Genomic DNA, 72,089 nt, shown 5'->3' with positions numbered 1-72,089 from the left:
TTTTTGATGTGGAATGCTACCTAGCATAATCTTGATCATGTATCTAATCATGGCATGAATGTTAAGACACGAGTGATTCAAAGCAATAGTCTATCATTTGACATAAAAACAATAATACTTCAAGCATACCAACCAAGCAATTATGTCTTATCGAAATAACATAGCCAAAGAAAGCTCATCCCTATGAAATCATATAGTCTCGCTATGCTCCATCTTCACCACACAAAGCATTCAAATCATGCACAACCCCGATGACAAGCCGAGCAATTGGTTCATACTTTTTAACGCGCTTCAGCCTTTTCAACCCTCACACAATACATGAGCGCAAGCCATGGATATAGCACTATAGGTGGAATAGAATATGATGGTGGGGGCTATGTGGAGAAGACAAAAAGGAGAAAGTCTCACATCGACGCAGCTAATCAACAGGCTATGGAGATGCCCATCAATTGATGTCAATGTGAGGAGTAGGGATTGCCATGCAACGGATGCACTAAGAGCTATAATTGTATGAAAGCTCAAACTGGAAACTAAGTGGGTGTGCATCCAACTTGCTTGCTCATGAAGACCTCGGGCATTTGAGGAAGCCCATCATCGGAATATACAAGCCAAGTTCTATAATGAAAATTTCCACTAGTATATGAAAGTGATAACTCAAGAGACTCTCTATATGAAGAACATGGTGCTACTTTGAAGCACAAGTCTGGTAAAAGGATAGTAACATTGTCCCTTCTCTCTTTTTTTCTTTTTTTTTTCTTTTCTTTTGGGCCTTCTCTTTTTTTTGGCCTTTCGCTTTTTTTCGTCAGGAGTCTCATCCCAACTTGTGGGGGAATCATAGTCTCCATCATCCTTTCCTCACTGGGGCAATGCTCTAATAATGATGATCATCACACTTTTATTTACTTACAACTCGATACTAGAACAAAGATATGACTCTATATGAATGCCTCCGGCGGTGTACCGGGATGTGCAATGATCTAGAGTAGCAATGCCATCAAAAAACGGACAAGCCATGAAAACTTCATGATAGCTATCTTACGATCATGCAAAGCAATATGACAATAAATGCTCAAGTCATGTATATGATGATGATGGAAGTTGCATGGCAATATATCTCGGAATGGCTATGGAAATGCCATAATAGGTAGGTATGGTGGCTGTTTTGAGGAAGATATAATGAGGCTTATGTGTGATAGAGTGTATCGTATCACGGTGTTTGGATGCACCGGCGAAGTTTGCACCAACTCTCGAGGTGAGAAAGGGCAATGCACGCTACCGAAGAGGCTAGCAATGATGGAAGGGTGAGAGTGCGTATAATCCATGGACTCAACATTAGTCATAAAGAACTCATATACTTATTGCAAAAGTTTATTAGCCCTCGAAGCAAAGTACTACTACGCATGCCCCTAGGGGGATAGATTGGTAGGAAAAGACCATCGCTCGTCCCCGGCCGCCACTCATAAGGAAAGCAATCAAAGAACACCTCATGCTCCGACTTTGTTACATAACGGTTCACCATACGTGCATGCTACGGGACTTGCAAACCTCAACACAAGTATTTCTCAATTTCACAATTACTCAACTAGCACGACTCTAATATCACTACCTTTATATCGCAAAACTATTGCAAGGAATCAAACATATCATATTCAGTGATCTACAAGTTTTATGTAGGATTTTATGACTAACCATGTGAATGACCAATTCCTGTCATCTCTCTAAATAGATATAAGTGCAGCAAGAGAGTTTAATTCTTTCTACAAAAGATATGCCCACGCTCTAACAAGTATAAGTGAAGCAAAAGAGCATTCTACAAATGGCGGTTTTCTATGTGAATAGAAACAGGCAATCCAAACTTCAAATGATATAAGTGAAGCACATGAAGCATTCTATAAAGCCATACTCAAAAGATATAAGTGAAGTGCAATGAGAATTCTATAAATCAACCAAGGACTATCTCATACCAGCATGGTGCATAAAAGAAAAATGAAAACTAAATGCAAAAGATGCTCCAAGATTTGCACATATTGCATGAACGAAACGAACCCGGAAACATACCGATACTTGTTGAAGAAAGAGGGGATGCCTTCCGGGGCATCCCCAAGCTTAGACGCTTGAGTCTCCTTGAATATTTACTTGGGGTGCTGTGGGCATCCCCAAGCTTGAGCTCTTGCCTCTCTTCCTTCTTCTCACATCGAGACCTCCTCGATCATCGAACACTTCATCCACACAAAACTTCAACAGAAAACTCGGTAAGATCCGTTAGTATAATAAAGCAAATCGCTACTCTAAGTACTGTTGCAAACCAATTCATATTTTGTTTTGGCATTGTGTCTACTGTAGTTTAACTATTCCATGGTTTAATCCACTGATATAAATCAATAGTTTCATCAAAACAAGCAAACTATGCATCAAAAACAGAATCTATCTAAAACAGAACAGTCTGTAATAATCTAAACATTCACCATACTTATGATACTTGAAACATTCTGCCAAAATGAGGAAAAATAAACAATCTGTATAGCAAGACAGTGCAAAAAGAATCAGAACCGTTTGATGTTCCAGTAAAAAATTAAAAATCACGCACTACAGCCAAAGTTTCTGTACTGCACCGTACAAACCAACAAACATTGTAAACATCCTAAAGGCAAACCTTGGCACATTATTTTTATTTTTAAACTCTATAAAATAACACAACAGAAATAAATGACTCTCTAAAACTTCCGGGTTGTCTCCCTGGCAGCGCTTTCTTTAAAGCCATTAAGCTAGGCATATAGTGCTCAAGTAGTGAATCCACCAGGATCCCAAGGTATATCAAAGCCAATTTTAATTAGCAATGATTTGGCATTTAGTAATGAGCACAAAGTAACATATATCATGTAATGACTAAGTCTAACTCTCTTCCTATGCATCGGCATGTCATAAAAGAACAATTCATGCACACATAGTAAAGGCCAATGCATAGTATAAACAGTTTCTTGCAATTTTATCATGTGGGAAACATAGAGAGGTGGAAATATAGTTCCTCTCTCATAATAATTGCAAGTAGGAGCAGCAAGCACATGCATATTATATTCATCAAAATCATCATGTGTATTAGTAAAAGGCAACCCATCAATATAATCCTTAATAAGCACAAACTTCTCCGATATAGTGTAGTTTGGAGAATTCAAAAAGATAATAGGACTATCATGCGTGGGTGCAATAGCAACAATTTCATGTTTAACATAAGGAACTATAGCAAGTTCATCTCCATAAGCATCATTCATATTGGCATCATGGCCACAAGCATAGCAAGCATCATCAAAAAGGGGTATTTCAAAAGAATCAACGGGATCATAACAATCATCATAGCAATCATCCTTCGGTAAGCACGAAGGGAAATTAAACAATGTATGAGTTGAAGAGTTACTCTCATTAGAAGGTGGGCACGGGTAGCTAATCCGCTCTTCCTCCTTTTGTTCTTCGCTCTCCTCCTCATCGTTTTCATCAAATGAGCTCACATTTTCATCAATTTATTCTTCCATAGACTCCTGCAAAATATTAGTCTCTTCTTGGACAGCGGAGGAGTCCTCAATATATGTTTAACATAGGCATTAGAAGCATAATTATCATAACAATATTCAAGTATGGCAAAATTTTCAGACTTGTAAAGAGTAGCATCATACTTTTCAATCAAAGAAGCAATTTCATAAGCACCCTTAAAAGCAACAAATTCTTCGATTTGTTGAACATCATAGTAACTATAAACACCCTTAGCATACGAAGATACGATTCCATTGTCACTAAACTCACATTGATAGGGAAGGTATTTCTTAGGGTTTTCAGAACAACAAGTAAAATCATATATTTCACATAAATTCCAAGCATAGCATTGCAAGCGATGAATTTGACCCAGTAAAAGTTTCCCTTTTTCAGATATATGGTGCCGCACATAACAAGCATGCTCATCTAAAGATTTGCCCTCAACTAAGCTAGTTGGGGTTTTAGCACGAGCACATAGGGATCGAAGATGATCCAAGTAATAAGCTTAAGGAGTGTGATAGATTTTGAGTGGTTCTTCAACCATTGGTTCAGTAGGTACAACTAATTTTTTTGGTATTTTGCATTTCCTACCCATAACTAAAGATAGAAAACAACTAAGAACAACAAATAAAAATTACTTAGTGATAAAGCAAACAAGCACACACGAGAATATTCACCCCACGCTATTGCTCCCCGGCAACGGTGCCAGAAAAAGGTCTTGATAACACACAAGTATAGGGGATCAATTGTAGCCTGTTTCGATAAGTAAGAGTGTCGAACCCAACGAGGAGCTAAAGGTAGAACAAATATTCCCTCAAGTTCTATCGACCACCGGTACAACTCTACGCACGCTTGACGTTCGCTTTACCTAGAACAAGTATGAAACTAGAAGTACTTTGTAGGTGTTGTTGGATAGGTTTGCAAGAATATAAAGAGCGCGTAAATAAAAAGTAGGGGCAGATTAGATAAAGACACAATAAAGTCAATATAGCGAGTGTGGAAAAGTGGTGGTAGGAGTTGTGAAATTGTCCCTAAGCAATTGACTACTTTACTAGACCGATAGCAAGTTTTATGTGGGAGAGGCCACTGCTAGCATGTCATCCTTGACTTGGAATTCTATGCACTTATGATTGGAACTATTAGCAAGCATCCGCAACTACTAACATTCATTAAGGTAAAACCCAACCATAGCATTAAGATATATTGGTCCCCCTTCAATCCCGTATGCATCAATTTCTATGCTAGGCTGAAGCTTCTGTCACTCTTGCCCTCCAATACATAGTCCTATCAACATACAACTATCCCTATGGTGTGATCCACGCGCGCGCTCATCTGATGGGCACCAAAGGACAGCAACATAACCACAAGCAAATTAAATCAATCATAGCAATTCATCAACCACGGATAGGACAACGAAAATCTACTCAGACATCATAGAATGGCAACACATCATTGGATAATAATATGAAGCATAGAGCACCATGTTCAAGTAGAGGGTACATCGGGTTGCGGGAGAGTGGACCGTTGTAGATAGAGGGGGGGGGAAGGTGATGCAGATGTTGGTGAAGATGGCGGTGATGATGATGGCCCCCGGCGGCGTTCCGGCGCCACCGAAAGAGAAGGGGAGAGGGGGCCCCTTTGTCTTCTTCTTCCTTGACCTCCTCCCTAGATGGGAGAAGGGTTTCCCCTCTGGTCCTTGGCCTCCATGGCGTGGGAGGGGCAAGAGTCCCTCCGAGATTGGATCTGTCTCTCTGTGTCTCTCTGTTTCTGCATTCTCCGTCTGCTGCCCTTTCACCGTTTCGTATATATATGGAGATCCGTAACTCTAATTGGACTGAAATCTTCGCCGTGATTTTTTCCCTAAAAATTAGCTTTCTTGCGGCCGAAGAAGGGCATCAACCGCCTTACGGGGAGCCCACGAGGGTCAGGGGCGCGCCCCCTGCCTCGTGCCTCCCTCGGGCACCGTCTCGCGTGGATTTTTCTTCCGGAATTCTCCAAAGATTCCAAATTCTCCGTCCGTTTTTATCCCGTTTGGATTCCGTTTGATATGGGGTTTCTAAGAAACATAAAACATGCAACAAACAAGAACTGGCACTGGGCACTTGATCAATATGTTAGTCCCAAAAATAGTATAAAAAGTTGCCAAAAAGTATATGAAAGTTGCATAATATTGGCATGGAACAATCAAAAATTATAGATACGACGGAGACGTATCACTTGACCATGCCGAACCTACGAACCATGAGGAAGCGATGATGAGCCTAGATTCTGCAAAATGGCTTGAGGCCATGAAATCTGAGATGGGATCCATGTATGAGAACAAAGTGTGGACTTTGGTTGAGTTGCCCGATGATCGGCAAGCCATTGAGAATAAATGGATCTTCAAGAGGAAGACCGACGCTGATGGTAGTGTTACTATCTACAAAGCTATACTTGTCGCAAAAGGTTTTCGACAAGTTCAATGTTTTGAATACAATGAGATTTTCTCACTCATATTGATGCTTAAGTCTGTCCGAATCATGTTAGCAATTGCCACATTTTATGAAATCTGGCAAATGGATGTCAAAACTGCAAAGAGTTGTATCACTGGTGCGCGTCGGTCCTAAACAAACAGTTTAAAACCCCTTTCCTTGACGGCATTTGGAACCGTCGCCAAGTGAGTGTGGGCGATAGGGGGGTCCTTCCCACACGACCCAGAAACCGTCGGGGATAGGGCCCCTACAGTACTCCTACTCGTTTCTGCTTGCATTGCCATCGCAGTCGGTATTCTGTGGTGCTACGTTTATGATGCGTGGCCCATCACAAACGGTTCACTATTATAGAACGTGTATGATGCGCGGCCCATCACAAATGATTCACCGTTAAGAAGATTAGCTAATCGTCGTACGAGTGTCGGACAGGATTACGAAACGTCGGACCATCGTAACATCGTCGTACACGACAACTATCGCATACGCTTTTCTGTGGTGCAATGTTTACGATGCATACTTCATCAGAAACAGTTCATGGTTGCGAATCGTGTATGATAAGGCAACTAACACAAACGTTTAGTTCCCGCACCGTTTGTGATATTGTCTGACATCGCACACGCTTTGCAAACGGCAACTGTGTGCATGCTTGCACACGTTTCCTCTCTATGAACCATCTCGGATTATGGTGGATATCGCAAACATTTGTGTTTTACCAACCGTGTGTGCCGTAACAACCTGGAGAGCGTAATTTCACTGTAATTTAATTGCTGCTTTTCCAAATTGTACCGGATTTGGATTTGAATTTGAATGTATGCTACAACTTTATCCATATCCATCAGGTTCAAATAACCAATGCATTATTCGATTCATAGGTACATATGTTCAAGAATTACATAAGAACCAAATAAAGAATGATGAACCACAGCTGTATACTTGTACTATTAAAGACGGTAAAGAAAGAGGCGAAATATATTCTGGTTGCTGAACAAGGTGAAGCGGAATGCCCATATTGTGCCCTCCTCCATGCAGAAGGCACGCACGACTCTAGTCCAACCCCTTGTGATGGCCGACCGCCCATCCTTCATGGTCTTCATGAAAACATCTAGATAATCATCGTGTTCTGGTAGAAATACTTTAACCTTTGCATGCCCACCAATCATGTAGTTTGAGAGGTTGATACGTCTCCAAGGTATCTATAATTTTTATTGTCCCATGCTATTATATATTCTGTTTTGGGTGTTTAATGGGCTTTATTATACACTTTATTATTATTATTGGGACTAACCTACTAACCCAAGGCCCAGTGCAAATTGCTATTTTTTTGCCTATTTCAGTGTTTCGCAGAAAAGGAATATCAAACGGAGTCCAAACAGAATGAAACCTTCGGGAGAGTTATTTTTGGAACAAACGTGATCCAGAGGACTTGGAGTGGACGTCAAGAAATCAACGAGGAGGCCATGAGGCAGGGAGGCGCGCCTGCCCGCGCACCCCCACCCTCGTGGGTCCCTCGTGGCTCCACCGACCTACTTCTTCCTCCTATATATACCTACGTACCCCGAAACCAACCAGGAGCACCACGAAACCGTATTTCCACCGCCGCAACCTTCTGTACCCGTGAGATCCCATCTTGGGGCCTTTTCCGGTGCTCTGCCGGAGGGGGCATCGGTCACGGAGGGCTTCTACATCAACACCATAGCCTCTCCGATGATGTGTGAGTAGTTTACCACAGACCTTCGGGTCCATCGTTATTAGCTAGATGGCTTCTTCTCTCTCTTTGATTCTCAATACAAAGTTCTCCTCGATCTTCTTGGAGATCTATTCGATGTAACTCTTTTTGCGATGTGTTTGTCGAGATCCGATGAATTGTGGGTTTATGTTCAAGATTATCTATGAACAATATTTGAATCTTCTCTGAATTCTTTTATGTGTGATTGGTTATCTTTGCAAGTCTCTTTGAATTATCAGTTTGGTTTGGCCTACTAGATTGAACTTTCTTGCCATGGGAGAAGTGCTTAGCTTTGGGTTCAATCTTGCGGTGCTCGATCCCAGTGACAGAAAGAGAAACGACACGTATTGTATTGTTGCCATCGAGGATAAAAAGATGGGGTTTATATAATATTGCTTGAGTTTATCCCTCTACATCATGTCATCTTGCCTAATGAGTTACTCTGTTCTTATGAACTTAATACTCTAGATGCATGCTGGATAGCGGTCGATGTGTGGAGTAATAGTAGTAGATGCAGGCAGGAGTGGGTCTACTTGTTGCGGACGTGATGCCTATATACATGATCATGCCTAGATATTCTCATAATTATGCACTTTTCTATCAATTGCTCGACAGTAATTTGTTCACCCACCGTAATACTTATGATATCTTGAGAGAAGCCACTAGTGAAACCTATGGCCCCCGGGTCTATTTTCCATCATATAAATTTCCAATCTATTTTATTTTGCAATCTTTACTTTCAATCTTTCTCATAAAAATACCAAAAATATTATCTTATCATCTCTATCAGATCTCACTTTTGCAAGTGGCCGTGAAGGGATTGACAACCCCTTTATCGCGTTGGTTGCAAGGTTCTTATTTGTTTGTGGGTACGAGGGACTTGCGTGTGGCCTCCTACTGGATTGATACCTTGGTTCTCAAAAACTGAGGGAAATACTTACGCTACTTTGCTGCATCACCCTTTCCTCTTCAAGGGAAAACCAACTCATGCTCAAGAGGTAGCAAGAAGGATTTCTGGCACCGTTGCCGGGGATTCTACGCACAAGTCAAGACATACCAAGTACCCATCACAAACTCTCATCCCTCGCATTACATTATTTGCCATTTGACTCTCGTTTTCCTCTCCCCCACTTCACCCTTGCCGTTTTATTCGCCCTCTTTTTCTATTCGTCTCTTTTCGCTTGTTCTTTGTGTCGTCGTGTGTTAGATCGTTAGTCGTCATGGCTAGTTCTTCTATCATTGTTAGTACTCCCGATCACGAAGTTCTTAATTTTAAACAAAGGGAGGGAGAAAATCTAAAAGATGCTTGGTATAGAATTTGCAATGCTCAGAATAGATCTACTCAGAAGGAATCCACTTCTGTTCTTCTTCGCAACTTTTATGTAGGCATCACTCCTTGAAATAGATATATTCTTGATACCATTGCCGGAGGGAACTTCTTGGGTAGCCATACTTTTGATTCTTATAATGCTATGTTAGATTTGTTTGGCTCACCACCTCTTTTGGTTGATGGAACTATTTTAACTTTGGAACATGTGATGCAAAGGCTTGAAATTATTGAAAATAAAGTTGCTACCGTAGAGTTGATTGAAAATTTGGATAAAAATATCCACAACCAAATTACCCAATATGGATCTAGGGTAGGAGTTGCTTTTAAATTTTTTAAAGAAAAGGAACATATAGTTAACGAGAAGATAGATCAAGACTCCGCGAGGATTGATAAAATTGAGGATATTATTACCAACTTAGGGTCCGCCTTTTCTTCCGTGCAAAATACTCCAAAACCTCCTAATGCTAAAATTGCCAAATTGATGTATGTTCCTAAAAATAATGGTGAAACTTCTAGTAAGGAAAATGCGGATCTTAAATCCATAAGTGTTCACCCCGACTTTCTCGCTATCATTAAGGAACCTTTTGCTACAAATGATTTTCTCGATTCTTTGCCTAGGAGTTTGATCATTAATAAAAATAAGGAAATTCCTAAGGGTTATAAGTGTTCAATTGAGAAATTGCTTGCCAAAGATAGCAATACCTAGATCTATCCTTGCCTTTATGCCTAGCTAGGGGCGTTAAACGATAGCGCTTGTTGGGAGGCAGCCCACTTTTATTTTTGTTTCTTGATTTTTGGTTCTGTTTAGTAATAAATAATTGATCTAGCCTCTGGTTAGATGTGGTTTTATGTTTTAATTAGTGTTTGTGCCAAGTAAAACCTATAGGATCTTCTTGGATGATAGTTATTTGATCTTGCTGAAAAAGTCAGAAACTTTCTGCTCACGAAAACAATTGTTAAAAATCACCAGAACGTGATAAAATGCTGATTCCAATTGCAGTAGTTCAATAAACAAATTATCTAGGTCTTCCTATTTTGGTAGATTTTTCTGCGTCACAGAAGTTTGCGTTAGGTCCAGATTACTACAGACTGTTCTGTTTTTGACAGATTCTGTTTTCCGTGTGTTGTTTGCTTATTTTGATGAATCTATGGCTAGTATCGGAGGTTATGAACCATAGAGAAGTTGGAATACAGTAGTTTTAACACAAATATAAATAAAGAATGAGTTCATTACAGTACCTTGAAGTGGTGTTTTCTTTTCTTTCGCTAACGGAACTCATGAGATTTTCTGTAAAATTTTGTGTTGTGAAGTTTTCAAGTTTTGGGTAAAGATTTGATGGATAATGGAACAAGGAGTGGAAAGAGCCTAAGCTTGGGGATTCCCAAGGCACCCCAAGGTAAAATCTAAGGACAACCAAAAGCCTAAGCTTGGGGATGCCCCGGAACGCATCCCCTCTTTCGTCTTCGTCCATCGGTAACTTTACTTGGAGCTATATTTTTATTCACCACATGACATGTGTTTTGCTTGGAGCGTCTTGTATGATTTGAGTCTTTGCTTTTTAGTTCACCACAATCATCCTTGCTGTACACACCTTTTTAGAGAGACACACATTAATCGGAATTTATTATAATACTCTATGTGCTTCACTTATATCTTTTGAGCTAAACAATTTTGCTCTAGCGCTTCACTTATATCTTTTAGAGCACGGTTGTGGTTATATTTTATAGACATTATTGATCTCTCATGCTTCAATTATATTATTTTGAGAGTCCTTTAGAACATCATGGTAATTTTCTTTGGTTATAAAATTAGTCCTAATATGATAGGCATCCAAGATGGATATAATAAGAACTTTCATATAAAGTGCATTGAATACTAAGAAAAGTTTGATACTTGATAATTGTTTTGAGATATGAAGATGGTGATATTATAGTCATTCTAGTTGAGTAGTTGTGAATTTGAGAAATACTTGTTCTACAGTTTGTGATTCCCGTAGCATGCACGTATGGTGAACCGTTATGTGATGAAGTCGGACCATGATTTATTGATTGATTGTCTTCCTTATGAGTGGCGGTCGGGGATGAGCGATGGTCTTTTCCTACCAATCTATCCCCCCTAGTAGCATGTGCGTAGTACTTCGTTTCGATAACTAATAGATTTTTGCAATAAGTATGTGAGTTCTTCATGACTAATGTTGAGTCCATGGATTATACGCACTCTCACCCTTCCACCATTGCTAGCCTCTCTAATACCGCGCACCTTTCGCCGGTATCATACACCCACCATATACCTTCCTCAAAACGGCCACCATACCTACCTATTATGGCATTTCCATAGCCATTCCGAGATATATTGCCATGCAACTTACCACCGTTCCATTTATTATGACACGCTTCATCATTGTCATATTGCTTTGCATGATCATGTAGTTGACATCGTATTTGTGGCAAAGCCACCTTTATAATTCTTTCATACATGTCACTCTTGATTCATTGCATATCCCGGTACACCGCCGAGGCATTCACATAGAGTCATTTTTTTTTCTAAGTATCGAGTTGTAATTCTTGAGTTGTAAGTAAATAAAAGTGTGATGATCATCATTATTAGAGCATTGTCCCAAGTGAGGAAAGGATCATGGAGACTATGATTCCCCCACAAGTCGGGATGAGACTCCGGACTAAAAAAAAGAGAAAGAAAAGAGGCCATAAAAAAGAAGAGAAGAAGGCCCAAAAAAATGAGAGAAAAAGAGAGAAGGGACAATGTTACTATCCTGTTACCACACTTGTGCTTCAAAGTAGCACCATGATCTTCATGATAGAGAGTATCCTATGTTGTCACTTTCATATACTAGTGGGAACTTTACATTATATAACTTGGCTTGTATATTCCAATGATGGGCTTCCTCAAAATTCCCTAGGTCTTCGTGAGCAAGCGAGTTGGATGCACGCCCACTTAGTTTCTTTTGTTGAGCTTTCATACACTTATAGCTCTAGTGCATATGTTGCATGGCAATCCCTACTCACTCACATTGATATCTATTGATGGGCATCTCCATAGCCCATTGATCCGCCTAGTTGATGTGAGACTATCTTCTCCTTTTTGTCTTCTCCACAACCACCATTCTATTCCACCTATAGTGCTATGTCCATGGCTCACGCTCATGTATTGCGTGAAGATTGAAAAAGTTTGAGAACATCAAAAGTATGAAACAATTGCTTGGCTTGTCATCGGGGTTGTGCATGATTTAAATACTTTGTGTGGTGAAGATAGAGCATAGACAGACTATATGATTTTGTAGGGATAACTTTCTTTGGCCATGTTATTTCGAGAAGACATGATTGCTTTATTAGTATGCTTGAAGTATTATTATTTTCATGTCAATATTAAACTTTTGTCTTGAATCTTTCGGATCTGAACATTCATGCCACAATAAAGAAAATTACATTGAGAAATATGCTAGGTAGCATTCCACATCAAAAATTCTATTTTTATCATTTACCTACTCGAGGACGAGCAGGAATTAAGCTTGGGGATGCTTGATACGTCTCCAACGTATCTATAATTTTTTATTGTTCCATGCTATTATATATTCTATTTTGGATGTTTAATGGGCTTTATTATACACTTTTTTTGGGACTAACCTACTAACCCAAGGCCCAGTGCAAATTGCTGTTTTTTTTGCCTATTTCAGTGTTTCGCAGAAAAGGAATATCAAATGGAATGAAACCTTCGGGAGAGTTATTTTTGGAACAAACGTGATCCAGAGGACTTGGAGTGGACGTCAAGAAATCAACGAGGAGGCCACGAGGCAGGAAGGCGCGCCTGCCCCCCTGGGCGCGCCCCTACCCTCGTGGGCCCCTCGTGGCTCCACCGACCTACTTCTTCCTCCTATATATACCTACGTACCCCAAAACCAACCAGGAGCACCACGAAACCCTATTTCCACCGCCGCAACCTTCTGTACCCATGAGATCCCATCTTGGGGCCTTTTGCGGCGCTCCGCCGGAGGGGGCATCGATCACGGAGGCTTCTACATCAACACCATAGCCTCTCCGATGATGTGTGAGTAGTTTACCACAGACCTTCGGGTCCATAGTTATTAGCTAGATGGCTTCTTCTCTCTCTTTGATTCTCAATACAAAGTTCTCCTCGATCTTCTTGGAGATCTATTCGATGTAACTCTTTTTGCGGTGTGTTTGTCGAGATCCGATGAATTGTGGGTTTATGATCAAGATTATCTATGAACAATATTTGAATCTTCTCTGAATTCTTTTATGTATGCTTGGTTATCTTTGCAAGTCTCTTCGAATTATCAGTTTGGTTTGGCCTACTAGATTGATCTTTCTTGCAATGGGAGAAGTGCTTAGCTTTGGGTTCAATCTTGCGGTGCTCGATCCCAGTGACAGAAAGGGAAACGACACGTATTGTATTGTTGCCATCGAGGATAAAAAGATGGGGTTTATATCATATTACTTGAGTTTATCCCTCTACATCATGTCATCTTGCCTAATGCGTTAGTCTGTTCTTATGAACTTAATACTCTAGATGCATGTTGGATAGCGGTCGATGTGTGGAGTAATAGTAGTAGATGCAGGCAGGAGTCGGTCTACTTGTTGTGGACGTGATGCCTATATACATGATCATGCCTAGATATTCTCATAATTATGCACTTTTCTATCAATTGCTCGACAGTAATTTGTTCACCCACCGTAATACTTATGATATCTTGAGAGAAGCCACTAGTGAAAACTATGGCCCCCGGGTCTATTTTCCATCATATAAGTTTCCAATCTATTTTATTTTGCAATCTTTACTTTCAATCTTTCTCATAAAAATACCAAAAATATCATCTTATCATCTCTATCAGATCTCACTTTTGCAAGTGGCCGTGAAAGGATTGACAACCCCTTTATCGTGTTGGTTGCAAGGTTCTTATTTGTTTGTGTAGGTACGAGGGACTTGCGTGTGGCCTCCTATTGGATTGATACCTTGGTTCTCAAAAACTGAGGGAAATACTTACGCTACTTTGCTGCATCACCCTTTGCTCTTCAAGGGAAAACCAACGCATGCTCAAGAGGTAGCAGAGGTAATCTTGAGTAAACTGCTTTGGCAACCACTGCAAAGGAATAAGATTTCAGACATTGTCATCTAACACAACTCTTTATGGGCAGTAAAAAGAAGGCTCCAGAGTTCTTACTTACCATCCTGCAGTTCGCTGTTGTCTTGGATAAAGTGTAAACAAATAGTTTAATTGCCATCTTTGGACCCATTTTACTAACAATCTTTATCAGCTTCCTCACTTGATGCTGGTTCATTGATATCTCATTGCCCCATACGCAGAAAGGGTCGAAACGCGGATCTTTACCAATGACATATGTACCTAAAAGCACCAAGTTAATATTAGAAGCTAAACATCAATGGCACAATGATGTAGTACAACACTCTTTTATAATATGTCTATATACATCCGTATGTGGTAGTCCATTTGAAATCTCTAAAAAGACAAATATTTGGGAACGGAGGGAGTATCTTATAACATCCAATATACTCACATATTAGATGAATTAACATCTTATATTATGGGCCGGAAGGAGTTTAGTTCGTTCTTAAAAATTATCTGCTGCTGTACGGGTTATAGTTAGTTTGAGCTAGTTCGGGCTCAAATAGCCCTAAAGTATATCTTAACATGAGGGCTAGTTTGAGCTAGTTGCATCTATAACCCAACCAAAAAAACTAGTATCCAACCCAAGAGGTGCTAATTGGAGCTAGTTCTCCTAGTGCATTTATTGTCAATCTAACCCTGCCATCCAAACAACTCTTTGGATGGAGTTAGTTAAGGGTTAGTAATGAGCTAGAAACTAACTCTAACCTCTAGCTAAGTTGAGTATCCAAACAGGGCTGTATTGTTGTTGTTGCTGCTGCTGCTCTTCTACGTATATCTAGACATCATTAGAACATTAATGTAACACTCTTCCTTGTTGCTATGTAGCCTAGGATTGCATATTTAGACATTAAGTGCAGTGCATGTTGCTATGTAGCCTCAGATATATTACATATGGCCCTAGTTAACCTAAGGAAAAATGGGTTGCAGATATATTCAGTTAAAAGTCCGATTCAGTGATTAGTCCCTTATCAGTCACCGGCCTATATGGTACCAGCTACGGATATCCTGAAAAGTGAGCAGATATAAGCCATGGGATGAAACTAACCTTGATGGAAAACAGCGGTCGTTCCCAAAATTGTCTTGTGTAGGTACATCAAGAAGCATGCATGTTAAGCACAACAGGCTAAACATCAACCAAAATTACACATGGCAGACAAAATAATCTCCAAAAGATAGCTTCAGTGTGCAGGTTTAAGCACGCTAGTAAAGCAAAACAAGTGGAAAGGTGTGCTAACTGCAACAGGCCTAACATTTAACAACAAGCAAACATGGTCATTCAAACTGGTATTGTGTCGGTCTAAGTACACTGGTTATGGTTAAATAAAAATGGAAAGGCGTGTTAACTACAAGATCCAGCAACCAAATGTAGTCATTCATAGTGGTATTGTTGAAACTGGTACTAATGAAATTGAACTGCACAGTTCATACTTGCACATATAGAACATCATGTTGTGAATAACTGGAATAAACAAGGCATACTACGAACAACCAAAGATAGCATTTGAAACTGAACATATGCTAACTACAAACAACCGAACAATCAAAAAACTTTAAAAGAGGCATATGCTAGCTATAACAGGCTTAACAGCAAGCAAATATATGTATTCCTATCGGTATGTTTAAAACTGGATTGATGAAATGTACTGCACAGTACATAATTGCACATATAGAGCATCACATTGTGAACAACTAAAATAAAAAAATCATGGATTTCCTCACTTGTCACAGATGGGCTCGTTCCTGTGGGAAGAGCACAGACCCTGGATGCGCTCCATGTTGTCGCAGATGGGCTCCTTCCCCTTGGAAGAGCACGGCTGTAGGGTGCCCTCCCTGATGTCGCAGACGGGCGCTTTCCCCTTGGAAGAGCATATGGGCTCTTTCCCCTTGGAAGAGCCGGAGAGGGTGCCCTCCTCGTGGTCGCCGTTGATGAGGTCTAACTTGGAAACGGTGGATCCCAAGCCAGCACCGCAGAATGTGTCCTTCAGAAATGACAAAAGGGGCTCGATGGCGATGTAGAATGGCAAATTGTTGACAGCGAGCCAGAGGAGATCAGTGGCGGGGCCATGGATGAGATCGACGGCGGTTGAACCCGAGGGGTTGGGGGCGGGCCACTTAACCTGTGACACAGCCCGCCTTAGGGCGTTGCTGTCGATGACGTCGATGTCGTAGCCGGCGGATGAGACATGCCCGCATACTCTAGCCCGCTGCTTGAGTGCCTGTCGCCAGTAATGGTCGTCAGCTTCCTCGGCGACGTCGGGCGAAGAGACCGCTATACACCTCTTTTGGGCCAGTCGCTCCTCGAGATCCACGGGAAGCGTAGCCGGGAATAGGCTGCGACGCTCTGGAGTGGGGGATGGGGATCTGTGGGAAAGGGGGTGTTTGGCAGGCGTCATCTAAGAAACTCAGGGCGGCCTGGGTATGGAGATCGGTGGGTAAGCTGCACGGGCAAATCGGCAAATGTTGACAATGGAGGCCTTGCGGCAGCGGCGGCGTGGACTTTGCTAGGGTTTCGAGCGAGGGAGGGTGTGTGTGTGTGTGTGCGCGTGCGCACGCCCGAGGAGGTTTTGGTGTGTGTGTGTGGAGGGGGCGCGGGGTGTTTGAGGAAATGACCGGGTACTGAAAATTTTACTACGCGGGAGTGAAATGCCGGGCTATTGAAAATTTTGATGATAGTGCATCAAACGGTCCGGAGATAACAACCGTGTGTTATGAAAAAGAAAAACCCTCGAGGCGGGCAGATATTTTTTATGCAGGCGGGATTGGGAGCAAGAAACATCGCACACGGTCCAGAGATAACAACCGTGTGTTATGAAACAGAAAAACCCTCGAAGCGAGCATATATTTTTGAGAGGGGGAGCCTCGTGGAGCCCAATGTACTGTGCAGATGTGTGCGTGACAGGTGCATCGGCGTGCCACATGGTTAGTTTGAGTGAACCATGTCTGTTGCATCATTCGACTTATCTAATGTTCATAAATTTGACGAAAAATGACGCGGGAGAGGGTCAGAACACGAACACACTTGCATGTGGACCAAATTTATGTATCAAAAGGGTGGTTTGATTTTCATAATACCAAATGCAACTTTGATGTGGCACCTCTCTCGCAAAGCGCACGGTATTGCTTGCTCCCACCCTCTCATGTCGGCACGAAGGGAATCCTAAGCTATGAATGCATGCCCCTCCCCCTCGACCGAGGTTCACCTAGCAAAGTGCGAAGTAGCTAGCAGCCCCCCTCCTCCCTCGTGTCGGCACGAAGGGAATCCTAAGCTATATATGAAAGCATGCCCCCGCCCCCTCAACCGAGGTTCACCTAGCAAAGTGCGAAGTAGCTAGCAGCCCCCCTCATCCCTCGTGTCGGCACAAAGGGAATCCTAAGCTATATATGATTGCATGCCCCCCAACCGAGGTTCACCGTAGCAAAGTGCGAAGTAGCTAGCAGCCCCCTCCCTCGTGTCGGCACGAAGGGAATCCTAAGCTATGAATGCATGCCCCCCAACCGAGGTTCACACCTAGCAAAGTGTGAAGTAGAGTAGCAGCCCCCCTCCCTCGTGTCAGCACAAAGGGATTCCTAAGCTATGAATGCATGCCCCCCAACCGAGGTTCACCTAGCAAAGTGCGAAGTAGCTAGCAGCCCCCCTCCCTCGTGTCGGCACGAAGGTAATCCTAGCTAAGCTATGAATGCATGCCCCCCCAACCGAGGTTCACCCTAGCAAAGTGCGAAGTAGCCAGCAGCCACCCCTCCCTTGTGTCGGCACGAAGGGAATCCTAAGCTATGAATGCACATGCCCCCCCCAACCGAGGTTCACCTAGCAAAGTGCGAAGTAGCTAGCAGCCCCCCTCGTGTCTGCACGAAGGTAATCCTAAGCTATGAGCTTGCCCCCTCCCCCCCAACCGAGGTTCACCTAGCAAAGTACGAAGTAGCTAGCAGCCCCCACCCCCCTCGTGTCGCCACGAAGGGAATCCTAATTAAGCTATGAATGCATGCCCCGCCCCCAACCGAGGTTCACCTAGCAAAGTGCGAAGTAGCAACCCCCCCCCCCCACACACACACACTTTCAGTCGGCGGGCCAGAGAGGCATATATCTCACCAAGATGGATCGTAAAACGGACCAAGAATAATCCACCATGGTCGTACAACCTCTCTCTTGTTGTTGGTCAAAATGATGTCCGTCCATGCGACCCCGGAGATGGCTAGCTCGCCAATAATCACGCAAGTAGCTAGTCCCCGAAGACAACCACTACATGCGTGTGGCCCAAACATATGTATGGAGAGGTGTGTTTTTGAGTAACAATGAACAACTTTGATGTGGCACCGTGATTTCGAACTAGAAATCCCCACACTGAGTGAGGGTTAGGTTGACGATGCATATGTATGTTACACCACACTTCAAGCCAATGACGGGGATTCATATATGCATGCATGCGTGCATAGTATATGCGCTCAAACTTAATTAGGTCTGAATCTCACCATGACCTATACTACGATAACACTAACCAAATGAAGAATCCGCCATGGTAACCTATCTTGTTGTTCGTCAAGGTGATCATGGATGTCCACGCGGGCCCACGAATATATAGGCTTGTCGCCGGTAACCACGCGAGGGAGTGTATCGTTCGAAGGCAACCACTACATGCATATGTATGGAGGTGATGCGTGCATGCATGTTTGAATACACAACATTGATCTGGCGCATGTGTCAAAAATCGTACACTAGCTCCCCACACAGAGCAAGATCGATTCATGATGGTGTCGTTGTACTAGCCACTTCGACTCGATGGGAGGGATTCATGCATACACATGCATATGTGTGTGCTCAAAGTGTATCATGCATGTCATCCCAGAGCAAAAATAATAACCCCCTCCTAAGTCAAATTAACCTCTCTTGTTGTCAGGCAAAAAGAAGTGATGGACCAAGCGGGCCCACAGATGGAAAGCATCGATATCGCTGATAACCGCTTAAGTGGGTGCGAGAGGACAACCACCACCGCTTTGAATGTGGGCCAAACATATATATGTTGAATACCCAAAATGCACAACTTTGATATGCCACATGCCTCAAAAACCGTAAACCATGCACCCACACAGAGCGAGGTTCATATCAAGCGTACTACATATGATGGTCCCCTTCCCCCCTCTTCACCGCATACTATATGCTCCTGCCGTAATATATGTACAACCCAAAAGAATCCTCGTCGATGGTGAAATTAATTAACCTCTCCCGATGTAGGTCAAAGTGATGCATGCATGCATGCATCGACGATGGCCTCGTGGGCCCACAGATGGAAGCGTCACACGTGAGTGTCCTAGCTAGGATATATATGCATGTGGCCCAGAAAGGTGTTGTGTGATGTTTGAATAACCAATTTCACAATTTTGAAGTGGCACGTGCCTCGGTAACCAAAAAGTCCCGACACTGAGTGAGGTGTACTTGTTCACGAACGCATATGTATAGTATATATGCTAGTCCCCTCCCACCTCTTCGACGCGTACTATATACCACCATAACACAAACAAAAAAGATTATACCTTGCTGGCCAAATTAACCTCACTGCCGGCTGTTCGTCAAAGTGATGGACGACGACCTTGCGGGCCCATAGAAAGCGTCACACGCGAGTATCGAGTGTCGTGTAGGACAACCATCGACTGCATGTGGCCAAAACATTTATGTATGAAAGGGTTGTGTAATGTTTTAAATAATGATTTCACGACTCTGATGTGGCACCAGCCTGCCTAACAAAACGGCCAACCACACGGTGGCTCACAACTCATAGTGTCCTGCGAGCCACCCGCCACCCCCAGACGCACACACCCACACACACACCGCGAATCCACCGCAACTACGATGCATGTTAAATTAATTGTCCCGCGGTGAACATACATGTTACCAAAGGAGGGACGTTTTAATTTCAAACAATTCACATAGATCATTAAGACGTTTTAGTACATTGATTGATTGGTTTTCTATGGGTATAATGTGCAAAAATCAAATTTGAGCTACATGCACACGTGACAGTGCACCTAAATGGATTGCAAAAACACATGTGTCTCACTGGGTGCATGTGTACTCCCCCTGCAATAATTTTCAAACATTGAGAATCTTGATTTTTAAATTCTAGTACATCCAAAACTTATTTGAAGTTCATGAAACTTATCGTGTTGTCATATGGACACCAATACAAAGTGGCATTGTACCTTTTTTGTCAAATATGAGACCAGTTTTGATGTAATCATTATCTAATTACAGACGGAAGATTATTAATAATTGGGAACCAATATCCCAAACGAATTATTTATTCGAACCGTGAGCGTTAGACCAACAATGAATACGTGCCATGCTTCGTTTCAGCAATAAAGCGGAAGCATTAATCATCCAAATAGAAAAACAATATACGTGCCGCCGCGCGACCCGTGTGGCGTGCGAGCAGCCGTGAGTTGACGAGACGCATGCGAGCAGTCCGCCGCGCAGGCAGACGGGGAGGCGTGCGTGCAGGTGTGTGAATTGACGGAGGCGTGCTCGCTGCGCAGTGTCATCGGGAGGCGTGCGAGTAGCTATGTGAAACTTTGGTAGGCATGCCAGCAGTCCGGTGCGTAGGCTCACCGGGAGGCGAGCCATCGGTTTGACCGCCGCCCGCCTCTCTCCCACAACTCCCACTACTCCAAATTAATGGTGCGCCCGAGCGGCCGCACCCCCATCCTCGCTACGCACACACAATCCTCTCTCTCCGCCTTGCAACCTCGATGCCGCTCTCAGTCCTCAAAGTCGTCAGTGTATGAGGATGCCACCGAAGCGCCCCATCGGAGGGAGTGGCGATGCCGGGTCTGCTAAAGCACCGGAGAGATAGAGACAGAGGTTGCCGTCACCACCGGCGAGTTATCGCTGCACCCTGACGTCATCGATGGCGTCGAGCTTCCACAGCCGGAGGCGGAGTTCCACACCGACTCCGACGACCACTCCGGTGATGACTCCGACAACCACTCCGACGACGACTCCGACTCCGACGGACAGCTGGTTAGTCATCTATACCCATTTATGTGTCAAATAGATCATAGGGTTTCTCTAGTTACTCATGCCTCCCCCTTTTTGGAATAGAAATCCTATGGTTATGTTCTCCCAATCCATGAAATCTGAGTAAGTTTCGTTAGATCCATGTAGTGTATTGATTGTTTGAATGGTACAGGTGATAAGTGATTAGTTGTTTCATCTGTGCAAATGATTTCTGCTAGTAATCCAACTAGGTTTAGTGTTCGTGCTAATAATTCCTAGCCAGGACTTGACAATTGATTTTGAATGACCTACATATGTTTGTGCCATTATTTTCTTCAAGATTGGTCTGTACATAGATGACTGTGCTTAAAAATCGAGCCATAATATCTGAATATGTATATAAATAAATAGCCATAAATTCCTAATCCTACTTCACGACATGTAATCAGTGATTTGATGCCACATTTGTTTTACTATATGTATATGTGCTGTCTGACGATGTGGACAGCGAGGATGAAGATGCCCAGAGGAGGTACAAGAGGCGAATCCTGAGGGAGCTTTATGCGGGAATGCATAACAGGCATATTAGGCCCTAGAACGACAGCTAAGGATGCCCATTTTGCAACCACAAGATTCATGATGCGTATCTAAGTGTTCTTGCGCATGCAAGAGGATGGGTCGTTGGCTCCTTCAAGCAGAAATATTCTCGCAGGGTGGCGCACGGCGCGTACGCCGAGTACCTGGAGAAGCTTCAGGATCATGCCGGCCGCATGTGAGATGAGATGTGGGATGGATCGAACTATGTACGCTTGAGTATGCTTAATGATGGTTGAACTATGTACTTATGGTTGAACTATACTGATGGACGTGTACACTTATTATCTATGTCTGAATATGTTAAATTTTTTGCCAAATTTTGGTAAAAATTACAACGGGGGACCAACAAACCAGGACGGAGGTAGTACGTCAATCACACATGGTTCCCAAAATTGGAAACGTGTGCAATCACACACGGTTCGCTCTAGCAAACCATCGCCCCCAAAATTCTTTGTGGGACAGAAAAACCTCACCACCCAATTCAAAAAACAAAACCCTCACCATCCCCACGTCACAAAAACCCTCACCCCGCCCGCCACCCACCTCGGCCCCTCCAGTACGTTCTCCATTCACACCTGCACAAGCCTCTCCGCGTCTATGCCATGGCACCGCCTATCGCGGCAGTAAATACTTAGCTCGACGCCTGCCGCCGCCGCCAGGCTGCCGGCACAGCCCACCGCATTTCGCCACTTCCGCTTGCCGCCGCCAATCGCCATTGACTTTCTCGACGCTGCTCGCGGTCGACCCAGCTCCGGTCGGTTGGGGACTCTGTCGTTGAAAGTGCTAGTTATCGACTAGAGGGGGGTGAATAGGCGATTTTTATGAAAGTCTTCAAAACATGGGAGTTTCGAAGACAAACGATAGAAATGAACCTATTGACATGCAGCGGAAGGTAGACTACACTAGACAAGCCATAGTCTAGCAAGTAATGAAGCTAAAGCACGAAGACTATTAGCAGCTAGGTCGTATGGATCAAGATGGAAGATAGTATGAAGCCAAACAACAATAGTCGTCACCCACTGAAGTCAAACAGATAAGACAAGCAAGCAAAAGACTTCACGAAGACAAAGTGTAAATAAGTGAAGGAAGAGATAGAACCAGTTGCTTAGTGAAGACAGTGATTTGTTGGACCAGTTCCAGTTGCTGTGACAACTGTACGTCTGGTTAGGGAGGCTGAGATTTAACTCAGAAGACCGCGTATTCACCTTATTCCCCTTGAGCTAAGGACACCTAGTCCCCGCCCAATCACTCTGGTAAGTCTTCAAGGTAGACTTCCAAACCTTCATAGACTTCGTTCACCGGCAATCCACATTGACTCTTGGATGCTCAGAACGCGACGCCTAACCGGCTGGAGGATTCACAGTCCTCAAGTGTAACAAGTCTTCAGGTCACACAGAGAGAAAGACTTCAGTGATGCCAAACACTCTTTGGGCTCTGGGTGTTTTGGGCTTTGTCCTCGCAAGGATCTCTCTCGCAAATGCTTCAGAGGTGGGTTGCTCTCAAACAACAAAAGCCATGTACTAACTCTGAGCAGCCACCAATTTATGGTGTAGGGGGTGGGCTATTTATAGCCACTCGGCAACCCGACCTGATTTGTCCGAAATGACCCTGGGTCACTAAGGAACTGACACGTGTTCCAATGGTTAGATTTCAAACACACGCGGAAGCTTAACTTGGGCTACAAGTAAAGCTGACTGATCCGACTCTGGATAAGATTTGCTCTCATTTTCTTCGCTCGAAGACATAGGATTTGGTTGAGCATCACTTCAGTCACGCTGACTTTGTTCACTTGGACCCCACTTAACAGTACGGTGGTTCCTATGACTCAACAAAGAAGAAAAGGAAACTACGAAACAGCTATGTCTTCGCACTCCATAGTCTTCACGTAAATGTCTTCTCGAGTCATAATCTTCGTTGTGAATATCTTCACATACCACCATTGTCTTCAATGTCTTCACACATTTTTAGGGGTCATCTCCGGTAGGTAAACCGAATCATTGAGGGACTACTACCTGTGTTATCCTACAATTCTCACAAACACATTAGTCCCTCAACCAGGTTTGTCGTCAATACTCCAAAACCAACTAGGGGTGGCACTAGATGCACTTACAATCTCCCCTTTTTGGTGATTGATGACAAACTGGTTGAAGTTTTCAACGGGGATAAAAGTATGTGAAATTATAAAGGATTAAGATATTGTCTTCATAAGTAGCAAAAAGGCTCCCCCTGAAGATGCGCATATAAGTATTTTGCTTTGAATGCAAATGCACATGGCAGGTTGCACTTGTGGAGATCCTCTTCAACTAATGAAGACAATTCATCATGCATGAAAGGATATAACGAAGGTAATGGCATGCACAATGAAAATGGACGTCTGCGAAATGATTTCATGCGGGATTTATCATCGCACATGCGGAATTTATCGTCGCATCACAGAATAGCAGAAAAAGTAGCAGACGACCATCAAGTTTAAGTGTTACAACTCAAAGAACCAAATGTATCAAAAGCGAGAGTTGTAAGCACTTGGCAAAATTATAGCAACCACCCATATGGACCCGCTTGAAGACTATCAACTCATATGCTTCTCCCCCTTTTTTCAGTAAGGACCAAAAAGGTTTGAAGACATAGAGCGTCTACTCATTCCCATGAGGAGTAGGTGAAGCAGCAGGGTCGTCGTTGAGGTTCGGTGGTGCAGAAGAACTTGGTGCAGTGTCGAGGTGCGGCAACGTTGTAGTTGGCGAAGTAGCACCATCTTCATCATCAATGACTCTTGCATTGATAGTTGCCGCAGAGGAGGAGTACTCAGAATCTTCGAGTGAGGGAGTTCGACGCAAGACAACATTCCTCGGAGGAGTGGAATCAAACTTGAATCTCTCTGTGAAGCCTACGAAATGCGGGCGACGCTTTTGGAGAGGGAGTTGGCTGGGCCACAAAGTCGTCATCATCAAGCACCGGAGTGGTGACTTGAGTTGGGGGAGTACTTGGTGATTGTTCTTGACGGGGGGGGGGGGGGGTCTTGAGGGTGATCAGCCCATGAATCATCCTGAGCAATTGGCGTCAAAGGACGACCAATGCTGATGAGTTCGTTGTTCGTGAGAACAGGCGATGATACCATTGGGTGCTCAATCTGAGGAAGGACTTCATCATCATTTACATTGTCTTGGGGACCAATGTCTTCAGCTGTGGTGGTGTCAACAGCTGGATCTCCTTCAGCTTCAGGAGCCATTGTGGTAGCAGGCTCATGAACTATTAAACGATGCTCTTGGTGTACAGATGCAGGACGAGCAACAGAGATGGGCTCGACAACAAGGGGCTCTGTGGGAGCAGCCCGATCTTTCGTCTTTGTCTTTCTCTTCTTGGTCGGTGGATCATCGTCAGTGGTGTTCTTGTTCTTGCGCTTTCGGGCTTTGGCTGCCCTTATTTTCTTAAGTTCTGAAGAAACTGTGGGGACCTTAGGCTTCGAGCCTGTCATACTAGCAGGGAAGACAATTTGAGGTGCTTCCTGCCTTGATGCTTCAGCTTGTGCCACAGCTGGCTTCTTCTTCTTGGCAGCCATCTTGGGGTCAATGCCAGGACGCCCAAGTGCCTTGCGCTTCTCTGCTTCATTGTGAGCTTGAACACATTTTGCAGCGGAGAGCTTCATACGTTCTCTTGATCCTTTTGCTGCTTCGCGTTTCTGTTGAAACTGCTCTTTGAGGTCATGTAGTATCTGCTTGAAGTTTTGAACATCAGCCACGCTGAGCTTCTCCATGTGCTTCTTGAACTGAGCCTTCTCATAGTCGATTTTGTTCTTCAATTCAACAATCTTCTGAGCCAAAGCCAGCTCATTTGCAATGGCTCCATGGAAGGAGACACTGATGCCAATTGGAAGCTGAAGATCATCGATGCTGAGGTTCGGATTTTCAAACCACTCATCAATGAAGTTATTCAATATGTCCACGTCAAAGAGGGGCAAATCGTTGAAGATTTCCGCCTCTTGCTTGCTCTTTATCAGCAGCTCAAGAGCATCATCGCCAAGATCTTCGTCACTTGATAGATCAATGGCTTCGTTCTCATTCCTCAGAACGGCAGCTGGAGTCAGTGCTTGACCAGAACTCTTGACAATTTTCTTCTGGGGCTTCTCTGTCTTCTTGGAGACACGAGAAAGATCTTCAGAATGCACACTTGGTGCAAGAGGAGCAGTGGCCAGAGGCTTCGCACGCGAAGCGCTTGGTGCAGGAGCAGGTTTCGAAGCCTTTGGTTTCTTTTGCTTTTGTGGCTTCGGCGGAGCAGGAGCTTCATCAGAATCAGCATCATCTCTAGACTGATCCACTGTGGCCCTCTGAGCGGCGATGTAGGAGAGAAAACCATCAAAGTTGTCGAAGGGGCCGATGACATTGGGATTGGCATCACGTGTGCCATCAGCCCTAGGAGTAGAAGGACCAGGATTGAAGTTGCATCCGAGGCTCTTCTTGTTCTTTACTGCACAGTCCTTGGCAAACTTGTAGTTGCGCTTGAACAAACTATCTTCACGACACCATAACAGAGATGATGGGTCGGCATCAGCAGGCTGTGGTCCACGGACCATGCAAGGGTAGAAACCCTAAGCAATAGCTTCAAATTTGGTCTTGGGTTGAAGATTTCTATAGAGAATATCTCCCCAAGGAAGCTTGATGGCATTCTTTTCAGCATATTCCTTGGTGACGAGTTCAAAAGCACCTGCCCGTGAACCAATGATTGGCCAACGATTCTACGCTACCTCAAACTGACGGATTCTGTCCGTAAACGGGCGCCGTCCGGTCTCTTTTGCGATAACGTGGCAGTTGATGCATTTGGTCCGTCCGGTCAAATGTAAACAATTTTTTTGCCACAAAAACATTGCATACAATTTTACAACCAAATAAATAACATAGTATCCTAATAATAAATAGTTTTACAACCAACTAAAAAACACAAAGTTTGTACTTGAACCATTGCTCGGCCCAATATCTTCGAATCCATTGGATTCGTGTTTTGCGTTGGCCATAGCTCTCTTCATGATCAGTTTTGTATAACTCATAGAGATCTCCAGGCAAATCCATTGAGGTGCCCCCGTGGCGCTGGCTGCCTCCCTTCCTTGCTGACTTTTCTGTGGCCATGTAGTTCAAACTGAATGGCTTCAAAACTTGCAAAGGCTTCCGTCTGCTGGTCAGACAAGAACTAGCTTCGGGAGAATTGATGTGATGCTGTAAGAATTCTGCAAATGAATGCAGACTATGAGAACCAAGGGATTCTCCCACGGACATGTACCTGTGACAACATTAGAGACGCGAGGGAAGGGGAAGAGGTCATATGCATTCTCAGAAGATTTTGAAGATAAATTAGTTTTGAAGACATTGACCTCATAGCGCGAAGACATTCACTTATATGTTAGGAGTTGGTTCCAGATTTGTACGAATCCAAGAATAGGTACAAGTGAGGAATCTAACTATGTGTGTAGCATAAGTGAATATACTAGGCGTGTTATGAGATGCAGAATAGGATAAATCCAAGTTTGTGGGGATAGAAACCACTTTTGGTGAAAAAGGATGAATCTATCGGATCAAAAAGGCAGTAAAAGTGAGTTTTAATTACCACACGAAGAACTGCTAGACGGAGTAGAGAGGAGGCCGAGCAGTTCAATCTTCCGTGCCCTAACTTGGCGATGGAGGACACCTACGGCGACAGCGGAGAAGACGAGGTCCGCGGCCGGCGTGAGGACGGCGTCGGTGAGGTCACGGCAGCTAAGCGCTTCATCGCCGGCGTCGTCGGGAGCTAGCGGTGGCGCTAGGGTTTGTGCGAGGTGGAGAGGTGGAAGAAGTATTTTGACCGCGATGTGATGTGTATTTATAAGGAAAGGGACAGCACAACGCAATTACAGAGGTGTCCCTGGCGGTTCACATCTGAGGGACATGTGGCGAACATGCAACACATTGGAAGTTGTTCCATGTTCCCACGCACGCCTGGACTGTCAGGTGGTCGTTCCGGCTTCTCCGGGTGTCAAGCAATAAGGATAAAGCTTTTAAAACAGATTCGATTTTGTCTCTGTATCTTCTGCAGACAAGGACGCAGAGAAGACATTCGACGGTTTCAATAGAATGCATATGATTTGGATAGATAGAATTTGAGGTAGAAGCATAGAAGAGGTTAGGGTCCGATCACATTCACTTAGTCCAAAAGATTCAAACGAGAAGACATAGCTATAAGTGAATGTTGTAGAGGACAGAACACAAATATATGTATATACCTTAGTAAGACCAAATCAACAAAGTGAAGATCAACATGAAGACAAATCAATGTTGAAGATAAATCAAATGCGAAGACATAGCAAATATAACGCCAAGAGAAACACTTCAAACAAAAGTTTGGTGGTGGCGTTACCCACCGTATAGGAAGTATTAGACCCAGACACGGCGCACAATTATCATGGCGCTCCGAAGTCAAATTCCGCATTAATGGATTCACACTTAGAGTGCATGTCTTCATTGATTGAAGATATACATTATTTCGTGTGTTGCACATCTAAGTCATCAACATGCATAAGTGTTAGGATGTGTGCCTAATCACAGGACATTTGAGGATTCCAAGATATTTAGCTCACACCGCAACTTGCAAAACCTTTTCTCATCCAAGGGCTTTGTGAAGATATCTGCCAATTGCTCTTCAGTGTTGACGTGAATGATATCAATATCTTCCTTCATGACATGATCTCTGAGAAAGTGATGACGAATTTCAATGTGCTTTGCCTTCGAGTGCTGAACTGGGTTGTTGGCAATCTTGATAGCGCTTTCATTGTCGCAGTAGAGTGGTACTTGTTTCAGATGGATGCCATAGTCCTTGAGAGTTTGCTTCATCCATAGAAGCTGAGCGCAGCAAGATCCAGCAGCAATGTATTCAGATTCAGCTGTGGAGAGCGATACATAGTTCTGCTTCTTTGAAGACCAACAGACAAGTGATCGCCTCAGAAAGTGACATGTGCCTGATGTAGACTTGCGATCCACCTTGTCACCAGCATAATCAGCATCCGAGAATCCAACTAGATCAAACTCTGAGCCCTTTGGACGCCATAATCCTAGTGTTGGGGTGTAAGCCAAGTATCGAAGAATTCGCTTCATAGCTAAGTGATGCGATTCCTTTGGTGCCGCTTGGAATCGGGCACACATGTAAACACTAAGCATGATATCTGGCCTAGATGCACATAAATAAAGTAAAGAACCAATCATGGAGCGGTATACATTTTGATCGAACTCTTTATCATTTTCGTCAGGGCCCAGATGACTTTTGGTTGGCATTGGCGTCGTGTAACCTTTGCAGTCTTGCATTCCAAACTTCTTCAGGCAGTCTTCGAGGTATTTCTCTTGAGATATAAAGATGTCGTTGCTTTGCTGACGAATTTGAAGACCAAGGAAGAACTTCAGCTCACCCATCATGGACATCTGATATTGCTCTTGCATCATGTGTCCAAACTCATCACTGTATTTCTGGTTAGTGCAGCCGAAGATAATTTCATCCACATATATTTGGCACACAAACAGTTCACCATCATATGTCTTCATGAAGAGTGTGGGATCCAGGGAACCAGGTTTGAAGCCTTTGCTCTTCAGGAAGTCTTTGAGTGTGTCATACCAAGCACGAGGGGCTTGTTTGAGGCCATACAATGCCTTGTTGAGCTTGTATACCATATCAGGATGTTTTGGATATTCAAAGCCAGGAGGTTGTGCAACATACACTTCTTCTTCAATCTTGCCGTTGAGAAAGGCACTCTTCACATCCATTTGATACAAAAGGATGTTATGATGATTTGCATAGGCTAGCAGTATGCGAATGGCTTCAAGCCTAGCCACAGGAGCAAATGTTTCATCGAAGTCAATCCCTTCAACTTGAGTGTATCCTTGAGCAACGAGACGAGCCTTGTTTCTGACAACTTGACCATGCTCATCTTGCTTGTTGTGATATATCCATTTGGTGCCTATTATGTTGTTCTTGCGAGGGTCAGGACGCTTGACTAATTCCCACACATTGTTCAGCTTGAACTGTTGAAGCTCTTCTTGCATAGCTTGAATCCATTCCGGTTCCATGAAGGCTTCAACAACTTTATTGGGTTCAGATATTGAGACAAATGCAAAGTGTCCACATAAATTTGCTAGCTGTGTTGCTCTTGAACGAGTGAGTGGACCAGGTGCATTGATGCTATCAATTATCTTCTCAATCTGTACTTCATTTGCAACACGAGGATGAACTGGACGAAGATTTTGCTCTTGCTGATCATTGTGTTCATTTGGAGGATTGGCTTCAGGCTGAGCATTGTCTTCAGGTTGATTAGGCGCAGAAATGATAAGTTCTTCTTCAGCCTGAGCTTCAGATGGTATGATTTCTCCAGTTCCCATGAGCTTGATGGACTCACTAGGTGGAACTTCATCTAGCACATTTGGCAGGTGCTCTCTTTGCGAGCCGTTAGTCTCATTGAACCGCACATCTACAGTTTCAACCACTTTATAGTGAAAGAGGTTGAAGACTCTGTAGGAGTGCGAATCCTTTCCGTAACCAAGCATAAAACCTTCATGTGCTTTCAGTGCAAATTTTGAAGTGTGATGTGGATCCTTGATCCAGCACCTAGCACCAAATACTCTGAGGTAACTGACATTTGGCTTCTTACTAGTTAGGAGTTCATAGGATGTCTTCTTCAGAAGCTTGTGAAGATAAACACGCTTGATGACATGGCATGCAGTATCAATGGCTTCGGGCCAGAACTTTCTTGGATTCTTGTATTCATCAAGCATCATCCGAGCCATCTCAATGAGTGTTCTGTTCTTGCGCTCCACGATGCCATTCTGCTGAGGTGTGTACGGAGTTGAGAATTCATGAGTGATGCCCAATGTGTCCAGGTAAAGGTCGAGGCCGGTGTTATTCGATTATGTGCTGTTGTCACTTCTGATATGCTTGATCTTGACACCATAGTTCGTCATGGCACGGTTGGCGAAGCGTGTGGAGACATCTTGAACTTCAGTCTTGTAGAGGATTATATGCACCCATGTATATCTTGAATAATCATCAAAAATGACGAAGCCATAGAGACAAGCAGTGGTAGTGAGAGTAGAGTAGTGAGTAGGGCCAAATAAGTCCATGTGTAGCAGCTCGAAGGGTTGAGATGTCGTCATGATTGTCTTCGAGGGATGCTTGGACATTGTCATCTTTCTAGCTTCGCAGGCACCACACAGATGATCTTTCTTGAACTTGACGCCCTCGATGCCTACGACGTGTTTCTTCTTTGCGAGAGTGTACAGGTTCCTCATGCCAGCATGCCCTAGCCTTCGATGCCAGAGCCAGCACTCTGAAGCTTTTGCTAGAAGACATACAGCTAGCTGTGGTCCTTTTGAGAAATCTACCATGTACAAATCATCTTTCCGATACCCTTCAAAGACTAGAGACTTGTCAGATTCCATTAGAACAAGGCAACGATATTTTCCAAATATCACAATCATGTTCAAGTCACAAAGCATTGAGACAGACATTAAGTTGAAACCAAGGGATTCAACAAGCACTTTATCCATGTGCTGATCCTTTGAGATTGCAACTCTACCTAGACCCAATACCTTGCTTTTACTAGTGTCAGCAAATGTGATGTGGCTCTTGTCAGATGGACGTAAGGTTGAGTCCATGAGAAGACTTCGATCACCAGTCATATGGTTAGTGCATCCACTGTCCATAATCCATTCTGAAGCATGTGGTGTCATACCCTACAGTACTGTTAGGGGGATAGGCTTCACCAAGAGTATTGTGAAGCATAAACATTTGACGGACAAGAGGATTATCAAAGCTCAGATCAATGTTAGGACTGATAGGATGATTGGCAAGCGATTCAGGAACAAAATACATAGTAAGACCATTTGGGCATTTTATCTTGTGCCCCACAAGATGTTTTAGGTCCCCAGAAATAGCATCGGACGCCTTTGATTTCTGGATGGAGACCTTTCCATGCAAAAGAGAGTTAAGTTTTCTTAACCACCCACATTTTCAGGGGTGGCTTCGAAGCAATGAGTCTAAGTGCAGCATCTGAGAACTTCGGCTTTGGAGCCCTAGCAAGTAGCCTTGCAGGAGATGAATAATACTCATGCGAATAAGCAGAAAAGTTCTTAGTTTTATGAACATAGCGGTTTGAAGAAACACACTCATATTCATACATCTGAGTATGATTCCCCTGCAAAACATTAGCGTTAGGGTGACTCGGGTGAGTCCTCTGTCTGTACGAAGCCTTTGGGCCATATGAAGCCTTTGGTCTGGTGTTTGTATTCTTCCCTTGTGGTGTCATAATGACATTCATAGGAAGATTCTCAAGACAACTTTTGGGTACCCAGATCTTCTTCACAGGCGGTCCATTCCTGCAGTTAGTACCAATATACCTGGCAAACACTTCACCAGTCTGATTCTTAAACAGTTTATAGTTTGCATCAAAGGATTCATTAATGACAATTGGGTTAGCACAAGTCAAGCCAGATAAGGTGGATGGGTCCACTGAAGGTCCCTTTGCAGCAACCCATGTGGTTTTGGGGTACTGCTCAGGCTTCCAGTAAGAACCATCAACATTCATTTTCCTCTCGAACCCAACACCCTCTTTCCTAGGGTTTCAGTTCAGAATCTGCTTTTTGAGGACATCACATAGTGTCTGATGCCCTTTGAGACTTTTGTACATCCCTGTCTCAAGCAATGTCTTCAACCTAGCATTTTCGTCAGCAATAGCAGTGGCATCCTCGGCAGAGGGGTTAGTTACCACATTAACAGTTGAAGATATTGCAACAGTAGCAGCAGTTGAACATTCAGCAACAGAAGTAGCGTTATCACGCTCAAGGCATTTTAGACATGGTGGTTCAAATCCTTCCTAAGCGGGACTGATCTGTTGAGCGCGAAGTGACTCGTTTTCTTTTTGAAGATCTTCATGAACTGCTCTCAATTTCTCAAGTTCTTGCTTCCTTTGAAGATAATCATAGGAAAGCTTTTCATGAGTTGTTGACAATGTTTCATGACGACTTTCAAGTTCCTCATACTTAACATGAAGATTTTTTATGTCTTCAATTAAGGACTGAGATCGGGTCATTTCCGCGTCCAACAGGTCATCGCTTTTGTCTAACAGTTTTTGAATATGTTCCATAACTTTCTGTTGTTCAGTTGCAATTTTAGCAAGTGTTTTGTAGCTGGGTTTGGATTCACAATCAGGGTCATCTTCACTTGATGTTTGAAAGTAAGCATTGCGTGAGTTTACCTTGGCACCACGTGCCATGAAGCAGAAGGTGGGAGCGGAGTCGTCCTTGTCATTAGCATCAGCGTTGGTGACGGAGCCATTGTCTTCAGTGTTGAAGATGGACTTGGCAACGTAGGCTGTAGCTAGAGCCAGACTTGCAACGCCAGAGTCGGACTCCTCCTCAGACTCCACCTCCACCTCCTCAGAAGCAGACTCCTCCTCTGAATCCATCTCCTTGCCAACAAAAGCACGAGCCTTGCCAGATGAGCTCTTCTTGTGTGATGAAGAATTGGAAGAAGACTTTGAGGACTTCTTCTTCTTCTTCTTGTCATTAGAATCATATTCCTTGCTCTTCTTCTTCTTATTGTTCTCATTGTCCCACTGCGGACACTCAGAGATGTAGTGTCCAGGTTTCTTGCACTTGTGGCATGTTCTCTTATTGTGGTCATGAGTAGAAGCTTCATCATTTCTTGAGTTGGACCGTGAAGACTTTCTGAAGCCTTTCTTCTTAGTGAACTTCTGGAACTTCTTCACAAGCATAGCAAGCTCCTTTCCAATGTCTTCAGGATCACCAGAACTGTAGTCAGATTCTTCTTCAGATGAGGAAACAGTCTTTGCCTTCAAAGCGCGAGTTCAACCATAGTTGGGACCATAGATGTCTCTTTTCTCAGATAGCTGAAACTCATGTGTGTTGAGCCTCTCAAGTATGTCAGATGGATCGACTGTCTTGAAGTCAGGGCGTTCTTGAATCATCAGGGCTAGGGTGTCAAACGAGCTGTCAAGTGATCTCAGGAGTGTCTTGACGATTTCATGCTTTGTGATCTCAGTGGCGCCCAGAGCATGAAGCTCATTTGTGATGTCAGTGAGGCGATCAAACGTGAGCTGGACATTCTAATTGTCGTTTCTCTTGAAGTGGCTGAAGAGGTTGCGAAGGACACTGATCCTTTGATCTCTCTGGGTTGAGACGCCTTCGTTGACCTTGGAGAGCCAGTCCCAGACTAACTTTGACGTTTCCAGAGCACTCACACGGCCATACTGTCCTTTGCTCAGATGACCATAGATGATGTTCTAGGCAGTAGAATCCAGTTGAACGAACTTCTTGCCATCAACAGGGGTGACACCTTCACCAGTCTTGGGAACGTCGTTCTTGACGACATACCATAGATCGACATCAATGGCTTCAAGATGCATGCGCATCTTATTCTTCCAGGAGGGGTAATCAGTGCCATCGAAGACAGGGCACACAGCGGAGACTTTGATTATCCCTGCAGTCGACATAGCTAAAACTCTAGGTGGTTAAACCGAATCACACAGAACAAGGGAGTACCTTGCTCTGATACCAATTGAAAGTGCTAGTTATCAACTAAAGGAGGGGTGAATAGGCGATTTTTATGGAAGTCTTCAAAACATGGGAGTTTCGAAGACAAACGATAGAAATGAACCTATTGACATGCAGCGGAAGGTAGACTACACTAGACAAGCCATAGTCAAGCAAGTAATGAAGCTAAAGCACGAAGACTATTAGCAGCTAGGTAGTATGGATCAAGATGGAAGATAGTATGAAGCCAAACAACAATAGTCGTCACACAGTGAAGTCAAATAGATAAGACAAGCAAGCAGAAGACTTCACGAAGACAAACCGTAAATAAGTGAAGGAAGAGATAGAACCAGTTGCTTGGTGAAGATAGTGATTTGTTGGACCAGTTCCAGTTGCTGTGACAACTGTACGTCTGGTTAGGGAGGCTGAGATTTAACTCAGAAGACCGCGTCTTCACCTTATTCCCCTTGAGCTAAGGACACCTAGTCCCCGCCCAATCACTCTGGCAAGTCTTCAAGGTAGACTTCCAAACCTTCATAGACTTCATTCACCGGCAATCCACAATGACTCTTGGATGCTCAGAACGCGACGCCTAACTGGCTGGAGGATTCACAGACCTCAAGTGTAACAGGTCTTCAGGTCACGCAGACAGAAAGACTTCAGTGATGCCAAACACTCTTTGGGCTCTGGGTGTTTTGGGCTTTGTCCTCGCAAGGATCTCTCTCTCAAATGCTTCGGAGGTGGGTTGCTCTCAAACGACAAAAGCCGTGTACTAACTTTGAGCAGCCACCAATTTATGGTGTAGGGGTGGGCTATTTATAGCCACTCGGCAACCTGACCTAATTTGTCCGAAATGACCCTGGGTCACTAAGGAACTGACACGTGTTCCAACGGTCAGATTTCAAACACACGCGGCAGCTTACCTTGGGCTACAAGTAAAGCTGACTCATCCGACTCTGGATAAGATTTGCTCTCATTGTCTGCGCTCGAAGACATAGGATTTGGTTTTGCATCACTTCAGTCACTCTAACTTTGTTCACTTGGACCCCACTTAACAGTACGGTGGTTCCTATGACTCAACAAAGAAGAAAAGGAAACTATGAAATAGCTATGTCTTCGCACTCCATAGTCTTCACGTAAATGTCTTCTCGAGTCATAATCTTCGTTGTGAATATCTTCACATACCACCATTGTCTTCAATGTCTTCACACATTTTTAGGGGTCATCTCCGGTAGGTAAACCAAATAAATGAGGGACTACTACCTGTGTTATCCTGCAATTCTCACAAACACATTAGTCCCTCAACCAGGTTTGTCGTCAATACTCCAAAACCAACTAGGGGTGGCACTAGATGCACTTACAGTCGTACTGAGGGTTCTTTCTCATGGACGACAAGGTAACTAATTTAACGAGATATTATCTCATCTCTTATCCCAATTCATCTGCCTCCTTTAATCACCCGGCGGAAATCGCCATGAATTCATTTTTATTGGAGCTGATTTGAGGGTTTTCTTTTATTCATAGAATGTACAGTGCGCCGATACTTCAAGACTTCACGACCGCCGCCAGAGATCCCATCTCATCGTACCAGATAACTTGAGGACGCGCGCGGTATGTTCAAACTCACCCTAAATTGGTTGGCATGGCCTACTTTCCTGAACATATTCTAAATATTGCTACATTTGGATAAAAGGTGCCACATGCACCATATACGTCAAAGGGGATTTTCCCCCTCTTCTTTCTATATTAGGCAAATTAATGATGTATTGTTCTTTCGATTACTCTCATATTTCCATGACATCATGTTTACCCTATCTATTTAATTATAGACTTTTGTCCTTTGATTTCAACTATTGTACAGTTCTTTCAATTTGGGCCCATATTTGCATGTTACCATATTTTCTTTAACAACCCTACCATTTTCTACAGGACATCCCTCGCTATGCAACAGATTATGTAGTGCACAATTTTTTCCTTTACATACATCAAGGCTCCACGAATGTCATACTGCGCACAAACCATGGATTTATAATCGTTGCTACTGTAAGACTTGATGAACGTGGTGACTCCTATTTTGGCACTGGCTTTTGGAATGAATTGCAAAGTTCTATGCACTGAAAGCTGGCACTAAAATTGCACTGCACATAGAAGGGCCTGGTCATGAGATATATGCTAACTTCCCCGACAAAATCATCCATCCAGACTTTGTTCGAAGTAAGTTTTCTTTTCAACTATCTGCATATGTTGACTTACCCAGCAATGTCAAATGAATTGTGTAGTATTTAAGCAACCAATTGTTATTCCCTTATCTTACTATATTCCTACCTAATAACTTCTAGTTACCAAACACTTTTCTATTGCCCTGTTTTAACTAAATATTCCCTGTACTCCCATTTCTATCAGAAAGCGCCGCTGACAAGGAGACTCCGAAGGTGGAGAACGGGGCTGCCAACAAGCGGAGGCGGGGCGAGCTAGAACCGCAAGCGACTCCAGCAGGCCTAGACTTAATCAGCAGACTCCCCGATGATATGTTGAGAGTCATCATCTCCCTCCTCCCAATCAAATATGGGGCGCGGACAACCCTCCTTTCCCGGCGGTGGCGCCCCCTATGGAACTCCAGCCCTCTCGAAACACGTAACAGACACATCTAAGTCTAACATACTTCCTATGCATAGGCATCTTATAGGCAAACAAATTATCATAGCAAGCAAAAACTAGCATATGCAAGGAAGAGGAAAGAAACAATAGCAATCTCAACATGACGAGAGGAAATTTAGTGACATGAAAATTTCTACGACCATATTTTCCTCTCTCATAATAATTACATGTAGGATCATAAGCAAATTCAACAATATAGCTATCACAAAACATATACTTAACACGATCCACATGTATGCAAAGTTGACACTCTTCCAAAATAGTGGGATTAACATTAACTAAAGTCATGACCTCTCCAAACCCACTTTTATCAAAAATACCATAAGATTGAACATTCTCCAAATATATGAGATCTAAAGTTGGCACTCTTCCAAACCCACTTTCAATATTATTGCAAACACTATTATCAATCTCATATTCATCATGGGGCTTAAATAAATTTTCAAGATCATAAGAAGAATCACCCCAATCATGATCATTGCAACAAATAATAGACATAGTAAAACTAGCATCCCCAAGCTTAGGGTTTTGCATACTATTAACACAATTGGCATTAAGAGAATTTATAATAACATCATTGTCGGAGTAAATGGCCACGGGTAGCCTAACCGACTGCCCCTGGCTCTTCCAAAAAATTATCAGGCCTTTGGGCCTTCAAGCATTTCAAGAATTGGGCCGCCTTCCCGGGCCGGCTACTTCTGAAGCCGACTCTCAGAAGGCGACCCAGCCTTAGCAACCTCCCCCCCCCCCCAAGATAACCACGGGATGGCCGACTCCCCAGAGTCGGCCATGAAGAACGCCGACTCCCCAGAGTCGGGCACGAGGAGCGCCGACTCTAAGAAGCCGGCCAAGACCGCACCTACCAAAACTACACCCACGTAACGGTGACAAGACGGGGTGTGGCCAAAGTGCGGCCCACTACCCCCGAAGCCCGAGGCAGGCATGGCCACAGGACGCCGTACGGGACGGCCGTCTCCCGTCCGGCTCGGCACTGTAGCCATGCTGGCCTCAACGTCACCCACGACAGACGCCAGTACGGCCCACGGCGGCGGGCCCCTTTAGCCAGAGAGAGAGGTGAAGGCGGCCCGGCCTCCCCCAGCCGGCCAAGGGCGTAGCCGGCCCCCTGAAGCCGGCTACCCCCTCACTCGAAGGATGTGCCACATTAAGGAGACAAGATGAGGTAAGGCTACAGTGAGAGCCCTCGGGGCGGCACACTGTAGCCACGCTTACCTCGACGGAGCCCTCGTCATCAGGGACGAGGCTACAGTAAGCAGCCGCCGACAAGACCCTAGGCGGTGGGGCCAGCCTGTCGACCAAGAGGCCAGCAGCCGGCGGGACCCACCAGTCGGCGGGCCCAGAGCGCAGACACTGACGACTGGGCCCCGCGCCCAGCCGGATTACAATTGTACCCCCGGGGGTAGGCCTATATAAACCCCCCGGGGCACCCATGCAAAGGGTTGGCTTCTTAGCATTACACACACACCATAGAGAGAGGGAAGCAAGAGCTAGCCTTGCTCTTCTTCTCCCTTGAACCAAGCAGCTCTAGGAGCATTTGTAGCTACTCTTTCTGATCTAGTGATCATGCGGAGACCCCGCAGAGCAGGACTAGGGGTGTTATCTCCTCGGAGAGCCCCGAACCTGGGTAAGATTCGCCGGCGTGCATGTCTTCGCCTCATCCCGTTTCCAGGCACCGGCGACGTCTTACTGGCACCCACTATGATAAGCCATCCATTGGCATATGTCGCACCTACCACCCGACATTTGGCGCCCACCGTCAGCGTGCCGCACAGCATCATCACCGACAATGGCACAAACTTTGCCAAAGGAGCACTGGCACGTTTCTGCGCGACGCAGGGCATCCGACTGGACTTAGCGCCCGTTGCCCACCCGCAGTCAAACGGCCAGGTCGAGCGAGCAAATGGACTCATCCTCTCCGGCATCAAGCCCCGACTGGTTGTGCCACTGGAGCGGTCGGCCGGCTGCTGGCTTGATGAGCTGCCGGCTGTCCTCTGGAGTCTGCGCACTACACCCAACAAGTCAACCGGCTTCACTCCGTTCTTCCTTGTATATGGTGCCGAGGCTGTCATCCCAACCGACATCGAGTTCGACTCGCCTCGGATCACCATGTACACGGAGGCGAAGGCCAAGGAAGCAAGAGAAGACGGCGTCGACCTACTAGAAGAAGGCCGGCTGTTAGCACTCAGCCGGTCCGCCATCTACCAGCAAGGGTTGCGCCGCTACCACAACCGAAAGGTCAAGCCAAGATCCTTCCAAGAGGGCGACCTTGTGCTTCGACTGATCCAGCGAACAGCCGGCCAGCACAAGCTCTCGGCCCCTTGGGAAGGCCCCTTCGTCATCAGCAAGGCACTCAACAACGACTCCTACTACTTGATCGACGCGCAAAAACCAAGAGCACGCAAGAGAGATGACTCCGGCAAGGAGTCGGAGCGACCATGGGACGCGAACCTCCTGAGAAGATTTTACAGTTAAAAGCAGTATGTATCATGCTACCCTTTTGTATTAAGTACAAACCAACAGGCCCCCCGAGCGGTACTCGGGGACTGCCTTCATTTATCTATGAATGACGAGTGTCATATCCATGAATGTACTATTACATTTGATTTCTTGTCTGGCACCGGGTTCGACTAGTCGGCCCGGGGACTGGCCGCCTTGAGCTATATTAAAAGTTCTACCTGAAGTCAGACAAGTAGTGTGCCGGCTCCCGAGTCCTCTCTTGTTGAAAGTCGCAGCTCGAAGAACCGATTGTCCGACTAGCAAGAGCCAAGGCAGAAAGGATGCCCACATGAAAAACGGCTAAGGACTAAACGAACTTATATAGCAAAAAGACGGCCTCCAACCACGCTTGCCAGCTGTCAGAACAGCCGGTTGGCCGGCCTCTCTAAACACTTAGCTCTAATCCAACAAAGCTAGAGTACTTGCCCTCCCAATTGGCCAAGCACACTTCCAGCCACAGATTGCAGAGCAGCTGTCTGATTGGGGAGGCGGCAACCAAGGGAGGGCGGCAAAGGAAACAGCAGAAGGATGAAAAGCAAAGAACGAGGGAAAGCCAAACACATGCATAAGTCATATATACATATAAAGCCCTCAACAGGCCGGCATCGACATAGTTCGAATACACCCTGGGTGGAATTGTGTAAACTTAACAAAGTATTGTTCCAAAAGTGACAAGACAGGAACACAAGAGATAGCAGACTAGACTAAAGGCGCGGTGCGGGAGCCGGGTTGGTCGGTGGAGATGGCATTGCTGGCTGGAGGAGTGGCCGGCTGGCGGGTCTCGGCTTGGTCACCACCGGTGGCAGGCGACGCACCCACGCGTGACGTGGTGCTGGAGGTGCGGTCAGGCTGAGGCTGGCCGGCCGCTCCACCATCCGGCCCGGCGTCTTCACCCTCCTCCTCCTCCGGCTCGCCCTCGTCGCTGGAGTCGATCTCCTCCGCCGAGTCTTCACCGTCTGTCTGGTTCAGCCCGAACCACTCCTCCGGCTGGGAGACATCGTTGTCATCTACCTCAGGGGCAAAGACGCTGGTGTCGGTGTAGTCGGCGATCGCCGAAGCCCGCCGGATGATAGCTGGCCGCGCCGGCTCCAGCTCCGTGTCGGCTTGCTGCCGCCAGGTAGCCAGCTGGTCCAGACTCAGGCCGGGGTACCAGGCCTTGACGAACTCCAGCGCCCGTCTGGCGCCGGACCGAGCTGCCGAGGCCTTCCAGGCTTCGAAGCGACCGACCGCCACCTCCAGCCAGTCGACAGTCCGACTGGGGGTGCGGGGAACCACTACGCTGGGCCAAAGGGCGGCCAATACTTGCGCCCTGGCACACTGAAGCCGGCGGAGCAGTCGGTGAGCCGGCTGGAGACGGGCCTGGATCGCCAAGAGCTGCTCCGCCAGCGCTTGGTGCAATCTCGAAGCCAGCCTGCCTTCGCGCTTGGCGGCGGGCCTCGATGATCTGGTTGGCGGCGGCAGAGTAGTCAGGGAAGTACTCTGTGCAAGAAAGAAAGAGAAAGAAGAGAAAACACCAAGTCAGAAAACGAGCCAAAAGTGGCAGACGGCAAGAAAGGACGAAGAAGTAGGCGGCTTACCGTCAACCAGATCTTCGATCTGACCATAGCCTGTGATCAGAGTCTGCCTTGCTTCAGCCCAGCCAGCCGCTTCTGTCCCGTACTCGGCCTGGAGGGCGGCTTCGCGGTCCTGCACCGCCTTCAGAGCCGCCTTGTGGCCCTCCTCCTGGTCGGCCAACTTCTTGGCCAGGCGGTCGCGTTCCTGCACCAAGGCGGCAAGCTCGGCCTCCTTGGCACGAAGGGCAGTCTGAGACTCTTCCAGCTGTGCCCTCAGACCGGCGTTGGCCGCTGCAGAGACGGCAGAAAAAGAAGAAACAATAAGAGGAAGTCGTCAAGGAAGATCTGACCCAACTGCTCAGCAGTCGGCCCGAATCTCGGGGACTATACCCAGTGGGTGCGCTGACGCGCCCCCATGGAAGAAACCAAGATCAAGAAGAAGCAAGATAAGAAGCCTAACCCGGATGGCCGCCCGCGTCGCAAGGAATTCGTCGGTGTATTGCCTCAGCGCCGTAGCCTGGGCTTGGAGCCGGGTCCGGACGTCCTGCGCGGCCACGTTCATCACGGCCGTCCATCCGCCCGGCGTCCACCCTGAGGTGGCGCTGGCCACCTCCACATCCTGGGCCGACGAGCTGGAGCTCGCGGCCGGCTACGGCTCCGACGCCGCCTTCTGTGGCTCTGACGCAGCCTTCCCCGCGCGCCGGCTCGGCGGCATCCGGACCGCCAGCTCAGTCCTCGCGGCCGGCTCGCCCCCCGCCGACTGCGCAGGCGGCAGATCAGGCCGGCCGCCTTGAGCCGCCCCAGACGGCGGAGTCGGCACCGGCGCCCTCTCCAGGATGACGACGTCGTCATCCCTCTCCAGCCCCGGCTGGTCGCCGCCGGCCTCTTCTGGCGGGGGCTCCGGGGCCCCGGGCGCTGCGACGCGCAGTGGGGTGACCAACAAGGCCCCCTCCGCCATCGCCGCAGCTGCAGCCTCTGCTTGGGCCTTGGCTGCGGCGTCGGCGCACGCCTTCGCCGCCTCCTCCTCCTGCGCCGCCTGGGCGGCGGCCGCCTTCCGCGCCTCCGCCTCCCGCGCCTCCCGCGCCTCCCGCTCCTCCCGCACCTCCCGCGCGTTCCGCTCCGTCGCCGCCTGAAGGTCGGCACAGGGGTCCACGCGGCGAGTGGTGCTCCCAGATCCCCTTGGTGACTCAACGACGGAGGCGGCAGCCGCCCGCTCGAGCGACAACGGAGCTCTGGTTGTTTGGAGAAAAAGACAAGGATTCAGGAACCACCAGAGAAAAGAAAAAAGAGTACACGTAGGAGTTTGAACTTACGCCGACACCGTCTGCGGTTGCTTCACCGTCTTGCGGAAGCGAGCCGCCTTCGCGGCCGCCTCCTCCTGCCTGGTCGCCGCCACCCCGCACTGGGCTTCTTCGTCCGACTGCAGAACAAACCCTGCGCGGCCCGACGCTTTTGCCCGCCGCCCCGAGCAGGCGGTGCAGCGCAGGAACCTGCGCCGCGGCCAGACGCCGGCTGACGGCGCGGGATGACTTCGGCCTCGTCGTCATCTGGCCAGTCGTCGAAGCCGACTCCATGCCCGGAGCCGCCTGCTTTGCCGCCGGCTTGGCCACCACCCGGCTCGGTGTTGTCGTCCATAGCGGCCGCCCCCAAGTCGGGGTCCTCCAGATCGTGCTCCGTCCGGTCGGGGGCGAATCGGCGCTCCGCGTCCGACCCGCCTGCAGGCCGAAGAAGAGGGCTCTGTCGAAAACAAGCCGACTAATCAGAATCGGCCAAAAGGAACTCGGCAACAAAACTGAGAGAAGAAGAAGAGACAAGGAGAACATACCGTAGGCGGCGGATTGGCTCGGCAATATGGCTCCTTGCCGAACTGCCACTCTTCGGAGAGTTTGCAGTTCGCAAGGTAGTTCACCATATAGGCCACCTCGTCGTGCGGCATGTCCTTGGTACACATCCGGCTCGGATCGAGCTGGCCACTCATCTGACAGATCAGATGAGGGCGGCTCTGGAGCGGGAGTACCCGGCGCATGACGAAGGCGGCTAGCAGGTCAGACCCCGACAAGCCCTCCGACTGGGTCATCGCTCGCACTCAGGCGACGGCTGCGGTTCCAGCCGTTGTCAGCGTCACGGCCCGGTAGGACCACTGGGGCCGCCTGCCCGCCGGTGGGCCGGCTACGTAAGCCGGCAGATTGACGTAGTCGCCCTGCGGGGCAACGTTCTTCACTTAGAAGTATGACTTTTGCCATAGCTTCACCGACTGGATCAGCGTGATGATGGGGAAGGGGTTGTCGGCAGCCACCCTCCACATCGCGATGAAGGCGCCAGTCTGAGCCGGCACGCCCTGCATGTGCGTGCCCAGCTTGGACTGGAAGAACTCCCCCCAGAGCTCGAGGGTAGGGAGGACGCCGAGGGCAGACAGCAGCACCACCGCGTTCGGGGTGAGGTGGTGCGGCTGGAGCTGGTAGAACTCGAGCCAAGAGCGGAAGAAGGCGCTCACGGGCAGGCCGATGCCGCACAAGAAATGCGAGCGGAAGACCACCCGCTCGCCCTCCCGCGGCTCCGGCGTAATCTCCTTCGCCGGAGCGAGACGGACCTCCACCTTGTCCGCGCCGGGCAGCCGCCGCGTCTTGCGGAGGAATTCGACGTGGTCCTCGTGGACGTTGGAGCTGTCCCAATCCCCGCCGTACTGCTCCATGGCAGGAGGCATGGCGAAAACGAGTGCGGCGGCAGAGGAACGAGTGGTGGAAGAGCGCGGCGGCGAGGCGCTGTTGCAAGAAACGGCAGGAGGAAGAAGACGGTGGAAGGAGGAGGAGCGTGCGAGAGCCTGCCGCTCTCCCTATCCCCCTACTTATAGCTTCGCGAGGTGAAGCCGGGGAGGCCGGACGTGGGGTGAGACGTGGGATTAACTGCACCCACTCCCCCCACGCCTCGCGATTATTACACCCTAAAGGCATGCCGAAACTGCCGCAGGGAGACGTGCGGGCGGTTTCGGGCTACAGAGGATCCACGCCTGGGCCCGGGCGTGGGCGTGGCGGGCCCCCGCCCTGCGGTGACGTCCCGTCGCGCGCGTGGGCTGGCAGGCTTTTTAGCCAAGAGAGGCCACATGGTTCGCAGGCGGCAAGTGGCCGGCCCGCGGCCCGGGGCACGCGCTGGCGAGCTCCCGCCCTCCGACTCCAAATTTTTTGGCCAAGACGGCGCGCCTAACCAAAGCCGGCTCCCAGCTGCCGGCTTGTCAAGATAGGAAACTGATCGAGCTTCTCAAATCCTACCCAACCTCGAAGCCCAATCAGCTTCGGGGACTACTGTCGGAGTAAATGGCCACGGGTAGCCTAACCGACTGCCCCTGGCTCTTCCAAAAAATTATCAGGCCTTTGGGCCTTCAAGCATTTCAAGCATTGGGCCGCCTTCCCGGGCCGGCTACTTCTGAAGCTGACTCTCAAAAGGCGACTCAGCCTCAGCAACCTCCCCCCAAGATAACCACGGGATGGCCGACTCCCCAGAGTCGGCCATGAAGAACGCCGACTCCCCAGAGTCGGCCACGAGGAGCGCCGACTCCAAGAAGCCGGCCAAGACCGCACCTACCAAAACTACACCCACATAACGGTGACAAGACGGGGTGTGGCCACACTGCGGCCCACTACCCCCGAAGCTCGAGGCAGGCATGGCCACAGGACGCCGTACGGGACGGTCATCTCCCGTCTGGCTTGGCACTGTAGCCATGCTGGCCTCAACGTCACCCATGACAGACGCCAGTACGGCCCACGGCGGCGGGCCCCTTTAGCCAGAGAGAGAGGTGAAGGCGGCCCGGCCTCCCCCAGCCGGCCAAGGGCGTAGCCGGCCCCCTGAAGCCGGCTACCCCCTCCCTCGAAGCATGTGCCACATTAAGGAGACAAGACGAGGTAAGGCTACAGTGAGAGCCCTCGGGGCGGCACACTGTAGCCACGCTTACCTCGACGGAGCCCTCGTCATCAGGGACGAGGCTACAGTAAGCAGCCGCCGACAAGACCCTAGGCGGTGGGGCCAGCCTGTCGACCAAGAGGCCGGCAGCCGGTTGGACCCACCACTCGGCGGGCCCCAAAGGCCGGCGGAGAAGCCGGCGAGCGCAGACACTGACGACTGGGACCCGCGCCCAGCCGGATTACAATTGTACCCCCGGGGGGTAGGCTTATATAAACCCCCCGGGGCACCCATGCAAAGGGTTGGCTTCTTAGCATTACACACACACCATAGGGAGAGGGAAGCAAGAGCTAGCCTTGCTCTTCTTCTCCCTTGAACCAAGCAGCTCTAGGAGCATTTGTAGCTACTCTTTCTGATCTAGTGATCATGCGGAGACCCCGCAGAGCAGGACTAGGGGTGTTATCTCCTCGGAGAGCCCCGAACCTGGGTAAGATTCGCCGGCGTGCATGTCTTCGCCTCATCCGGTTTCCAGGCACCGGCGACGTCTTACTGGCACCCACTATGATAAGCCATCCGTTGGCATATGTCGCACCTACCACCCGACAATCATTGCAATCATGCTTTTCATCGAAGGAACTACCAAGTATGGGTGCAATAGCAACAATCTCATGTTTACATAAGGAACTATAGAAAATTCGTCTTCATAAATATTGGCATCATGGCCACAAGAATAGCAAGCATCATGTTCATCAAGGGATATTTTAATCACATCATCGGAATCATAATTATCTATAGATTCATGCATATCATTATTTTCTTCAGAAGCAACGGTCATTCTTTCAATAAATTCTTTGACATAGACATTATGAGCATAGTTTTCATAGCAATATTTAAGTATGTCAAAATTTTCAGATTCGTAGAGAGTAATATCGTACTTTTCAATCAAAGAAGCAACTTCATAAGCACCCTTAAAAGCAACAAATTCTTCAATTTGTTCGATATCGTAGTAACAATAAACACCCTTTGCATAAGAAGATAAGATTTCATTATCATTAAACTCATATAGGTAGGGGAGGTGTTTTTTAGGGTTCTTAGGGCAACAAGTAAAATCATAAATTTCACAAAGATTCCAAGCATAACACAGCAATCTGTTTATTTGATCCCATAAGAGTCTTCCTTTTTCAGACAAACGGTGACACACAAAATGAGCATGCTCATCTAAAGATTTCCCATCAACTAGGCTAGTTGGGGTTTCAGCACGAGCGCATAAGGATTGAAGATGATCTAAGTAGAACACTTTAAGTGGATCCATATCAATAGATTTTTAGCAAGCAAAGATGCAAGCAAATAGAAGGCACATGGTAACACAAGAAAACAATAGATCTGCCGAGAAAAAGGCAAACGAAAAAGAAGGCGAATAAAATGGCAAAGGTGAAGTGGGGGAGAGGAAAACAAGAGGCAAAGGGCAAATAATGTAATGCGAGGGATAGGAGTTTGTGATGGGTACTTGGTATGTCTTGACTTGACTTGACTTGGCGTAAGCCTCCCCGGCAACGGCGCCAGAAATCCTTCTTGCTACCTCTTGAGCATACGTTGGTTTTTCCCTTGAAGAGGAAAGGGTGATGCAGCAAGGTAGCGTAAGTATTTCCCTCAGTTTTTGAGAACCAAGGTATCAATCCAGTAGGAGGTTACACACAAGTCGCCTTGTACCTACACAAACAAATAAGAACCTTGCAACCAACGCGATAAAGGGGTTGTCAATCCCTTCACGGCCACTTGCAAAAGTGAGATCTGATAGAGATAATAAGACAAATATTTTTGGTATTTTTATGATATAGATTGGAAAGTAAAGTTTGCAAAATAAATAACGGAAGAAATAGTAAATTGATAAGAAAATAATATGATGGAAGATAGACCCGCGGGCCATAGGTTTCACTAGTGGCTTCTCTCAAGATAGAAAATTCTACGGTGGGTGAACAAATTACTGTCGGGCAATGATAGAAAAGCGCATAGTTATGAGAATATCTAGGCATGATCATGTATATAGGCATCACGTCCGTGACAAGTAGACTGAAATGATTCTGCATCTACTACTATTACTCCACACATCGACCGCTATCCAGCATGCATCTAGAGTATTAAGTTCATAAGAACAGAGTAACGCATTAGGCAAGATGACATGATGTAGAGGGATAAACTCAAGCAATATGATATAAACCCCATCTTTTTATCCTCGATGGCAACAATACAATACGTGCCTTGCTGCCCCTGCTGTCACTAGGAAAGGACACCGCAAGATTGAACCCAAAGCTAAGCACTTCTCCCATGGCAAGAAAGATCAATCTAGTAGGCCAAACCAAACTGATAATTCGAAGAGACTTGCAAAGATAACAAATCATACATATAAGAATTCAGAGAAGAACCAAATATTGTTCATAGATAATCTTGATCATAACCCACAATTCATCGGATCTCGACAAACACACCGCAAAAAGAATTACATCGAATAGATCTCCAAGAGAATCGAGGACAACTTTGTATTGAGATCCAAAGAGAGAGAAGAAGCCATCTAGCTAATAACTATGGACCGGAAGGTCTGTGGTAAACTACTCACACATCATCGGAGAGGCTATGGTGTTGATGTAGAAGCCCTCCGTGATCGATTCCCCCTCCGGTGGAGCGCCGGAAAAGGCCCCAAGATGGGATCTCACGGGTACAGAAGGCTGCGGCGGTGGAAATATGGTTTCGTGGTGCTCTCGGATGTTTTTGGGGTATATGAGTATATATAGGCGAAAGAAGTAGGTCGGTGGAGCCACGAGGGACCCACAAGGGTGGGGGCGCGCCTACCCCCTGGGTGCGCCTCCCTGCCTTGTGGCCGCCTCGTTGCTTGCTTGACGTCCACTCCAAGTCTCCTGGATTGTGTTTGTCCCAAAAATAAATCTCCCGAAGGTTTCATTCCGTTTGGATTCCATTTGATATTCCTTTTCTGCGAAACACTAAAATAGGCAAAAAAACAGCAATTTGCACTGGGCCTTTGGTTAGTAGGTTAGTCCCAAAAATAATATAAAAGTGTATAATAAAGCCCACTAAACATCCAAAACAGATAATATAATAGCATGGAACAATCAAAAAAATTTGATACGTTGGAGACGTATCAAAGAGATAGCCCGGCGTCTAGCAGCCGGCTTCATTATGGAAGTGTTCTTTCCAGAATGGCTTGTCAACCCAGTCCTTGTACTAAAGAAGAACAACAAATGGCGCATGTGTATCGACTATACCAGCCTCAACAAAGCTTGCCCCAAAGATCCGTTTGCCTTGCCTCAGATTGACCAAGTGATAGACTCCACAGCCGGATGCGAGCTACTGGGTTTTTTGGATGCCTACTCAAGATACCACCAGATCAAGTTGAACCCGGCCGACCGCCTAAATACCGCCTTCATCACACCATTCAGAGCCTTCTATTACCTGACCATGACATTCGGCTTGAGAAATGTCGGTGCCACATTTCAGTGTTGCATGCAGAAGTGCCTCCTCAAGCAACTCGGTAGAAATTCCTACGTCTATGTAGATGATACTATGGTGAACACAGAGAAGCGTAATACCCTCTTGGAAGATCTCAAGGAAACTTTTGAAAATCTGCACCGTTTTCAGATCAAGCTCAACCCAGAGAAATGTGTCTTTGGAGTGCCAGCCGGCCAGCTCCTTGGCTTCCTGGTCTCAGAGCGCGGCATTGAGTGCAAACCTGTAAAGATCAAAGCCATCGAGAGGATGGAGAGACCAACCAGACTGCGAGACGTCCAGAAGTTTACCAGCTGCTTGGCATCCATCAGCCGCTTCATCAGTCGCTGGGCAAGAAGGCTCTTCCCCTGTACCAGCTCATGATGAAGACCACTCACTTCGAGTGGAACAACAAGGCGGACGAGGCCTTCCTCCAGCTCAAGAAAATGTTGACCACACCGCTTGTTCTGGCCACCCCGGCTGCTAAGGAGCCCATGCTTCTCTACATCGCCGCCACCAACCGGGTGGCCAGCACAGTCATGGTGGTAGAACGCCAAGAAGACGGCAAAGCACTGCCAGTCCAGAGGCTTGTGTAGTACTTGAGCGAGGTGCTGTCAACCTCCAAGCAGAACTACCCCCATTACTAGAAGATGTGCTACGGCGTGCACTTTGCCGCCAAGAAGCTCGAGCCATACTTCCAAGAGCACCCCATCACGGTTGTCTGCACCGCCCCGCTCGCCAAGATCATAGGCAGCAGAGATGCATCAGGCCGGGTGGCCCAGTGGGCCATCGAGCTGGCCCCCTACACCATCTTCTACCAGCCTCGCACCGCCATCAAGTCCTAAGCACTAGCCGACTTCCTCGTAGACTGGGCCGAGACCCAGTACCTGCTGCCAGCTCCGGACTCCACTCATTGGCGGATGCACTTTGATGGCTCCAAGATGCGCACTGGCTTGGGAGCCAGCATCGTCCTTACCTCTTCCAAAGGCGATAAGCTCAGATACACATTGCAAATTCACTTTTCAGCCTCCAACGACGTGGCCGAGTATGAGGCGCTTGTACACGGACTCCGGCTGGCCAAAGAACTCGGCATCTGCCAGATCCTGTGCTACGGCGACTCGGACTTGGTGGTCCAGCAGTCGTCTGGCGACTGGGACACTAAGGATGCAAACAAGGCAAGCTACCGCTTCCTCGTCCAGCAGCTCAGCGGATATTTTGAAGGGTGCGAGTTCCTTCACGTACCAAGAAACAACAACAAGCAAGCAGATGCCCTGGCACGGATCGGCTGCACCCGGCAAGCCATACCAGCCGGTGTCTCCCTTTAGCGCCTCCTCGAGCCGTCTATCAAGCCTTCGCCGGAATCAGAGTCTATCTTTGTGTCGGCCGCCCCCGGAGCGGTCGGATCCGACTCGGGGGCTGCAGCAGTCGGCCCAGGGACTTCGGCAAGCGGCTCGGGACTGCAGCAGCCACACCCGGCCCGGGGACTTCAAAACCCAGCCCCGGGGCTCCGGCAGTCGGCCCGGGGACTTCAAAACCCGGCTCGGGGGCTGCAGCAGTCGGCCCGGGGACTCCAACAACGCAGCAAGCGGCGGCTGATCCCAACCCACCGCCTCCCAACCCAACCGCCCTAGTACAAGTGGAAGTGCTGATAGTAGACGAAGTCGAAGCACCATCATGGGCGCACCCCATCCTCAATGTCCTGGTGAACAGAGAGCTGCCCGCTGATGAGATCTCGGCCCGACAAGTGCAGTGCCGGGCATGAGCCTACACGATAGTAAACAGAGAGCTTGTCAGACGCAGCGTGACTGGAGTCTTCCAACGCTGCTTGGAACCAGAAAAGGGCAAGGAAATCCTCAAAGATATCCACCAAGGCGAGTGCGGCCACCACGCGGCCTCCAGATCCCTTGTCGCCAAAGCTTTCCGCCATGGTTTCTTCTGGCCGACTACTTTGGAAGACGCCAAGGACTTGGTCAAGCATTGCAAGAGATGCCAGAAATTCAGCTCCAAGCAACATCTGCCGGCTTTTGCACTCAAGACCACCCCCTCACTTGGCCCTTTGCCGTGTGGGGGCTGGACATGGTGGGACCATTCAAGACAGCACGCGGCGGCATGACCCATTTGCTTGTCGCCGTAGACAAGTTCACCAAGTGGATTGAAGCAAAGCCAATTAAGAAATTGAATGGTCCGACTGCTGTGACTTTCATCGCAGATATCACCGTCCGGTACGGTGTACCACACAGCATCATCACCGATAATGGCACAAACTTTGCCAAAGGCGCCTTGGCCCATTTCCGCGCAACGCAGGGCATCCGACTGGACTTAGTGTCTGTTGCCCATCCGCAGTCAAACGGCCAAGTCGAGCGAGCAAACGGCCTCATCTTGTCCAGCATCAAGCCCCGACTGGTCGAGCCTCTGGAGCGCTCGGCCAGCTGCTGGATCGATGAGCTGTCGGCCGTCCTCTGGAGTCTGCGCACCACTCCGAACAAGTCAACCGGTTTCACTCCTTTCTTCCTCGTGTACGGGGCTGAGGCTGTCATCCCAACTGACATCGAGTTCGACTCACCTCACGTCACAATATACACGGAGGAGGAGGCGATGGAAGCACGAGAAGACGGTGTCGATCTGCTGGAAGTGGGCCGGCTGTTGGCACTCAGCCGATCCGCCATCTACCAGCAGAGCCTGCGCCGCTACCACAGTCGGAAGGTCAAGCCAAGATCCTTCCAAGAGGGAGACCTTGTGCTCTGGCTGATCCAGCGAACAGCCGGCCAGCACAAGCTCTCGGCCCCTTGGGAAGTCCCCTTCATCATTAGCAAAGCTTTGGCAACGACTCCCACCTCATCGACGCACAGAAGCCCAGAGCACACAAGAGAGATGACTCCGGCAAGGAATCAGAGCGCCCATGGAATGCAAATATTCTCCGAAGATTTTACAGTTAATGCAGTATGTACCATGCTACCTTTGTATTAAGAAGCTAAGACATCGGCTCCCTCGAGGAGCACTTAGGGGCTACCCTTTTATCTATATGATAAGTTTTTATGCCTATGAATGTGTTATTTCATTATGCCGCCTGGCACCAGGTTCGACCAGTTGGCCCGGGGGCTTGCCGCCTTGTATTATGTCGGTGCTACCTACAGTCGGACAAGTAGTGTGTCGGCACCTAAGCCCTCTCTTGCCATAGGCCACAGCTCGCAGAGCGACTATTTTGCTGGTAAGAGTTAAAGGCAGGAAACGGTGCCCACATGAAAAAATGGCTAAGGACAAAAGCGCTCACATAGGCCAAGCCGGCTCCTCGCCTCGCCGACCGGCTGCTGAGCAGCCGGCCGGCTGGCTTCTTACTTAATTTGCTACGTTCTAAACGGCCAAAGTACTTGTCCTCCGAAACGACTAAGTACTTGACCCAGCCATAGTCCGCAGAGCGGCTATCTGGCTGGCAAGGCGACAGCCAAGGGAGGGCGGCAAAGGAAAAAGCCAAAAGAACAAAAAGCAAGACAAGTTAGAATTTGGCACAAGCACAACTCGTGCGAGAGTTAATTTACACACCAAAAGGCCCTCAGCCAATATTCAACAGAATTTGAATACACCCCCAGCGGGTGGAACTGCACGAATTTAACAAGTTTGTTCAAGAAAATACAAAAGCAGGAATAGATAACATTGGCAGCCTAGGCCAAAGGAGCAGCAGGTGGATCCGGGAGGCTGGTGGAGTCGGCGGCGCCGGCTGGTGGAGTGGCCGGTTGGCGAGTCTCGGCCTGGTCAGCATCGTTGGCAGTCGGCGCGGTCACGCGCGGCTCATTGCCCGAGGCTCGATCGGGCTGAGGCTGGACGTCCGCTCCGCCTTCCAGCGCGTCGTCTTCACCATCCTCGCCCTCCTCATCTTCCTCTTCATCACTGGAAGCGATCTCCTCTGCCGAGTCCTCGCCGTCCTCTGGGTTCAGCCCAAACCAGTCGGTCGGCATCTCGGCGCCCCGTTCGTCCAGCTCAGGGATGAAAATACCGGTGTTGGTGTACTCGGCAATCGCCGCCGCGCGTTGGGTGAGCGCAGGCCCCACCGCCACCAACTCCTCGCTGGCTTCCTGCCGGAACGTGGCCAACTGGGCTAGATTTAGCCCAGGATACCACGCCTTGACGAACTCCAAGGCCCGTCGTGTGCCAGCACGGGCCGCGGAGCCCTTCCACGCCTTGAAGCGGCCAATCGCCACCTCTAGCCAGTCGGCCGTCCGGCTGAGGGTGCGCGAGATCTGAGCATCCGGCCAGAGGGCGGTCAGCACATGGGCTCCGACACGCTGCAGGCGGCGGAGCATCCGATGGGCCGACTGGAGACGAGCTTGAACGGCGAGAAGCTGCTCGCCGAGGGTCCGAGGGGCGTTGGGCGCGATTTCTGCACCAGCCTGCCTTCGCTCTTCGCAACGGGCCTCGATGGCTTGGCTGGCGGCAACGGCGTGACCAGGGAAGTACTCTGCACAAGAAGAAAAAAGAAGTATGAAGCCAGAGGCCGACTCATATGACAGTCGGCAGATGAAAGAAAGGAAAGGATAACCCACCGTCGAGCATGTCCTCGATCTCACTGTAGCCGTCGGACAAAGCTTTCTCCCTCTCGACCCACTTTGAGCGCTCAGTCTCAAACTCGGCCTGGAGGGCGTCCTCCACCCCCTTGAGCTTTTCCAGCTCCGCCTGGTCCGCCAACTTCTTGGCCAGGCGGTCGTGCTCTTCGGCTGCCTTGCGGCACTCCTCCTCCTTGGCGCACAGCGCGGTTTGGGCTTCGCCCAGCTGCTGCTGCAAGGTGGCGTTGGCTCCTACAAGGACGAGAAAGAAAAAACAATCAACAAAGAAGAAAAGTGGTTGCCGGGAGATCGGGCCCGACTGCTCAGCAGTCGGCCCAAATCTCGGGCGCTACACCCAGCGGGTGCGCTGACGCGCCCCCGCAAGAGAGAAAAAACAGAGGCTTACTCCGGCTGTCGGACAAGTCAGCGGTCCGCTTGGCTAGTTCCGAGACCTGGGAGTTGAAGGCGGCCGCGCGGATGTTGTGGTAATCCTGCAACAAAGACAACAGAAGAAAATAAAAAGTTAGCACTCGGAACTTACCTTTAAGTTCCGAGCCGCCTGCTCAGCAGCCGGCCGGGAACTCGGGGGCTACACCCAGTGGGTGCGCTGGCGCGCCCCCACGGAAGATTGCAAGAGTTGAAAACAAAGCAAAGGAGCGTACCCAAACAGCTGCTCGCATCGACAGGAACGCCTTCGTGTACTGTTGGAGGGCGGTGCCTTGGGCCTGAAGCTGGGCCTAAACATCGTGCGCAGCCTTGTTTAGCACACTCGTTCCGCCCCAGGCGTCCATTCTGGCGAGACGGTGCTGGTGACCTCTGCATCTGGGGCTGACGAGCTTGCGGCCTCGATCTCCAGCGGCCGCGGCGCTGAGACCGCCTTCGCCGCATGCCGGCGCACCGGAGTACGGACCACCGGGGTCACCCCCACCACAAGCTCGCCACCGACTGGTAGCACCTACGGCGCCTCAGGCCGACTGGTCTGAGCACCGGCAGTCAGCATGGGCGGGGTCACTTCCGCCTCCACGATGATGGGGTCACCCGCTCCCCTCTCCATGGCCGGCTGGTTGTCGACGGCCCCTCCAGTTGGCGCCTGGGTCTCTGGCGCCGGTGGCGCGAAGCGCAGGGGGATGGTGAGTTGTGGAGCTTGCAGAGTCCGGCCGCGTGCGGCTTCTTCCGCTTGCGCTTTGGCGGCCACGTCTGCCTGCGCCTTGGTCGCAGCATCGGCCTGAGCCTTGGCCACCGCGTCGGCCTCCTCCTGCGCTGCCTTGGCCGCGTCCGCCTTCTCCCGCTCCGCCCTCTCCCGCTCCTCGCGCGCCTCCCGCGCATTCCACTCCGTCGCCGCCTGGAGCTTGGCGCGCGGGTCCACGCGGCGGGTGTCGGCGGAACCTTGTAACATCCCAAATTTTCAATTTGGAATGTTATACATAGGTCATTCATGCATAACATATTTTATTGCATTTTCGTTTCGCGATCCTCGAAATCCTAAGCAACTCAAGGACCCACGGAGAGAGTTGGGGATTTCACGTTTTTCATATTTGAATTTAATCAAATATTGAAACAAGGATCATTTTGGTTTTAAATAATTTTTCTCTCCGAAAATATTTCGTATTAAAATATATGAGGACGTAATATGAATTCTCCAAAATAAATGAAATATTGGAGGAAAAATATTAAAATCAAATAAATAAATTTTATTTGGATTTTTATTGCAATTTTATTTGAATTAGGAAAAGTACACAATTTCCAAAATTGCATTAGAGGCCCAAATAAATGTTCACTTTGTCCGGCATATTTTTAGAGGGCAGTGAAATTTTATTTTGGGATTTTTGGAGTCCGTTTAGTATTTCTTTCGTTAGTTTTTCTGCGCTAGGACTTATTTAAAAAAAGTTCGAACCGACTTACTGGGCCGTGTCCGGCAAGGACACTTGGACCGGGGCTTTATAAGCCGCGCCCCCGAGGCCCAAGTCGCCCTAGCCCCGTCGAAACCCTAGCGCCGCCCGCCGCCTCCACGCCATTGCGGTCCCGCTGCGCCGCCGCCGACCCCGCTCGCCGCCGCCGCCTTGCCGCCCCGCGCCCGACCCGCCGGAGCCGTGCCGCCTTCCCGCCACCGCCTCCCCGTCCGTCGCGGGAGGTAGCCGCCGCAGCCGGTTTTCGTGAGAAAACCGTTCGGTTTTCTTTTGAAACCCTAGATCTCGTTTTTTTATTAGATCGGTTTTTCCGTCGGTTTATTAATTTAGCGGACGTTCGTCCGTACGTTCGTTTTAACGAACGCTGTTCACCCGTTAGTCGCAGACAGCGAACGTTCGTTCGTTAGCCTGTTCGTCAGTTTTTCTTTTTCCAGGGTTTTTCCGCGACTATTTTCGATCGAGATTTCTGCCCTGATCTTCGTTATAGTTTATCTTTTCGCTCGTTTATCGGAACCAGGCGATTCAAGCGCCTAGATCTTCATCTCGAAACCCTCTTTCTGTTTAATAAACTTGAACAAGATTTTGGTACTGTAAAATATGACTTTAGTCCAGATTAGTAATCGGACCTTGTTTCTTTCGCAGTTTGAGTTTCGTTGCTCCGTTTGATTTGATTCTTTTTGCAAACCGGAGTTCTTCAGTTGAACTTTCTGGTTAGATCTTCTTATTTGAGTTTTACCCGTGCATCTTTGCTTATGTATGCTATTGTTTGTTTGCGATAGACTTCCCGAAGTGCGAAGCATGCTACTACGAGTCACTAGGTTTTGCGTATCGTCGGCAAGGCAAGTAACACATTGATCATACTCTTTTCATACCCAGTTTTTATGCATTAGTTACAATCCTCAAACATTGCATGATTAGGATGTGGTTAACTTGTGGGTATTGGGAAGTAGATGATGAGGTAGAACCTATTGCCTTTTATTATCAAACCCTTCGGAGTTACTTCTACGTTATGCTTATATTGCCATGCTATGCTCGTATACGTGGATTGGGTTTGAGTGAATCCATCGCAGATGTGAGATTATTAATTAGTGGTTCAATTTAAGGTGGCAGTTTTAATACACATCTGGATGGATTGTTGGTTTTGGGCACCTGGGGTTATACCAGTGTTGTCCTAGGAGATCCCGGGGTTATACCGTGTGATCATCCTATGGTCCGCCACCCAGGCTCAAAGGGATCATAAGATTATTCATGCTAGAAACTTCCGTGTGCAGCCACAAGCCATTATGGGCTCTGGCATAGTTAAGTATGTTGCATGACCTCTTCGAGTGGTAGGCTAGCAGATGTAGGGGATGTAGGTTGGTACTGTCTGCCCGGGGTTAGAGTTAATGCTTCTGAAAGACTGTGTCTCGGTCATCCGTTTCTCAAACACCATGAAGTGCGAGAAATCCAACGGAGGAGATCGAGTCTTGTGGGGAAAAGTGCGCAAACCTCTGCAGAGTGTACAAACTAATCATGGTTAGCCGTGTCCCCGGTTATGGACATCTTGAGTATCTGGTACTTGAATTATTGGTTTGATCTCATCACTCTAAATTAATTTGTTGGGTTGATAATTACTTTCTAATTGGGATTGAGATGGGGTACCACTCTCAATGTTTCAACCACCATGATAGTTAAATAAAATATATTCCTTTGTTGTAGGGAAAAATTGGCTTTTCGCAAAAACATATAACCTTAGAGCCTCCACCAGCCATATATGCATGTAGTGATAGCATTTATCTGTTCATTGCTCTACTGTGTTATATTGCCAGCATATTCCATGTGCTGACCCGTTTTCGGGCTGCAACGTATCATGTTGCAGACTTTTCAGACGAGGAGTAAGGTGCGATAGGTCGTTTGTCATGCACTCAGCTATGCCGTTGGAGTTGATGGACTCACTTTATCTTCCAAGCCTTCCGCTGTTATCGTATTAGATGGCCTTAAGCCATATTTATTGTAATAAGTTCTCTTTGAGACATTCGATGTAATAAGTGTGTGATTGCTACTCTGTTATAAATCCTTCGAGTACTGTGTGTGTCAGCATTACCGATCCAGGGATGACACTGAACACAGAGATTTGACCGTCTGAGGTCGGATCGCTACAAGATGGTATCAGAGCACACGCTGAATGTAGGACACGACCACTAAGAAAAGCCATAGGTCACTCTTCTCTACTCATTTCTGACTCCTCTCCATTTTCTACTCTTTAGGATGGCAGACTCGAGGAACAAGTTTGCACAACCGGATGAAGACACACCCTTTGGATGACACTTGAAGGAAATCACTAGGTACCTGAACATCGGAATACCAAGCTTCACCGGGACCTACACCGCCACTTTACCAGAAGAGGAGCAATGGATGATTCGATTTCAAGCTCCAGGAAGGACATTCACGCCAACACTGAGCCAATAGAGTTTTCCTTCGATGCACCCACCTGGAGTCTAGGAAAAAGCATGCCAGCCCACATTGCTATGGGACGTATTGGAGAAATCTACAAACAGGAGCTGAAGGACACTATCTACCAGATATGTGGGCGCCGAGATGAGCAATGGGAGATGATCAGCACCAGGAAGGACAGGTCCATTGCAGCTTTCATCCAGGAGTTAAACCAGCACATTCGACGTCAGGAGAACCAGATGTGCTCAAGCATGTTAGATTTGAAGAAGGCGATGACTAGGATCACCGAGCTAGAAGAGGAACTCAAGTCTACACACGATGGATATGAGGAGGAGATGACGATACTCGTGGAGAAGAATGACGACCTGATAAGAAAGATAGGAGTATTCTTGGGCGACCCCGCGCCAGGAGGAGAAGACGACGAACCCAAGGAAATTCGTTCTGAAGACTACATCATCATCGACGACACCGACTCCGACCCTGATGGTAGTGATGATGATTATGAAGACGAAGCTGGAGCAGATATCATGGAGTCTTCCACCGATCAAAATTTCTAGAATGACCACCATATGATTAGTAGTCCTCTCCCATGTATATAGTAGTAGTCCGAGCACTTTGTAACGTTAGTTCTAGACCGTTTGTATACCCTTGCTTGATTGATTGAGTGTTATGATTGTGTTTGTCTCATGTGCATATGGGTAGTGCTTTCTCACTAGACCTCATTTATATTCTAATCTCTCCCCTCTAAACCCATCAGATGCCTCCGAGACATGACACCGGATTTGTCTTCCCACCGGAGATCACCCAGTTGATCCAGCAGCAGAATGCCTTGATGCAGATTTTAGTCCAGAACCAAGGCAACAACAACAACAACCCACCGCCACCACCTCCAGCTGACAACTTAGCCCGCTTTCTAAGGTTGCAGCCACCGGTGTTTTCTAGTAGCGCCGAGCGAATAGTTGCGGATGACTGGCTACGCAAGATTGGAAGGGAGTTGACCACCGCTGGATGCACAGATGCTGAGAAGGTGCGTTTTTGCACACCAATTGGATGGGCCAGAAACATCATGGTGGGAGAATTATACAGCCACTTTTCCTATAGCCAATATCACTTGGGATCAGTTTCAGCAAGCATTCCGCATAGCCCATGTCTCAACTGGAGCTATGAGCATGAAGAAGCATGAGTTTCGCAACTTGCGCCAAGGAAATCGTACTGTGGCTCAGTACGTAGAAGAGTTTAGTAAGCTATCTCGTTATGCCCCTGATGATGTGGCCACAGATGCCGCGAAGCAGGAGAAGTTTATGGAAGGGCTAAATGATGAGATGAGCATGCAGTTGATGGTGGCAACATTTAACAACTACCAGGAGCTGGTAGACAAGGCTCTTATGATGGAAGGTAAACAACAGCAGATTGAGAGCCGCAAGAGGAAGTATGGACAAGGGAAGTACAATTCAGGAGCTCAGCAGAAGCCTCGTTTCACCCCGAACTCAGGAGGATTGACCCATAACCATGGAGGCCACACTCACAATGGAGGAAGTACGTATAACCACAGTGGCCCCAAGAATGGAAACGGGAATGGAGCAGGCAGCAATCGAAACCGCTCTAACCCGCCAAGAAGGATCAAAGTCACATTACATGTTTCAAGTGCAGGAAGACTGGGCACTACGCCAATGATTGTCCAGAATTGAAGAACGGAAATGGCAATGGAAGCACTGGGAAGAAGCCCAACCCTTTCAACAGGGAAAAGTGAACCACGTGAACGTGGAGGAGGTTGAAGAACAGCCTGATGCAGTTATCGGTAAGTTTTTGTTTAAGTCATTTACTGCCCTTGTTTTGTTTGATACTGGTGCATCGCATTCATACATTTCAAGGGGATTTGTGGACAAGTTTAAGTTACCCACCTTAGCCCTTAGGACACCCTTGCTAGTAAGCTCACCCGGTGTAGAGTATATGGCCAGCCGATGGTGTGCTCGGTTACCCTTAACCATTGGTAGCCACGTTTTCCCCTCAGACCTAATAATTCTAGAGTCACAAGGATTGGATGTTATTCTGGGAATGTATTGGTTATCGAAGTATGGAGGAAACATTGACTGCGCTAGTAGGTCTATTCTACTCACCACCCCGGAGGGAAAAAGGATCAAGTATGTATCTAGGCATGCGCCTAGGAGGACTCAAGTAAATTCTCTCACGGGAGTTGTTCAGGAGGAAGTGCCTGTAGTGAAGGATTACCCAGATGTATTTCCAGAGGAGTTACCAGGCATGCCGCCAGATCGAGACATCGAGTTTTTGATAGAGCTATTGCCAGGCACCGGACCAATATCGAAGAGACCGTACCGAATGCCCACAAATGATCTGGAGGAGATTAAGAAGCAGATTAAAGAGTTGTTGGAGAAAGGTTACATTAGACCAAGTTCATCACCATGGGGAGCCCCAGTGCTTTTGGTTGAGAAGAAGGATGGATCGTTAAGAATGGTTGTTGATTATCGTGCGTTGAATGAAGTGACGATCAAGAACAAGTACCCACTGCCGATGATCAATGATTTGTTCGACCAGCTGCAAGGAGCTAAAGTGTTTTCAAAGATCAATCTGCAATCAGGATATCACCAGCTGAAGATTCGAGAAAAGGATATACCTAAAACAGCTTTCACCACGAGGTATGGGTTATATGAGTATACGGTTATGTCATTTGGACTGACTAACGCCCCTGCCTATTTCATGAGTATGATGAACAAGGTGTTCATGGAGTTCTTGGATAAGTTTGTCGTGGTGTTCATTGATGATATCTTGGTATACTCGAAGAATGAAGAGGAACACAAGGAGCATTTGCGTTTAGTTCTCGAGAAGCTCAGGGAACATCAGTTATATGCCAAGTTTAGCAAATGTGAGTTTTGGTTGAAGGAAGTTGGATTTCTTGGACATGTTATATCGGGAGAAGGTATAGCAGTGGATCCCACCAAGGTCCAGTCAGTCACTGAGTGGTTGGCACCCACTTCAGTTGGAGAGATCCGCAGTTTTCTTGGACTCGCGGGATACTACCGGAGATTTATTGAGAATTTCTCCAAGATTGCGAAGCCTATGATGGCATTGTTGAAGAAGGACACCAAGTTCCATTGGACTAAAGAATGTGAAGCAAGTTTCCAGGAGTTGAAGAAACGTTTGACTACAGCCCCAGTGCTGATTCTGCCGGATATACGCAAGGATTTCCAAGGTGTATTGCGATGCCTCTCGCTTAGGACTTGGAGGAGTACTTATGCAAGACAGAAGAGTTGTTTCATATGCCTCACGACAGCTTCGACCGCTTGAGTTGAATTATGCCACGCATGATTTGGAGTTAGCAGCCGTGGTGCATGCGCTCAAGACCTGGAGACATTTTCTTATTGGAAACCGTCGCGATGTGTACACGGATCACAAGAGTTTGAAGTACATTTTTACCCAGAAGGAGTTGAACCTCAAGCAAAGGAGATGGTTGGAGCTCATAAAGGATTATGATATGAAGTTGCACTATCATCCAGGAAGGGCCAATGTCGTAGCAGACGCTTTGAGCCGGAAGAGTTATGTCAATACCCTCGTAAATGGAGGATTGCCAAAGGAGTTAGCAGAAGATCTCAGGGAGCTACGTTTGGAGATAGTCCCTCGAGGTTTTGTTGCAGCATTGGAGGTTCAGTCAACATTATTGGGAAAGATTCGAGAAGCTCAGAAGGATGACAAAGAAATTGCTAAAATAAAGGAGAAGATGAGTGATGGAAAAGCCAAAGGTTTTCGTGAGGATGAGCACGACATCTTGTGGTTTGGGGACCATGTTTATGTGCCCAATAATGCAGAGATAAGGAAGTTGATACTTCAGGAAGCTCATGACTCGCCATACTTGATACACCCCGGAAACACCAAGATGTATTTGGATTTGAAGAAGCATTTCTGGTGGACTGGAATGAAGAAGGATATTGCCGAGTATGTAGCCGTATGTGATGTATGTAGAGAGTGAAGGCGGAACATCAGAAGCCAGCAGGATTACTACGGCCTATGCTATTACCCGAATGGAAGTGGGACAAGCTTGACATGGACTTTATCGCCGGATTGCCCAGGACCCGATCGGGATATGATTCTATCTGGGTAGTAGTGGATCGTTTGACCAAAGTAGCCCACTTTATCCCAGTGAAAACCACCTATACCAGTGCGAAGTTGGCCAAGATATATATGACCAGGATCGTATGTCTGCACGGAGTTCCGAGGACCATCATATCAGATAGAGGAACACAGTCTACTTCAAAGTTTTGGCGCCAACTGCACCAGACTTTGGGTACCAGGCTGGAGTTCAGTACAACTTTTCACCTGCAAACAGTTGGACAGACTGAGAGAGAGTCAATCAGATTCTAGAGGACATGCTGAGAGCTTGTGCGCTAGATTATGGACCTAGTTGGGACGATAATTTGCCCTACGCAGAGTTCTCATACAACAACAGTTACCAGGCCAGTTTGAAGATGGCACCTTTCGAAGCTCTGTATGGAAGAAGATGCCGAACACCATTGATGTGGGATGAAGTTGGAGACCGTCAGTTGTTTGGACCAGATTTGATTAAGGAGTCTGAAGAGAAGGTTAAGCTGATTCGAGATAGACTGAAGGTAGCTCAGTCCAAACAGAAGAGTTATGCAGATTCAAAATGCAAGGAGGTAGCCTATGAAATCAGAGACAGAGCATATCTGCGAGTGTCGCCCTTGCGAGGAGTTAAACGTTTTGGAGTTAAGGGAAAGTTAGCCCCGAGATTTGTAGGACCGTACCGTGTTTTGGAACGCATGGGAGAGGTTGCCTATAAGTTGGAGTTACCCGAAGGAATGTCAGGAGTTCATCATGTGTTTCACGTTTCCCAGTTGAAGAAGTGCCATGCAGAGATGGCCGATATTCCTTTGAGAGATACAGTGCCCCTGGAAGCAATTCAGTTGGATAGGGATTTGACATATGAGGAGAAACCTGTCAAGATTCTCGAGTTTGCCAGCCGAGTTACTCGCAGCAAGGTTATCAAGTTTTGCAAAGTTCAGTGGAGCCACCATACCGAGGAGGAAGCCACTTGGGAACGAGAGGATGATTTACTCAAAGACCACCCACACCTATTTTCTAGCCAAACCGAATCTCGGGGACGAGATTCATCTTAAGGGGGTAGGTTTGTAACATCCCAAATTTTCAATTTGGAATGTTATACATAGGTCATTCATGCATAACATATTTTATCGCATTTTTGTTTCGCGATCATCGAAATCCTAAGCAACTCAAGGACCCACGGAGAGAGTTGGGGATTTCACGTTTTTCATATTTGAATTTTATCAAATATTGAAACAAGGATCATTTTGGTTTTAAATAATTTTTCTCCCTGAAAATATTTCATATTAAAATATATGAGAGGAGATAATATGACTTCTCCAAAATAAATGAAATATTGGAGGAAAAATATTAAAATCAAATAAATAAATTTTATTTGGATTTTTATTGCAATTATATATGAATTAGGAAAAATACGCGTTTTTCAAAATTGCATTAGAGGCCCAAATAAATGTTCACTTTGTCCGACATATTTTTAGAGAATGGGGAAAATTTATTTCGGGATTTTTGGAGTCAGTTTAGTATTTCTTACATTAGTTTTCCTGCGTCAGGACTTATTTAAAAAAAGTTTGAAACCGACTTACCGGGCCGTGTCCGGCTAGGACACTTGGCCCGGGGCTTTATAAGCCGCGCCCCCGAGGCCCAAGTCGCCCCATCCCCGCCGAAACCCTAGCGCCGCCCGCCGTCGTCGCGCCGCTGCCGTCCTGCCGCGCCGCCGCCGACCCCGCTCGCCGCCGCCGCCTAGCCGCGCCACCTTGCCGCCACGCGCCCGACCCGCCGGAGCCGCACCGCTGATACGTCTCCAACGTATCTATAATTTTTGATTGCTTCATGCTATATTATATTCTGTTTTGGATGATTAGTGGGCTTTGTTATACACTTTTATATTATTTTTTGGACTAACCTATTAACCGGAGGCCCAGCCCAAATTGCTTTTTTTTGCATATTTCAGAGTTTCGCAGAAAAAGAATATCAAACAAAGTCCAAACGGAATGAAACCTTCGGGAACGTGATTTTCGGAACAAACGTGATCCAGAGGACTTGGAGTCTACATCAAGAAATCAACCAGGAGAGCATGAGGCAGGAGGGCGCGCCTACCCCCCTGGGCGCGCCCTCCACCCTCGTGAGGCCCACGTTGCTCCACCGACGTACTTCTTCCTCCTATATATACCTACGTACCCCCAAGCCAACAGAAGCATTCACGAAAACCTAATTCCCCCGCCGCAACCTTCTGTACCCGTGAGATCCCATCTTGGGGCCTTTTCCGGCGTCCTGCCGGAGGGGGCGTTGATCACGGAGGGCTTCTACATCAACACCATAGCCTCTCCGATGATGTGCGAGTAGTTTACGTTAGACCTTCGGGTCCATAGTTATTAGCTAGATGGCTTCTTCTCTCTCTTTGGATCTCAATACAAGGTTCTCCACGATTCTCGTGGAGATCTATTCGATGCAATCTTCTTTTGCGATGTGTTTGTTGAGACCGATGAATTGTGGGTTTATGATCAAGTTTATCTATGAAAAATATTTGAATCTTCTCTGAATTCTTTTATGTATGATTGGTTATCTTTGCAAGTCTCTTCGAATTATCAGTTTGGTTTGGCCTACTAGATTGATCTTTCTTGCAATGGGAGAAGTGCTTAGCTTTGGGTTCAATCTTGCGGTGTCCTTTCCCAGTGACAGCAGGGGCAGCAAGGCACGTATTGTATTATTGCCATCGAGGATAACAAGATGGGGTTTATATCATATTGCATGAGTTTATCCCTCTACATCATGTCATCTTACTTAAAGCATTACTCTGTTCTTTTGAACTTAATACTCTAGATGCATGCTGGATAGCGGTCGATGTGTGGAGTAATAGTAGTAGATGCAGGCAGGAGTCGGTCTACTTGTCACGGACGTGATGCCTATATACATGATCATACCTAGATATTCTCATAACTATGCTCAATTCTATCAATTGCTCAGCAGTAATTTGTTCACCCACTGTAATACTTATGCTCTTGAGAGAAGCCACTAGTGAAACCTATGGCCCCCGGGTCTATTCTCCATCATATTAATCTTCCAACAATTAGCTATTTTTGTCCTTTTATTTTACTTTGCTTCTTTATTATAAAAATACCAAAAATATTATCTTATCATATCTATCAGATCTCACTTTCGTAAGTGACCGTGAAGGGATTGACAACCCCTTTATTGCGTTGGTTGCGAGGTTTTTATTTGTTTGTGTAGGTGCGAGGGACTTGAGCATGGCCTCCTACTGGATTGATACCTTGGTTCTCAAAAGTTGAGGGAAATACTTACACTACTTTGCTGCATCACCCTTTCCTCCTCAAGGGAAAACCAACGCAGTGCTCAAGAGGTAGCAAGAAGGATTTCTGGTGCCGTTGCCGGGGAGGCCTACACCAAGTGAAGTCAAGATTTGACTCCCGACAATGAGCCATTTCTGGCACCGTTGCCGGGGAGTCTACGCAAAAGTCAACATACCAAGTACCCATCACAAACTCTTATCTCCCGCATTACATTATTTGCCATTTGCCTCTCGTTTTCCTCTCCCCCACTTCACCCTTGTCGTTTTATTCGCCCTTGCCTTTCCATTCGCCTCTTTTCCGCTTGCTCCTTGTTTGCTCGTGTGTTGGATCGCTTGCTTGTCACGATGGCTCTACATAGATTTGGTGATCTTCACCTTAAAAGGTTAGAAGAGATCGAAAGCAACGTTAGGAGTTTTATGACTTTACAATTTGAGCATAATAATTTCTTTAGGAACGAGCTTAAGGAACAAAAAAGCTTTATGGGTTATATGAATAAAGAGCTCGATGATATGTCTAAAGAATTTTATGGTTTGAAATCTCAGATTGCTCATCTCGAAAAATTAATAGCTGAAGTTTCGGATAAGCAGGCCACCTTAGTTAATAAGATGGCCGCTAAGCCGGATTTTTTTTATGAGAATAAAGATGAAGATCTAAAAGTTATTGATGTGTCCCCTATTAAATCTTTGTTTTCCAATATGAATCTTGATAATGATGGGACTGAATATGAGCCACCTTTACCTAGAAGGCGTCCCAAAAATTCTGAGTTTTTAGATCTTGGTGCAAAAAATGGTAAAAGTGGGATTGAAGAGATCAAAACTCTAGATATTAATGAACCCACTATTTTGGATTTCAAGGAATTTAATTATGATAATTGCTCTTTGATAGATTGTATTTCCTTGTTGCAATCCGTGCTAAATTCTCCACATGCTTATAGTCAACATAAAGCTTTTACTAAACATATCGTTGATGCTTTGATGCAATCTTATGAAGAAAAACTTGAGTTGGAAGTTTCTATCCCTAGAAAACTTCATGATGAGTGGGAACCTACCATTAAAATTAAAATTAAAGATCATGAATGCTATGCTTTGTGTGATTTGGGTGCTAGTGTTTCCACGATTTCAAAAACTTTGTGTGATTTGCTAGGTTTCCATGAATTTGATATTTTTCCTTTGAACTCGCACCTTGTGGATTCCACCATTAAGAAACCTATGGCAAGAATTAATGATGTTCTTATTGTTGCAAATAGGAACTATGTGCCCGTAGATTTTATTGTTCTTGACGTAGATTGCAATCCTTCATGTCCTATTATTCTTGGTAGACCTTTCCTTAGAATGATTGGTGCAATTATTGATAGGAAGGAAGGAAATATTAGATTCCAATTTCCGTTAAAGAAAGGCATGGAAAACTTTCCTAGAAATAAAATTAAACTACCATATGAATCTATTATGAGAGCCACTTATGGATTGCCTACCAAAGATGGCAATACCTAGATCTATCCTTGCTTTTATGCCTAGCTAGGGGCGTTAAACGATAGCGCTTGTTGGGAGGCAACCCAATTTTATTTTTAGTTTTTTGCTTTTTGCTTCTGTTTAGGAATAAATCTTTGATCTAGCCTCTGGTTAGATTTGTTTTTATGTTTTAATTAGTGTTTGTGCCAAGTTAAACCTATAGGATCTTCTTGGATGATAGTTATTTGATCTTGCTGAAAATTCCAGAAACTTTCTGTTCACGAAAACAATTATTAATAATCACCAGAACGTGATAAAATATTGATTACAATTTCAGAAGATCAATAAAAAAAATTTCTAGGTCTTCCTATTTTGGTAGGTTTTTTGGAGTTCCAGAAGTTTGCGTTAGTTACAGATTACTACAGACTGTTCTGTTTTTGACAGATTCTGTTTTTCGTGTGTTGTTTGCTTATTTTGATGAATCTATGGCTAGTAAAATTGTTTATAAACCATAGAGAAGTTGGAATACAGTAGGTTTAACACCAATATAAATAAATAATGAGTTCATTACAGTACCTTGAAGTGGTGTTTTGTTTTCTTTTGCTAACGGAGCTCACGAGATTTTCTGTTAAGTTTTGTGTTGTGAAGTTTTCAAGTTTTGGGTAAAAGATTTGATGGATTATGGAACAAGGAGTGGCAAGAGCCTAAGCTTGGGGATGCCCATGGCACCCCAAGATAATCTAAGGACACCAAAAAGCCAAAGCTTGGGGATGCCCCGGAAGACATCCCCTCTTTTGTCTACTTCCATCGGTAACTTTTGCTTGGAGCGTCTTGTATGATTTGAGTCTTTGATTTTTAGTTTACCACAATCATCTTTTCTGTACACACCTTTTGATAAAGACACACATGATTCGGAATTTATTAGAATACTCTATGCGCTTCGCTTATATCTTTTGAGCTATATAGTTTTTGCTCTAGTGCTTCACTTATATCTTTTAGAGCACGGCGGTGGTTTTGTTTTATAGAAACTATTATTCTCTCATGCTTCACTTATATTATTCTGAGAGTCTTAAACATCATGGTAATTTGCTTAAATTGGGAAATTAATCCTAATATGCTAAGTATTCAAGACTAGTAAAAACTTTCTTATGAGTGTGCTGAATACTAAGAGAAGTTTGATGCTTGATGATTGTTTTGAGATATGGAGGTAGTGATATTAAAGTTGTGCTAGTTGAGTAGTTGTGAAATTGAGAAATACTTGTGTTGAAGTTTGCAAGTCCCGTAGCATGCACGTATGGTAAACGTTATGTAACAAATTTGAAACATGAGGTGTTCTTTGATTGTCTTCCTTATGAGTGGCGGTCGGGGACGAGCGATGGTCTTTTCCTACCAATCTATCCCCCTAGGAGCATGCGCGTAGTGCTTGGTTTTTGATGACTTGTAGATTTTTGCAATAAGTATGTGAGTTCTTTATGACTAATGTTGAGTCCATGGATTATACGCACTCTTACCCTTCCATCATTGCTAGCCTCTTCGGTACCGTGCATTGCCCTTTCTCACATTGAGAGTTGGTGCAAACTTCGCCGGTGCATCCAAACCCCGTGATATGATACGCTCTGTCACACATAAACCTCCTTATATCTTCCTCAAAACAGCCACCATACCTACCTATTATGGCATTTCCATAGCCATTCCAAGATATATTGCCATGCAACTTTCCACCGTTCCGTTTATCATGACACGTTCATCATTGTCATATTGCTTTGCATGATCATGTAGTTGACATCGTATTTGTGGCAAAGCCACCGTTCATAATTTTTCATACATGTCACTCTTGATTCATTGCCTATCCCGGTATACCGCCGAGGCATTCATATAGAGTCATACTTTGTTCTAGTATCGAGTTGTAATCATTGAGTTGTAAATAAATAGAAGTGTGATGATCATCATTCATAGAGCATTGTCCCAATAAAAAAGAGAAAGGCCAAATAAAAAAAGGGAGGCCCAAAAAAGAGAGAAAATAAAAAGGGACAATGCTACTATCCTTTTTTCCACACTTGTGCTTCAAAGTAGCACCATGATTTTCATGATAGAGAGTCTCTTGTTTTGTCACTTTCATATACTAGTGGGAATTTTTCATTATAGAACTTGGCTTGTATATTCCAACAATGGGCTTCCTCAAATGCCCTAGGTCTTCGTGAGCAAGCAAGTTGGATGCACACCCACTTAGTTTCTTTTGTTGAGCTTTCATGCATTTATAGCTCTAGTGCATCCGTTGCATGGCAATCCTACTCCTTGCATTAACATCAATCGATGGGCATCTCCATAGCCCGTTGATTAGCCGCGTTGATGTGAGACTTTCTCCTTTTTTGTCTTCTCCACATAACCCCCATCATTATATTCTATTCCACCCATAGTGCTATATCCATGGCTCACGCTCATGTATTGCGTGAAGGTTGAAAAAGTTTGAGATTACTAAAGTATGAAACAATTGCTTGGCTTGTCATCGGGGTTGTGCATGATGAGAGCATTCTTGTGTGACGAAAATGGAGCATGACTAAACTATATGATTTTGTAGGGATGAACTTTCTTTGGCCATGTTATTTTGAGAAGACATAATTTCTTAGTTAGTATGCTTGAAGTATTATTGCTTTTATGTCGATATTAAACTTTTATCTTGAATCTTTCGGATCTGAATATTCATACCACAATTAAGAGGGTTACATTAAAAATTATGCCAAGTAGCATTCCGCATCAAAAATTCTGTTTTTATCATTTACCTACTCGAGGACGAGCAGGAATTAAGCTTGGGGATGCTTGATACGTCTCCAACGTATGTATAATTTTTGATTGCTTCATGCTATATTATATTCTATTTTGGATGATTAATGGGCTTTGTTATACACTTCTATATTATTTTTTGGACTAACCTATTAACCGGAGGCCCAGCCCAAATTGCTGTTTTTTGCCTATTTCAGAGTTTCGCAGAAAAAGAATACCAAACGGAGTCCAAACGGAATGAAACCTTCGGGAACGTGATTTTCGGAACAAACATGAACCAGAGGACTTGGAGTCTACATCAAGAAATCGACCAGGAGAGCACGAGGTAGGGGGCGCGCCTACCCCCCTGGGCGCGCCCTCCACCCTCGTGGGGCCCACGTTGCTCAACCGACATACTTCTTCCTCCTATATATACCTACGTACCCCCAAACCAACAGAAGCATCCACGAAAACCTAATTCCACCGCCGCAACCTTCTGTACCCGTGAGATCCCATCTTGGGGCCTTTTCCGGCATCCTGCCGGAGGGGGCATTGATCATGGAGGGCTTCTACATCAACACCATAGCCTCTCCGATGATGTGTGAGTAGTTTACCTCAGACCTTCGGGTCCATAGTTATTGGCTAGATGGCTTCTTCTCTCTCTTTGGATCTCAATACAAAGTTCTCCACGATTCTCGTGGAGATCTATTCGATGTAATCTTCTTTTGCGGTGTGTTTGTTGAGACCGATGAATTGTGGGTTTATGATCAAGTTTATCTATGAACAATATTTGAATCTTCTCTGAATTCTTTTATGTATGATTGGTTATCTTTGCAAGTCTCTTCGAATTATCAGTTTGGTTTGGCCTACTAGATTGATCTTTCTTGCAATGGGAGAAGTGCTTAGCTTTGGGTTCAATCTTGCGGTGTCCTTTCCAGTGACTGCAGGGGCAGCAAGGCACGTATTGTATTGTTGCCATCGAGGATAACAAGATGGGGTTTATATCATATTGCATGAGTTTATCCCTCTACATCATGTCATCTTACTTAAAGCATTACTCTGTTCTTTTGAACTTAATACTCTAGATGCATGCTGGATAGCGGTCGATGTGTGGAGTAATAGTAGTAGATGCAGGCAGGAGTCGGTCTACTTGTCACGGATGTGATGCCTATATACATGATCATACCTAGATATTCTCATAACTATGCTCAATTCTATCAATTGCTCAGCAGTAATTTGTTCACCCACCGTAATACTTATGCTCTTGAGAGAAGCCACTAGTGAAACCTATGGCCCCCGGGTCTATTCTCCATCATATTAATCTTCCAACACTTAGCTATTTTTATTGACTTTTATTTTACTTTGCATCTTTATTATAAAAATACCAAAAATATTATCTTATCACTTCTATCATATCTCACTTTCGTAAGTGACCGTGAAGGGATTGACAACCCCTTTATTGCGTTGGTTGCGAGGTTTTTATTTTTTTGTGTAGGTGCGAGGGACTTGAGCGTGGCCTCCTACTGGATTGATACATTGGTTCTAAAAAACTGAGGGAAATACTTACGCTACTTTGCTGCATCACCCTTTCCTCTTCAAGGGAAAACCAACGCAGTGCTCAAGAGGTAGCAGCCGCAGCAGCACCGCCGTCCCGCCACCGCCTCGCCATCCGTCGCCGGAGGTAGCCGCCGCCATCTTCCTATTTGAGTTTTACCCGTGCATCTTTGCTTGATTGCTTATGCATGCTATTGTTTGTTTGCGATAGAATTCCCAGAGTGCGAAGCGTGCTACTACAAGTCACTAGGTTTTGCGTATCGTCAGCAAGGCAAGTAACACATTGATCATACTCTTTTCATACCCAGTTTTTATGCATTAGTTACAATTCTCAAACATTGCATGATTAGGATGTGGTTAACTTGTGGGTATTGGGATGTAGATGATGAGGTAGAACCTATTGCCTTTTATTATCAAACCCTCGGGAGTTACTTCTATGTTATGCATATATTGCCAAGCTATGCTCGTAGACGTGGATTGGGTTTGAGTCAATCCATGACAGATGTGAGATTATTAATTAATGGTTCAATTTAAGGTGGCAATTTTAATACACATCTAGATGGATTGTTGGTTTTGGGCACCTGGGGTTATACCAGTGTTGTCCTAGGAGATCCCGGGGTTATACCGTGTGATCATCCTATGGTCCGCCACCCAGGCTTAAAGGGATCATAAGATTATTCATGCTAGAAACTTCCGTGTGCAGCCACAAGCCATTATGGGCTCTGGCATAGTTGAGTATGTTGCATGACCTCTTCGAGTGGTAGGCTAGCAGATGGAGGGGATGTAGGTTGGTACTGTCTACCCGAGGTTAGAGTTAATGCTTCTGAAAGACTGTGTCTCGGTCATCCGTTTCTCAAACACCATGAAGTGCGAGAAATCCAACGGAGGAGATTGAGTCTTGTGGGGAAAAGTGCGCAAACCTCTGCAGAGTGTACAAACTAATCATGGTTAGCCGTGTCCCCGGTTATGGACATCTTGAGTATCTGGTACTTGAATTATTGGTTTGATCTCATCACTCTAAAATAATTTGTTGGGTTGATAATTACTTTCTAATTGGGATTGAGATGGGGATACCACTCTCAATGTTTCAACCACCATGATAGTTGAATAAAATATATTCCTTTGTTGTAGGGGAAAATTGGCTTTTCGCAAAAAACATATAACCTTAGAGCCTCCACCGGCCATATATGCATGTAGTGATAGCATTTATCTGTTCATTGCTCTACTGTGTTATATTGCCAGCATATTCCATGTGCTGACCCGTTTTCGGGCTGCAACGTATCATGTTGCAGACTTTTCAGACGAGGAGTAAGGTGCGATAGGTCGTTTGTCATGCCCTCAGCTATGTTGTTGGAGTTGATGGACTCACTTTATCTTCCAAGCCTTCCGCTGTTATCGTATAAGATGGCCTTAAGCCATATCTATTGTAATAAGTTCTCTTTTGAGACATTCGATGTAATAAATGTGTGATTGCTACTCTGTTATAAATCCTTCGAGTACTGTGTGTGTCAGCATTACCGATCCAGGGATGACACTGAACACAGAGATTTGACCGTCTGAGGTTGGATCGCTATAAGATGGT

This window comes from Triticum aestivum, chromosome 1D (assembly GCF_018294505.1).
Source record: "Triticum aestivum cultivar Chinese Spring chromosome 1D, IWGSC CS RefSeq v2.1, whole genome shotgun sequence".
Lineage (NCBI taxonomy): Eukaryota > Viridiplantae > Streptophyta > Magnoliopsida > Poales > Poaceae > Triticum > Triticum aestivum.
This window is presented reverse-complemented; position numbering follows the sequence as displayed.